Source organism: Emys orbicularis, chromosome 22 (assembly GCF_028017835.1).
Source record: "Emys orbicularis isolate rEmyOrb1 chromosome 22, rEmyOrb1.hap1, whole genome shotgun sequence".
NCBI classification, from domain to species: domain Eukaryota; kingdom Metazoa; phylum Chordata; order Testudines; family Emydidae; genus Emys; species Emys orbicularis.
In genome coordinates this window covers 2,405,028-2,473,779 of record NC_088704.1, presented here as the reverse complement: position 1 = coordinate 2,473,779, position 68,752 = coordinate 2,405,028, and the positions used below count along the sequence as shown (strand labels likewise).

The 68,752-nt window shown below is 47.8% G+C and overlaps 1 protein-coding gene across 3 annotated transcripts; it reads right to left on the bottom strand.

Annotated features, from left to right (window-relative positions):
- Window positions 1–11,810: 11,810 nt before the first annotated feature.
- TMEM269 (transmembrane protein 269) lies at window positions 11,811–45,569 on the bottom strand. 3 transcript variants are annotated; one of them, XM_065421431.1, is made up of 8 exons: window positions 45,450–45,464; window positions 42,006–42,076; window positions 29,765–29,874; window positions 28,137–28,284; window positions 23,908–24,005; window positions 16,410–16,553; window positions 14,452–14,652; window positions 11,811–12,828 (listed from the first exon to the last, which is right to left on the bottom strand). In XM_065421431.1, the coding sequence occupies exons 4-8, from the start codon at window positions 28,184–28,186 to the stop codon at window positions 12,719–12,721; spliced, it is 603 nt and encodes a 200-aa protein (XP_065277503.1). In that variant the 5' UTR covers window positions 28,187–28,284; window positions 29,765–29,874; window positions 42,006–42,076; window positions 45,450–45,464; the 3' UTR covers window positions 11,811–12,718. The 3 variants fall into 3 exon arrangements, with proteins under 3 accessions (XP_065277503.1, XP_065277504.1, XP_065277502.1); XM_065421432.1 differs by having other exon boundaries at window positions 29,810–29,874; XM_065421430.1 differs by lacking the exon at window positions 29,765–29,874 and having other exon boundaries at window positions 45,450–45,569.
- Between the last annotated feature and the right edge of the window lie 23,183 nt (window positions 45,570–68,752).

The following is a 68,752-nucleotide window of genomic DNA, read 5'->3' as shown; positions in this document are numbered from 1 at the left end:
CCACTTCTTGTAAGCTTCTTGAAGGAGTCTGTTGCCGTGGTGGAGCTGGGATTGTGGTCTATGTTTTTTAAGGCCACAGCAGTGAACAGACCAGCACGAAGCTTTAGAGGACAGACTGCATTCTCATTCTTGAAGTGTTGGCATGCATGTTTGCCATGCTGGTAGAGATAGCCAGTGCTCTGTCATAGGAGATGGACAATCCAAGTTTAAAGAAGTTTCTACTAGCTCACTTTTTTCAGTCTGTGCATAAAGTGTCAAACCAACGTAGACTGGAAAAGGCATTTCTGGAGCTTTGTTGTGGTACAAACTGCTTAATTTGTGCCATGGCTTGCTAGGGCTTAGTCCCAGCACCTCTGGGCCTGGCAGTTCATAGCCCTGGCATCCCTGGGCATGCTGTGTCAGTTAAGAACATAAGAACGGCCATACTGGGTCAGACCAAAGGTCCATCTAGCCCAGTATCCTGTCTTCCAACAGTGGCCAATGCCAGGTGCCCCAGAAGGAATGAACAGAACAGGGAATCGTCAAGTGATCCATCCCGTCGCCCATTCCCAGCTTCTGGCAAACAGAGGCTAGGGACACCATCCCTGCCCATCCTGGCTAATAGCCATTGATATACCTATCCTCCATGAATTTATCTAGTTCTCTTTTGAACCCTATTATAGTCTTGGCCTTCACAAGATCCTCTGGCAAGGAGTTCCACAGATTGACTACGTTGTATGAAAAATACTTCCTTTTGCTTGTTTTAAACATGCTGCCTATTAATTTCATTTGGTGACCCCTAGTTCTTGTGTTATGAGAAGGAGTAAATACCACTTCCTTATTTCCTTTCTCCACACCAGTCATGATTTTATAGACCTCTCTCATATCCCGCCTTAGTCGTCTTTTTTCCAAGCTGAAAAGTCCCAGTCTTACTAATCTCTCCTCATATGGCAGACGCTCCATTCCCCTAATAATTTTTGTTGCCCTTTTCTGAACCTTTTCCAATTCCAATATATCTTTTTTGAGATGGGGCGACTACATCTGCATGCAGTATTCAAGATGTAGGCGTACCATGGATGTATATAGAGGCAATATATTTTCTGTCTTATTATCTTTCTTAATGATTCCCAATGATTCTGTTCACTTTTTTGACTGCCGCCGCACATTGAGCAGATGTTTTCAGAGAACTATCCACAATGACTCCAAGATCTCTTTCTTGAGTTGTAAAGGACAGTTACCTGTTCCGTAACTGGCGTTCTTCGAGATGTGTTGCTCAGGTGTATTCCACAGTAGGTGTGTGTGCTCGCCACGTGCACCGGTGCCGGAAGTTTTTCCCTTAGCAGTACCCGTAGTGGGGGAGCACCGCTGCGACCCCTGGAGTGGCGCCTCTATATCGCGCCATTAAGGGGGCTGCACGCTCCCCCCACCCTCAGTTCCTTCTTGCCAGACAACTCCGACAGAGGGGAAAGGAGGGCGGGATGTGGAATACACCTGAGCAACACATCTCGAAGAACGCCAGTTACGGAACAGGTAACTGTCCTTTCTTCTTCGAGCGATTGCTCACGTGTATTCCACAGTAGGTGACTCCAAGCTATACCTGATGGAGGTGGGTAGGAGTTTAAGGGTTACCCGGGTGGAGTACCGCCCTACCAAACCCGGCGTCATCCCGCGTTTGGGAGACGATCACATAGTGCGATGAGAAGGTGTGGACAGAGGACCATGTAGCAGCCCTGCAGATGTCCTGAATAGGGACATGAGCCACATCGGCAGCCGACGAGGCCTGAGCTCTCGTCGAATGAGCCTTTACTATAGGAGGCAGGGGAACCCCTGCCAGGTCGTAACACGTGCGTATGCACGAGGTGATCCAGCGGGAAATCCGCTGGGTGGAAACCGGTCGCCCCCCATGCACTCGGCCGATGCAATAAACAGCTGAGGGGATTTCCGGAATGGCCTGGTTCTGTACAGGTAAAAAGCCAGCGCTCTACGCACATCTAACATGTGCAGGCGCCGTTCCTCATTGGAGGAATGGGGCTTAGGACAGAGGACCGGGAGGAAAATGTCCTGCTCTATGTGAAAAGCCGAGACTACCTTTGGCAGAAAAGCCGGGTGCGGGCGGAGTTGGACCTTATCCCTATGGAAGACCGTGTACGGGGGCTCGGAGGTCAGGGCCCTAAGCTCCGAGACCTGGTGGGCTGAGGTGATAGCCACCAGGAACGCCACCTTCCACGACAAGTGGGACCAAGAACACGTGGCCAAGGGCTCGAAAGGGGGCCCTGTGAGGCGGGAGAGCACTAGGTTCAGGTCCCAGAGTGGGACTGGGGGTCTAGCGTAAAGGAAAGCCCGATCGAGCCCTTTTAGGAACCGGGACATCATGTGGTGTGAAAACACCGAGTGGCCCTGCACTGGGGGGTGGAAAGCCGAAATGGCTGCCAGGTGCACTCTGACCGAGGAGGGCGCCAGCCCTTGGGTCCTAAGGGACAGAAGGTGGATGGGGCTTAGCTCCGCACCGAGGACGCGGTGCCCAGGGGCCAGGTCGGGTCGCCGGTGCCAGGGCCAATGCCGACTCCATAAGCAGGGCCCGAAGTCGGATCTCACGTTCGCGCTTAGTCTGGGGCTTGAAGGACTTACAGATTTTACAGCGCTCACTTATGTGAGCCTCGCCCAGACACCGAAGACACTCGGAGTGTGGATCGCTTCTGGGCATGGAATTGCGACAGGAGTCGCATGACTTGAAGCCTGGGGCTCGGGGCATGCCCCGGGCCAGGCCACTAACTGTAGAAACTGGTAACGGTCGAAGATCGTACTACTAAGGAAGACGCTGCAGCAAAGCTGGAGCACAAGTTCCGACTACCTTCACTGGTGGCAAGAAGGAACTGAGGGTGGGGGGAGCGCGCAGCCCCCTTTATTGTGCGATATAGAGACGCCACTCCAGGGGTCGCAGCGGGGCTCCCCCACTACGGGTACTGCTAAGGGAAAAACTTCTGGCACCGGTGCACGTGGCGAGCATGCACACTTACTGTGGAATACACCTGAGCAATCACTCGAAGAAGAACAGCTAATTTGGACCCCATCATCTTATATGTATTGTTGAGATTATGTTTTCCAATGTGCATTACCTTGCATTTATCAACATTGAATTTCATCTGCCATTTTGTTGCCCAGTCACCCAGTTTTGTGAGATCCTCTTCGCAGTCTGCCTGGGACTTAACTATCTTGACTAGTTTTGTGTCATCTGCAAATTTTGCCACCTCACTGTTTACCCCTTTTTCCAGATCATTTATGAATATGTTGAACAGGACTGGGCCCAGTACAGACTCTGGGGGACACCACTATTTACCTCTCTCCATTCTGAAAACTGACCATTTATTCCTACCCTTTGTTTCCTATCTTTTAACCAGTTACCGATCCATGAGAGGACCTTCCCTCTTATCCCATGACAGCTTACTTTGCTTAAGAGCCTTTGGTGAGGGACCTTGTCAAAGGCTTTCTGAAAATCTAAGTACACTATATCCACTGGATCCCCCTTGTCCACATGCTTGTTGACCCCCTCAAAGATTTCTAGTAGAGCACTCCTGCAGACAAAGCACTGTTCACACCAGCACTTAATGTCAAAAAAACTTTTGTTTTTCGGGGTGTGTGTGTTTTTTTAAGATCTTCGAATGAGAAAAGTTTTGTCTTTTACTTGCCAGTGTAGACAAAGCCTTACTTTTGCAAGCACTGATCTCTCAGCTGAACTGCATGCCTGTGGACTTGAGGATCTATGTCCAGGGTAGAAGCTTCATGCAAATCTTCTGACGGTATGTTCATTTCACAAATAAAGCACACTTCTTTTTCTGGAGATACTTTGTGTTGGTCACTTAAACGAGTGAATTTCCCTGCAGTTCACTAGTGTGAACCACAGCTTTCTCAGCCTTTTCCCCCTCAGCAGTTATAAGTTTGTTCCTTTTAAACTTGACAAAGAGGATTTGTACCAACATCCATTGTTACCATTCAAAGACTTTTCAATGCCATCAGCATCTGTGATACATGAAGGGGGGGGGGGGGAGTAGTGGGTGCGGCTGCTGATTGGGCGGCTGGGCCGATTGACCCACTCCCATTGGCCTCCAGCAGCCAGAGCCCTCCCCTGCTCCCCCCTCCCTCTGTCTGCAGCCCTCTGTAACACACAAACCCCGACCCACCGGGCAGCGTGTTTTGCCTACACGTGGAGCCAGAATGGTAAGGGGAGTCCGGGGGGGGGGGGGGCAGTCAGGGAGCGGGGGAGTGTTGGATGGGTCCCCGGCCTCCACCTGCCACCCCCCCCACTGTAGGACTCATGAATGAAATTGTTTTTAATTGTTTACTTTATTAATGTAACTTCATAAGTAAAGTTTTATGAATGAAACAATATTCATTCATAAAACCGGTTACCCCAATAACTGTCTAATTAACAGTTAAGATGCTTGTTAAGAGCCATAGCTGTTCAGTCAGCTGCCTTTGTAAGTTTCACTATCAATCCAATTCCTGCTTAAATCACTGAGACTTGCACTGTTTCAGTATTGTAATTTCTGTTCACCATTTATTACACTTGCCTACAGTGTAACTTCTGTTCACTGTTTGCCATCCATTATACTTGTCTATATTGTAACTTCTGTTCACTGTTTGCCATATTGTAATTCAAATCCCATTTTAAAACGCTTACTCCATTTTGTAAGGGCTTGCTGCAACCTTCATTTTTGCAAACCCTGCTGTAATCTTATTAGTTTAGTTTAGATGTGTGAATGAGGTATGTATGGATGATGGAATCAACCTCCAGCCCCAGCCTGTCCTGATTAAATAGAGTTCAAACACCAACGGCTGAAGATGCAGACAAGAGCCCTAACAAAGTAAGAAGAATCCACCCTAAAAAGAAAAGGTACAATAGAAGGAAGATCAAAGCCCGGTCCGAGGCTGAAAGTCATGTCTGCAATTGACGGGTGATCAATCACCAAACCCAGAGGCAGCGCGACACAGCAAGACCTATAGACTCTGGATTCAAACTAAAGCCTACAAAAAGGATGGGTGAGATGGAAAACTTTGGAGGAGGGTAACATTCTGCTGCCAACATGGAAGGGCATCGGTGCATGCCCAACAGAGACCCAGCTCGTCCTTGTGCCCAGCTTTCCTGGCCAGTTACCGCCACAAGCTACGAACCCAAGCTGCAAACTCAAGCCACAGACTCAAGCAGGACTGGTAACTATGCAGCAGCTGCAGAACATCTGATGGATGTGTGTGTGTGTGTGTGAATGTGTGTGTGTGTAGGTATTAGGTATAATGTGTGTGTATAAGGATTAAGATATTAGTTATTGGTCATAAATCAAATTGTTATCATAATAAATGTGGCATCTTTATCTTGTCCCCTTTAATAAGATCCTGCTAGTTTTTATTGGTATAACACCACGCGTCCCTCCCCGTGGGCCCCCCCCCCCCCCCCCCCGCCTGCTTGTACTGCCAGAGCCAGCAGCAACTGCTGTCTGCTGCCCCCGGGTCCTAGCATCCCCCATCCACTAATGGGAAGACAGGCTGCCCTTACCCTGCCCTTCCACCCTAGCCCTGAGCCTCTCCAACGCCCCAAACCCCTCAGCCCCAGCCCTCATCCCCCCGCACCCTAATCCTCTGCCCCAGCCCTGAGCCTCCTCCTGCATCATGAACCCCTCATCCTCAGACCCGCAGCCCTCACCCCTGCATCCCCTCCTATCCCCAAACTCCCTCTCAAACCCCCTCCCCCCTTCCCACACACCCCCTCCTGCCCTCAAACTCCCTCCCAAAGACTGCACCCCCTCCCTTTGCACCGCCTCCCACCCCCAAACTACATCCCAGAGCCTGCACCCCTCACCCCCTCCTGCACACCCACCTCCTGCCCCAGCCCGGAGCCTGCACCCAGCACCCAAACTCTATCCCAGAACCTGCACCCTGCACCCCTCCTGCACCCTAATCCCCAGCCCAGGACCTGCACCCCAGACCTCCACCCCCCTCCCAGAGCCTTAGGCAGGTGGGGGGGGGGCGGTTCTGGGCACCACCAAAATTTCTACAACCCTGCCACCCATGCGAGTGGATAAGGGTCAGGGCAGTCAGGGGACAGGTAGGGTCCTAGGGGTGGGGGGTTCTCAGCAGAGGGCAATCAGGGGACAAGAAGCAGGGGGGGTTGGAGTTCTGAGGGGGGCAGTCAGGGGGTGGGAAGTGGGAGGGAGTGGATGGGGTGGGGCAGCGGCGGGGCTTCCACACACACACACACACACACACACACACACACAGTGTCCTCTTTTTTGATTGTGGAAATATGGTAACCCTAGCTTGAACCAGGTATGAAAATTCATCTTCCATACCTAGAAGAAATGATTTGGATAGGGAATGTTTAGACACAATCAGGTTTATTTTTTATTTTGGCTTGTGAATCTCCTCTGTGCTAACCCCAGATGCTTTTGTTTGCTTGTAAACTTTAAGCTGAACCCCCAGGAACGCTATTTTGGGTGCTTGATTTTTAGAATTGCTCTTTTAAAATCTAGCAAAAGCCTAAGTTCCAGATGTATTTTCTTTCTTTTTGTTTTTAATAACATTTACCTTTTTTAAGAACAGGATTGGATTTTTGCTGTCCTAAGAGGTTTGTGCATATGCTGTTTGATTAGCTGGTGGCAACAGCAAATTTCCTTTGTTTTCTCTCTCAGCTCTTCCCCGGAGGGGGTGGGTGAAAGGGCTTGAGGGTACCCCACAGGGAGGAATTCCCAAGTGCTCCTTCCTAGGTCCAAGGGATTTTTTTACATTTGGGTGGTGGCAGCGTTTACCAAGCCAAGGTCAGAGAAAAGCTGTAATCTTGGGAGTGTAATACAAGCCTGAAGTGTCAAGGCTGAATCCCCACTCTGTCACTCCGAGTGCAGGAAGTGGGGGCCCACAAGGATTTTTAAAATTAATACTGGCCACTCCAGGCTTATATTACAGGATGTCCATCAAAGGGAGCTACTTCCCCCACCCCTTCATGTATCACACCATCATCTAATACACATATGTCTGTGGATATGGGATGTGCCTTCAGCTTATGGGAACATCTGATATTTTCTAGTAGAGTTTGATCATCACATCAGACATGCTCTCTTTTTGAGTCTGCTGGATTAATCAACTCTGCACCTGTGTCTTCCTGACAAAAGTACACACTTGCCCCAGTCAGTAGAGGAATGGGTCTCTCTTGATGGACCTGCTCTTGAACAAGCTTGTCTAAAAGATACATTTGAAGCACCAGTAATAGCCGATAATAATCTAATATCTTTCTCTACTGTGTGCTGTCAATACCACTCAATCACCAAGATGCTTTCACACAACCAAAGTAGCATCTGAAAGAAAAAGAGAAACGTGATTAAATTCTGCCAAGACCACACTGACAATCAACATTAGTACAAAATGTGTCCTTACGCCAATGTTAAGGTCACGTTGAAGCAAAACCAAGAATACAGCCCTTGTATGTCCAACTGTAAAGCAATGTTCTTTGCCAATTATGGGAATGTTGTTAAAATGGCTGGCACAGCCAACACAGCATGAGTTGGCAATGGCCCCATCTCTGAAAATCATTGTCATGCCCTATGACTGTGACAAGTTTCACGCTTTTATCATAAAGCCCGTAAGTCCTTTTGGGGATGGGGGAAACAAATCTGTATGGCTATATGAATTACCTCCAGCTAGGGAGACGGTGATGTTTATCATTAACCAAAAGGGGCTCATTTATCGCTGGCAATGCTTCTCAGCCGTTAGTATTAGGGATGAATTTAGCCGTTGCAGGGAATTTTATCCAGCTGATAGCACAACGCCTGCAGGGCAAAGCAGATTTCCTCCTTGGCCAAGTCATTTACTTCTCCCAGAGGTGAGGCCAAGTCAAATAGTGCCATACATGACTTAATGCTTTCTGGGAGCGTGAGATGCAAGCTCTCCTTGTGACAGGGTTACCCTCACTGTTAAATAAATTGCACCTTATTCCAGTCTAATTTGTCTAGCTTCAGCTTCCCCTTTGGATCTGGTGATACTTTCGTCTGCTAGATTGAAGACTCCTCTGTTCTACATCACTAGCAATTTTTAATTCAAGATTGCATGTTTTTCTGAGCTCTGCTCTAGTTCGAACACAGAGACGTCCTATGATCTGTGTTCTACAGGGCAGGCTGGGTGACCACAGTGGCCCCTTCTGGCTTTATGACCTATGACCAGTGTGTTTGTCATGTTGCTGCTCCTTGGTAGCAGCAACGGTTTTATTCTGGCTGCGGTCAGCTTTTCAAGCCGGCTTCTTTCTGCTGTAAGGGCAGCGATAAAGAACACCAGGCTCCTGCCATTAGGCGGAAGTTGTGTGCTATTAAAATACTGACCGGGTCAAAACTGCACGACACACGATAAACACTGGCCTTTCAAAGCACATTTACCAGAAGGAGGGATTTGGGTTTGGTTTTTTTTAAACCCACAGGGAAAGTAGGGGGTAGGTGTGTTAATACCGTTTCCAAACTTGGATCCATAAAGAAATATGGATTTAGGGGCAATTCTGTTGGCCTAAGAGACTTCACCAAGATCACCGTGCAAGTCAGCAGCAGAGCTAGGAAGCAGTTCTACTATGCTATCCTTTGCTCCATCTCCTGACTGGTACCTTCAGGAAAGTGTTCTCTTGTCCTCGCCAGTCTGGTTTTAGCAGTGGGGTCATGTGACAGCGCTGGAATTCCAGTCTCCCATGGGAATGTTTGCTGTACCTCTTTGCATGCTAATAAGCAAGCCGTTCTGCCAACACCCAGCCAAGCAGGGAACTCACTTTTGTCAAGCTACAGTGAGCAGAGTTGTATTCCACAGATTCCTGTGTTTGAAGGCAAGAATAGTGGAAGATTTTCCTCACATGCTTTTAGTCTCCAGTGTCTTTGCTTTCCAGGAGCAAACAGATTTACAGACAAAGCACAGCCTTGGATGTTTTTCCCAAAAATTTTATTTCCAGAGATTGAACTTCAATTTCAAGTACAATTTTCCATTCCTGTGCCCTTTCCCCAGATAAAGCAAATGCAGGGGGGAAATAAAATACATTTCACTACAGTGATCAGTAAAAAATAAATATTATAAAACTCCTGGACATCAAGACTTCAGGTCATATTTTAAAAGAGCTGGTACAGATGATTTTCTTCCCCACCAAAGATTTGATCAATAGAGGAGAAATGAGAGTTCTGTCCCCACAGTATTCAGGTGGGGATGGAGCTAATTCTCTTTAAAATATATTCAGGACTTCAACAACAATAAAAACCCACACCACAATTACTGCCTTATAATAAATTACTATGTACATTTGTGATACATCTGCCAATTGAGTGTTCTCTTGTTCACATTTCAATTGCAGAACAGAACAGCTTCGCGAGTCTCCGGTCTCGCACACCACAGCTACAGATGAGCTACAGTCCATTTTGCCATGCGGCTTCTTGCTTGGTGCTTTTGCTCTCTCAAACCCATGAGTTGTGCCAACAAATGTGCAAACAAAAGATGGTGACATGGAAGTAATGCCAGGTGTAGTCACAGCATCAGATAAGGTGCCATGTGTGAAGGCTATGCCTAGTGGCAAAGCTTCTGGGTTTTTTCCCAGTTTTGCATGTGTTGTGATAAGGTACCATATGGGTTGATTCCTAGCTACTCTCTCTCCTTGCTCCACTCCGGGGGCGGGGGGGGGGGTACTGATGGCCTCATAATGGAGGCTGCAGAGGTTGCAGCAATACACTGCCACTCCAATCAGCCACAGCGGCTAGGCCTGAGCTTAGGCACTCCCTCCTCCAGGGGCTGTGAGCAGCCACAATGCGAGCGAGACTAGAGCTCCAACAAGGCACTTCTGAGCAGGGCTGGGAAGCCACTGTTTAGCCTTTACCCCCTCTAGTCACAGGACCGAGTTCAGATACTTCTAAGGATGCTGATGCAATCAGAATTAGGGACCCAATGGCTCGAAAACAGTCACGTGCACCTCTGCTTTGACCCACGCAATAGCTCCCACATGCTGCTGTGCCCGAATAGCACTGGTGAATGCAAGGACTGCTCTACTGGCCCTCCTGGGGCACGCAAGTGACTCGTTTGTCATTCCGAGACTCGAACACAAAGTAGCCGAAATGTCAAGGTCTGGCACTGTGAAATGCTGAACACCTTTCAGTTCCCAGTGAAGTCAGTTGCATCTCTCAGGAGGCATTCAGTGCCTCGCAGGATCAGGCCTCTAGAGAGGGAGCTTCAAGGTGCAGGACTTGCTTCAGCAGTTCTCCTTAGTCTGCTTCTCCGGGGGCACACTTTGAAGGTGAGGCTTATTTTCACAACCCTAGAGAAGGTAGGAGGCAGAATCTAGGTGCTTACATGACCTGCTTTCCCCGTTCCCAGACAGCTCAAGTGAGAAAACCTCAACCTTTATAAGAACATGCATTTGTAAAAAAATTAAGGCAGAAAGATCTTACCCCAGTAGTTTGGCTATTTTCTTTTCAAATGCACTCTCAGACTGAATCGTTAATTAGGACACCAATGTTAAAAACTAGTTAATCTAATGGTTATTTTAATTAAACTTCTTTATCGGAATGAGACTCGGATCATAACTTGTCAACTGATGCCATAACTTTAACTGCAAGGGCCTGATTTTGGTCTCACACCAGCTTTCCCCAGATGCTAGTCTGACTTCAGTGGCTTTACTCCAGATTGACACCACAGCAAAGAGATCAGAATCAGGTCTCAAGTGGTTCCAAACATTTGTTTTACTGTTTTGCAATAGTTTTTGATCTAGCTACGCCCGGACTGACGTAGGTGCATATGTATTAGGTCAATTTCCCTGGTCTGTCATCTGGAGTGAAGTTCTGAGCCTCAGACTTAGTCCAAGTTATGTCCAGGGAGAGGTTTTCACATTGCCAAGACAATTCACAGTTGGGTAAAGTCCCTTCACCAGCGAAGTTTAGATAGTGGGCCGAATTCCTACCTCAGTAGGTACAACTCCAGTAAAAGCAATAAAGCTGCACCTGGGCCAAGTTCAGACCTGGTGCAACTCCACAGCCTTCAATGTAGTTACACCAGGATCCCAAACATTTAAGAGGTTATTCTTTATCCCCTGGACTGCAAGACATTTTTCCCTTCTCAGAGGCAGGTGCTTTGTAGTGGGATAGTCATAACTTTCCTTCCTTCAGCACAGGATTCTCTGAAATGGTAAGGTCCCACTGGAGTGGGGTTTTGGTCTGGTATACTGTATGTATGGTTATACGTTTCAAGTACAAGCTAGTCTGATTACTTCTATGTGAGTGTTAGAGTAGTCGGTGGTTACAATTTATAATATACAGATCTCAAATTTCAATGGGGAGCTGTTCATAATTATCTAAAATAGTCAAACAACCGATCAACACTACTCTACATTTTAGGTATTCCTGTTTTCTCAGCCTAACTCTGATGAGAAGCCAAGGCCCTTGGAGCAGGATAAAAACCCAGCTACAGTATCTGCAGAAAATATAGGACTAGGTGGTTCAATGTAAGCCATGTGCTTATGTTCACTTAGTCACTGGCTCTTCTAAAGTGACATGTCCTGGCTGTGCCCCTGCACTGCGCCACCTCTAGAAAGGGGCGGGACGTTTTCATCTTTTGTGCAAATGCAAATGCTGTTGTTGAGAAGGTCTGAGAGCAATTTCAAATTGCCCTCCGTGATCCATTAAGAAAAAAGCCATCTGTTCTGCTCTCCTGTGTATTACAAATATACAAATAAACTTACTCTAACTATTTTCATGCCGTTTCATTGGGTTAGGACAGGGGAGCCCAACCTACAGACCACCAGAGCATTTCATAAGGCCCACACCTTGCTTCAACACAATATATGGAATGGCCAATTCATTAGCGGTTTGTCGTTTACATCATTTCAGTTTACACGAGTGTGTAAATAGACAATACTGTACATAGAAACAACCTAGCTAAATACATATGAAACAAGCTGAACTTCAAATAGAAATCAATACAGGTGCCTTGAAATCTGATTAAAATCTGTCGAATCGGTTTGGCCCACCCAAGGTCGTGCTTAAGTTCCTGTGGCCCTCCCGTGTAATAAGGTTGGGCACCACTGGGTCAAGATGTTAAGCAGCAGTTTTCAAATCAACATCTCAGTGCTTAAGATACCAATCTCAGTGCTTCTGATACTGATCTCAGCCTTCCTGGGCCTCTTCCAGAGCCACAGCCGAGGTTGGGCCCATGGGGTCGTTAGAGGAACCCCCATAGTGGGTGGCTACTGCCCTACAACTCTAGAAGAAGCAAATAACTTCGTAAATTCATGATTTTAAGCATAATAAAAATCTGAAAATGAATTTCTCAACTTAAATCCATACAGTATCTTTTTGTAAGGAATATGTACACTCACATCTACAGCAAACCCTCAAATATCTGGGAGAGTTTAAATGAAGTTTCCCCATTAACAAGCGTTAAACTTCACGTTAGTTATTACATGTGGTGTCAGAGAGCAGGCACTACATGAACACTTTGAAACACGCAGGGAAACTGCAGGAGCTGCGTTAACACTACTCCAGTTTGAAAGTGTTATTTGAAGTGACAAGACATCCCGTCGCTGTTACTTTCAAGTATAGATGATCGCAATGATGAAACCTTTAGTAAGGATTAGGCAACTCATGGATGTTAACACAGGATAAGTCTTCATTTAGGTCACAGGTGTTGCCTTTGGCAGGTTATCATGGTGACACATGAAGCTGTCATCATCTACACAATACCAAGCGTGCAGTTAAACTTTGCAGCTCCACAAGGCGACTGGGAAGAAGATGTAAGTAGTAGACCAAACGAGATAGTAGAGAGAGACTATTGAATAGGAAGAGAACAAAACCATCAGGATACCTGCAACAGGAAAGTAGCACAGAAAAGTAGGTCAGATACAATTGACAAGGTTAACAAATGTAAATATGCATTTCACACACTTCCCCAAATCCCTGCCTTTCTGTCACAAAGATTTTCTAGCAGGTTTGAGCCTGAAGGATTCTTCTGTTCACTGCTGGAAATAAGTCCTTTTAAAAAACACCAGACACGGGTTGTTTAGTATGATCTGGTCTTCTCCTGCACCTTTCACAGCATGCAACTCTGTGGCAAAAGGAGCCATTGCCACCATGTATAATGTACTTCATGATCTTAAAAGAGAAATATAGAATCCATGAAAGTACAAGCTGCCAGAGATACTCTTCTCTACACAAGCAAAAGCCGATTGCCTTCAAGGAGGTTGTGTTAAAGATTGTGACAGCAAACATGGAGAATGATACTGCTAGAAGCAGATGTAATGCCCTTCCCATCTGTGCAGCAGACAGCTACTCGGCAAAGATTTACCACTTAAACTGTCTCTTGTCACACTGCCTTCCTGCAGCCCGGTGTTCAGTGCAGCTGCCAGCCTGGTGAACTAGTTTCATGACCCCACCTTTGTATACACACAAATTCTGTGCTTCTACAATTTCCATGCCATGTCTAGAAGTCAGACAAAATAATTTTCTGGCTGCTTTCATGGCTCCATTTCAGGGTTCTATAAAACAAAACAAGCCATGGACTGTTATCTGTGGCTGGTAAAACCCCAGAATTAATGTTTCAGGTGGAGTTTTATAGAGGTATTGACTGGATATGTTGGAGTACATTTGATCTGAGCAATCAACTAGCAGGAATACAGCACAGTTCTGAAGACTGAATCCTCTTTTATTCCCTTCTTACTAGACTTTCTTGAGGAAAAGTACTTCAAAAATAGAGCTAACAAAATTACACTGCATAAAGTGTCTGTGAATGAAAAATGCAATTGTCCATTATGAGCTGTTGGGTATTTTACACCTTCCTCTGAAACATCTGGTACTGGCCATTCCCAGAGAAAGGAAACAGAGCTAGATGGACCATTGATAGGATCTGGCGTGACACTTTCTATGCTTCTGAATCATCTAGGTTTATTTCAGGTAGGAGGGAGCACGACCTAAGAGTTTGATCATAGCCACTGAGAGTTGAGAAACTGGTTCTATTCTGAGTCAAAACATGGCCACTATGTGATCTTACACAAGTGACTTCTGTGCCTCTGCCTGTTTGCCGATCCCTAAAAACTGAGAAAATGCTCTTCCCCTTTTGTAGCGTGCATTCACAACGTCTCTGGTGACGGGCACTATGGACGTTCCACGTATTCTTATTTCTACTTCTCTTAAAGAGGCACACCCTGTATTCAGTTGAGTAAGAACCCCCTCATGTTTCAAACACATGTTGAAGAACTTATACATTTCTTTTTTGTACTGTAAACATAAAATATATATCTAGTGTATATTTTCATACAGCTCCCAAGAACTCTGGTTCACATTAGTTTACCTTTTCCATCAGCTGGGCTGAAGAATGAAGTCAAAGAAGGGACTAGATAATGAAGGGCAAGCACTATGCCTTCACCCCTTGTGTGTATTTACAGAAACAAATGAGAGCCAAGGTTTTGTGCTGATTTGTTTTAAAACTTACCCCCTGCATAGACCATCTTTTTCCAGAGCTGGGACTCCAGTACTTTGTCATGGGGATAGAAGCCCTGGTCAACCATGAACAGGATCATTATCATGGCTACAATCCGTAGAACCACAAGGTTGCCCCCAGTCAAGAGGTATGTGCCAGTCAGGAGGGAAGAAGCATAGGGACAGGGCAGTCCTCGGTACATGAAAGGGATTCCTACAAGGAAGAGGAAGGAATGGGTGACTTTTCCTTTTAAAACTGCCACAAAGCTATAAGCCAGAGGATTCTGGGAAATAAAAGAGAATGCTTGGTTCAGCCCTAAAAAGGGACATGGACAGGTTAACCAAAAATTCAAATAGTTCTTCGCCCATTTTATTTGCAACACCTGAGATAAGAAAAATGAACACTTAAAAATCACGTTTCACCATTTACTGTGTGTATTTTTCATTTCCCTCAGCTGGAAAACATCAACGACTAGAAAGTGGAACAAACTATCTAGGAGTTCATACTGTGCCCATCACCACAGTATCTCAATGCTGAGAAAAGGGATCACAACCAAAAAAAGGTTGTTAGCTAATTTTCCTCCCTCCTTCCCCTCGAGCAATCAGGGCTACGTTTGTTTTCTTCTTTCCTCTCTTCTCCTCCCCAACAGGTTTTTCTCCCTCTTGCTTTCCTCTCTCCCACCTACTCTTTTGTTGCTCTCTCACTCCAGCTATTGGAAGGGAAAATGCAGATGTTCAATGAGTCTTGGAGCACTGGGGAAATCCCAGCTGACTGGAGGGAAGCCAATGTTGGGCCAGTTTTAAAAAGGGTAAACAGGCTGAGCCAGGTAAGATCTCTGCCCGACATCGACCCAGGTAAGATCTTGGGGTGGCTGATATGGGACCCTATTAATAAAGAATTAAAAGAAGGTAATGTAATTAATGCAAATAAACATGGGCTTATGGAAAATAGATCCTGTCTCACTAACTTGATAGCATTTTGATGAGACTACTTTTATTAACCAAATTTATTACAGAAGTGTAAGTAAATTACATTAGCACTGTAAAGCATGTGATTTGTTACTACACAACATTTTAATTCAACAACTAGAGCAAGATCAAATGAACATGGCACATATTCAATGGACTAAAAACTGGCTAACGTATAGTTTCAAACTAGAACTGTAAATGGGGAACCGTCATCAAGCAGGGGTGTTTCCAGTGGGGTCCAACAAGGATTGGTTCTTGGCCCTGCCCCCACATGTTTAGCAATAACCTGGGAGAAAACATCAAATCACCACTGCTAAAGTTTGCAGATGACACAGAAATTAGACGAGTGGTAAATAATGAAGGGGACAGGCCACTGACATGGGTCTGGAAGTTTAATGTGTTGTTAACAACACAGAGAGACTTTCAACGTTAGTGTCTCTAACACATACACAGCATCTCCCCCACTCTCTCCCACAGAGGGCAAAACTATATCTTCTGAAAGAAAAACCTGCTGGCGTGGGACAGAGAAACCAGGCAACTCCACAAGGAGAACATGGTGGCCCCGAGGAGTCTGAACCCTTCCTACTGCTCCCCAGCCCCCAGGTGCTGACCTGCTCTCCCTCCTCCCCAGCCGCAGAGATCCATCAGTGGGGCCTCCCACGCCTCCAAGCACTGTCACACACACACAGGTGCCATCACTTGCAGCAGTGGATATGAAATAGAACCAATGAGTCTGTGCTGTTTAAAAACTCACAGGGCATGGCTGCTTCTCAGCTACAGGAGTTCAAAAAGCAGGACCAGCACTTTTGTCTGATTCCATTTCCTCCCAGCAGGAGGTGCTGCCCAGCCCATGGTAGCAGAGACTAGAACAGAACCTTGAACAAACTCCTACAACTAGAAGGTGATGGACTTTCAGCCATATTACACCCTACTTACACTCCCTTATTACTGGCTGTAGCCATGCTCCAGACCCACGCAGAGAAAGGGAGACCACGCACTTACCACTCGAGAAGAAGCACAAGCGGGAAAAGACTGCGAGCACATAGACGATAGCCAGCAAGCCATCCAGGATCCCGTGAGCCTGCAGCAGCAGAGCTGTGGCCAGACCGAATGAAGTGAAGTCAGCAAAGTCATCCAACTTGGCACCTGCAGTGAGTGAGAAGCAGCTGCTCAGCAACCACGCAACCTGATCCCAGCACCACCAATGGCAGGAAGGGGCAGATGGATTTCCCAAGCCCAGCAGTGCTCTTGGGGGGAGTCTAGCATCACCCACTAGGGAACTCCATGGGCTGGACACGACTAGCACCGTCGCCACCAGCACAGCATGCCCCTTCCAGAGACTAAAAGAACGACATCCATGCCTTGCTCATGACCCATAAGTGTCTAGACAGGGAGATTTCTGACAGCAGGGGGCTCTTCAGCCCAGCCAAGGCAGAATAAGAGCTAAGAGCTGGAAGCAGAAGCTAGTCATGCTCAAGTGGAAATAAGGCCCAATTGTGTAACCGTGAAGATAACGAATACGGTGACCAGATGTCCCAATTTTATAGGGGCAGTCCCGATATTTGGGGCTTTGTCTATTACCCCCCACCCCGTCCCAATTTTTCACACTTGCTGTCTGGTCACCCTAATAACGAAGCACTGGAAGAACTAAGTAAGGGACGTGGGGGCGTTACTCTCTGGCTTGGGCTCCAGTGAGGCAGGCGATGGCGGGGAAGATGTTCCAGCTTTGGCAGATGGGAAGAGTCTAGTTTTGACCTTTGATTTTACAAACCACTTGGAACAGTCAGCGAGGCACATTTTAAATGGCCCCCACTTTCTGGTGCAACTCCTTTCACCTCCAGAGAGACCTCCCTACTGCCTCCTTAGGGCCTCCATCTGCCAAAGAGGAGACTACTGAGCCTGGAGGATAGGGAGAGGAGATGGAGCCTCTTGGCAAAGGGTTCAACTGTATTTCTGACCCATCCATGATCAAGTTCTACCTGATGAAGAAGGAACTGAGTTAGGCATTCAGGGCCTGGTACCTCCCAGGGCATGAGAAGTTCAGTTTGCAAAGTGGATGAGTTTCTCAACTTCGAGAGCTCTCCTGTCCCCTCAAATGAGCCATACTGCTCCTCCTCGCCTTTCCCCAGCCTTAGCTGAGCACTGAACTTGGCTTGTTTCACATTCAGTGCACAGCGAGACACAAGATTTTCTCTCCCTCAAGGCAACTACCAGCGTGAAACGGCACCAAGGATCACCACCGCTCCCTCCCCTCCCCACACACAACAGCCTTCGAAGAGCTGGCTGACCGGTACTGTTAATTTTCAATCAGTGCTGGAATGCTGGAGAAGTTCCAGAAGAAAGCTGGTGTTGTGCCGATATTTAGAAAGGGTAAATGGGTTGATCCAGGTAATTACAGGCCTGTCAGTCTGATCACAGAGCGGCTGATACAGGACTCAATTAATACAGAATTAAAAGTGGTGCTGGAAATTATTTTCTTAGTACGTTTATTGCGGTTTGCCAGGACTCAGCTGCCACACAAGCATTCTTTTATCAGTCCTAAAGGCCACTTGGTGTTGGTTACATCCAAAATACAAATGTAAACAGATACACCCCCATTCCATATCCAGCAACGATACAGTGATAAGCACTGGCCAAAACACAACCAGATCAGGCCGAGGAGACACCTTCCCATGAAGGCGTGACTCCAGAGAGGTAAGGAAAAGCTCGGACAAGGAACCCTTAGAAAACCTTGCTTTTTATACACTAATACACAAGTGAGGTCATTGCTAATTACTGGACCTTAGCTAAAGTCAACTGAAGCAGTTTATATCACTTTGTCATGTTTTTCCCTAGCTACTGGTCTAAGCATTTCTAACCAATTATTTACTATGCCTGGGATCCAATTAACACATTCACTTTATTTCTGTTGCGTATCCCAAATCTTAAATAAGAAAACTCTGGTACTTCCAGGCTCAATGCAAGTCTAACACAAACAATCCTTCGTTCTCGTGATTTCTTTTTTTTTTTTTTGGTCTCATGCTTCGGGCCTATCACTCATATTAAAATCCACACTCAGTTTAAAACCATAGTTTACTGGGGTCTAATGTGGGCCTATATTCCTATAGGAGGGTAATATAATCAATGCCAATCAACACGGGTAAATGGAAAGTAGATCCTGTCAAACTAACAATCTCTTTTTTTGATGAGATTACAAGTTTGGTTGCCAAAGGTAACAGAGACTTAATATACATAGACTTCTGCAAGGCATTGAACATGGTGCTGCATGTTACATGCATTAAAAGCTGCCTAACTGATAGATCTCAACATGTACTTGTACGCAGGGGATGTGTTTGGAATGGGCTCCGACTCTTGGCCCTACGCTGGTTCACATTTTTATCAGTGACCTGGAGGCAAACAGAAAATAATCACTAATCATGTTTGCAGAGGACACAAAATTGGGGGAGTGGGAAATAATGAAGACAGGTCATTGATACAGAATGATCTGGATCGCTTGGTAAACTGGGCGCAAGCAAACAATATGCATTTTAATATGGCTAAATGTATCCATCTAGGAACAATGAATGTGGGCCATACTTACAGGATGGGGGACTCTATCCTGGGAAGCAGTGGGGGTCATGGGGGATAATCAGCTGACCATGAGCTCCCAGTGTGACACTCTGCCCAAAAGAGCTAATGTGATCCTTGGATGCATAAACTTTATTGCTCCTGAGGGCATTCTGCACCACAAAATTAAAAATTCTGTGCACGGTATTTTAACATTTTGCAAATTTGATTTGTCAAATAAATATGGAGGCTCCGGCATGGCAGTGGGGAGCACAGGCCACTGGCTGCACGGGGTGGGAGATCACTGTGCAGCTCCCCTCAGGACACGGACTCAGCAGTGAGGCTGCACCCAGCCCTGACACAGCGCAAGGACGGGGCCCTGCCCCTCCGTGCCAGGTGCACCAGGTGTGGGCAGGCAGGATCCAAGTGTGGAGGGGCCTAGTGTGGGGGGATCCAGGTGTGGGTGGAGAGGGTTCTGTGTGGGGCAATCTGGGCACGAGAGGGATCTGGATGCACAGTGGCTTGTTGGGTTTTTTTGGGTGCAACAGTAATGGGACTCTGCAGGGGGATCCAGGTGAAGGTGGCTGAGGCTTGGCAGGGGGGTCTGGGTGTGGGGAGCTCAGTGGGAGGGTCCAGATGCTGGGGGAGTGGGGCTCAGTGTGGTGGGGATCCAGGTGCAGCTGGTTGGGGCTCAGTAGGGTGGGGATCCAGATGCGGGTGGCTCGTTGGGGTGGTTTAGGTGCAGGAGGAGTGGGACTCATCGGGGGCGGGGGGTTCTGGGTGAGTGTGTGGGGGGGTGAGGCTCAGCAGGAGGGTCTGGTATGAGGGGGGTCTGGATACACGGGAGGCTAGGGGGGATGGGGGAGCAGCTCCCTGTACAGTGATCTCTTCCCCTGCAGCTAAGGAGTGATGGGTGCAGGAAGCGGGGGGGGGGGGGGGCGGTGAGAGGGAGGCCAGTTTGCAGAGCTTCCTACAGCCGGGGGAGAAATCTGGGGGTGGGTCTGACACGGCCCGGGATGTCGTGCAGGGGAAGAGGAAGTCCCGTCCTCCCCAGCCCAGCCGGAACTAGCAGCTGAGCCTAGCACAAAGTGGGAACTACCAGCCAGGTCTTCCGCAGGCCTGTCCCCCGCCCCACAGTGATTTACCTCTCTGCCAGCTGCCCGAAACATACTGCTGGGGAGGGTCGTAGACCGCTCTTGTGGTTTCCCTTTGCTTCCTCATCAGAAAGTCATTTTTCTGTGGGGAAGCAAAGAAATCTGCAGGGGACATAAATTATGCACACGCGCAGTGGCGCAGAATTTCCCCAGGAGTAATGAACAGGGGATTCTGGAGTAGGACTAGAGAGGTTATTTTACCTCTGCATTTGGCACTCATGTGACCGTTGCTGGCATCCTGGGTGCAGATCTGGTTCCCACAATTCAAAGAGGATGTTGATAAATTGGAGAGGGTTCAAAGAAGAGCCACGAGAATGATTAAAGGATTAGAAAACCTGCCCGTTAGTGACAGACTCAAGAAGCTCAATCTATTTAGTTTAACAAAGAGAAGGTTAAGGGGTGACTTGATCAAGTCTGTAAGTACCTACACAGGGAACAAATGCTTAATAATGGGTTCTTCAATCTAGCAGAGAGAGGGCTAACACGATTCAGTGGCTGGAAGTTGAAGCTAGACAATTCAGACTGGATATTAGGTGTAAAATTTTAACAGTGAGGGTAATTAATCACTGCAACAATTTACCAAGGATTGTGGTGGATTCTCCATCGCTGACAATTTTAAAATCAAGATTGGGCGTTTTTCTAAAATATCTGCTGTAGGAATTATTTTAGGTAACTTTTCTAACCTGTGTAATACCGGAGGTCAGACCAGATGATCACAATGGTCCTGTCTGGTCTTGGAGTCTATTAATCTATGAAGAGTAGGTGCCCTTTGGCTTAAGAACTTTCCTGCATACTCCAGCTGAGGGCTGTCAAGGGCATAACCTGTTTCCCTGCCCTGGCACAAACCCACCCTACCTGAAGACAAGCTAGAGCACCACACTCCAGAGATTACCAGGTACTGGAGGCAGTCACCATTTATAATTAATCCTGCCAATTCAGACAGTTGGACAGAGCCAGCACTAACCAAGTACTGGCTAAGAGAAAGGCAGTGCTCTGCTTCCCCCATTTCCTGTACTTGCCAAGATTCCAGTGGAGGCTCTCCATTGACTTGTGCAAGTGTCACGGTGCACAGTACAGTCAGAAGTACACCACACCCCAGAGCATGAGACACCAGAATTGGTGCCACCACAAGATGGGTTTGAGTCAATGGGGAAGGACAGAGCATAAATAGCACCAGCAGGGTCTAGAGTTATGGGAGACAGGAGGTGGTGCAGGAAAGGAGGAAGAGGAATTGGTCTGGAGAAGGTAATGAAGAGCAAGAACAGAAGCTCTCTTTCATAACACCAGAACAAGGGACCATTCAATGACATTGAAATGTGACAAATTCAAAACTGATAAAAAATCCTATACACAGTGGGCCTCATTTCCACAGAGAGCCTGTGGACCTCATTGCCAGGATGTTGTTGAGGCCAAGAAGTTGGTAAGATTCAACGAAGGATCGAGAACAAGAATATTCAGCATTACAATGACTAATGCTAACAAAAGAAATTTTGGAAGGGGGGGGATATAAAACTTGATGCTGCAGGGCTTAACCTGATCTCCAATTATATAGGGTTAGAACAAGACATTCGCACGGGGGTTCAATTAGCCCACATCTGCCAGCCAAGGGGGTTCGTGCACCTTCCTGTGGCATCTGGTTCTGGGGCTGGGCATGTCAGAGGCAGAATACAGGACTAGATGGACCAGGGGTCTGAGCTGGTATGGTGTCTTCCTATGTTCCTGCTTTCCTCCCCCGAAAGAGTATTAAGACAGAGGTCTAGGTTTTTTTATTGTAAGTTTAAACCTCTGGACCCTCTACTCCCATTGAGCAGGTACTTTTACTTCACTTGTCTCGTCTTGGGGGCCCAAACTATTATTAGTAGCAATTATTTGTTTTGTAAGACACAAAATACTTTTACTGCACTAGACAATTAAACCCAGCCCCAAAGAGTTACTGTCTACAAGAGAAGAGTTCAAGCTCTGTTTTTAGGACTCTGTCTTCCTTTTCCCTGAAGACCCTTTCTTTTAAAATTGGCACCTTCTTCTATGCTCCCTGGGTGTATCAGAGCCTCATCTGCCAACTTCACTGACTAAAATCAATGTTGTTGTTTTTATTCCAAGCTACAGCACAGGGAGCAAGAGTCGGTTCTGGCCTGTGTACCGTCAGAACCCTTAACTCCCCGAGCCTTATGGTACAACCTACCTTGACTCCTGCTCCCAAGGGCACCTTGCAGGGCTGCCAGTTAGAAAAATGCTGCTTATAAACCAAGTGCACCTGATCTAGAGTCACTGATTAGACACAAAAGACCTGGAGAGCACCACAATGCCTTTTTCCTATGAAGACAGTGAGCCAGCAGGGCCAGAGGCCAAGCTGCTCAGATGGAGGCAGCGTCCCAGCTCAACTCTAAGCAAACTGCTCCAGTCCCAAACATAGACTTACCCTGGCTACATGCACAGGAACAATCCTACATGGGGCACAGAGAGTCGATCACAGAGAAACAACCCGGGAATGTCCAGGGGCCTGGATGTATAGTCCTTGCACTCCCAAGGCCCATTCGGTGTTGCTCTGGGCCTGGGGCAATCGTTCACACCTGTCCAACACAGGTGTGAAATGCCACCATTCGGATTTGGGGGAGGGAGTTTATACTCACTTTGCACTTGTGTAAATGACTCCCCCAAGTGCAGGGCAATGGTGAATCTGACCCCAGTGACTGTAGTGGAGGCTTTGGGTGGGCTAAAAATGTAGCACTGGGCCCCAGATCCCTGCCCATCTCATGAACTTCTCTTTTGAATATTGTATTTAGCCCTCTGCCCTTGCAAGGCTGATTCTGTATTCACATATTCCTGTGGTACAGCAGGTCTGGAAAACCTAGAACCACACCATATATGCGCTCTTTGCTCTGGTCTGAAGGATGATAACAGATGAAGCCAGACTGCACTGGAAATTTGGATCCAATATACAATTTCTCTCTGCCTCCAAGCAGACTATCCCACTAGCGTGCTGCATGAGCTGATGTACAGCAATCAATATTATGGCCCAAATAGTTGGGTGGGGGAAAAAAAAAAAAACAGGTGGCAATAGAAAACTAAGGGAGGTTTCTCTCAGTTTCCCCACCAGATCATGTACAGGTTATCCAGGGAAGTTGCCTCCCTGCAGAATTAGAAGGGTTTTAAACTCACCCATCGGCAAAACTCACCACTCCCAGAGTTTCACATAGATCTTGGGCCAAGAGCAAGGGCTCTTTGCAGTCAGTCTGATGGTGGAAGATGAATGGAGAGCACCCATCCACATATGTGGATCCCCACTGGAAGTGGCGTCAAGGGGAACACTGCAGCAGAGGCCTCCATTCCACAGCCTCTGGACAGGGATGCAGTATGTTTCCTCTCTCTGTCCAGAGGCAAGGGTCGAGGCCTATGTTATTTCCCCCCCACACACCGAATTTGCTTCCCACCTGTGTTTTTCATATCTACAGGTCAAACTGATATGGTTGTTTTAGTGCTTCCTAGCGGCCTGTCTGCAATGCCATCATTCACGAGAACTACTGGAGAAAACTGCTGCTGCTGACTGGCTACCAGGAGAGGCACGACGTTTAATGGCTATTGAGTTTGGGTGTTTCAATTTGCAACAAGTGCAGTGGTGGGGTAGCAATACAGCCCGTGGGCTAATTTTATCCCGAGGGTGCAATTTATCCTGCCCATCAGGGATGAGTGGACCTATTATGTCTCGTTTGTTCATTAAGTGGATTGACACTGCCTGTCTCACAGCCTGAGCAACAGGCCTAGTATTCTGAGCTTCTAGAGGACGACAAGATGGAACTCACCCAGGGCTGAGCAAGCATTCAATTGCCTAGCAACCGCTCCATCCGCTAGGTCAAGCAGGAATCCAATCAGGAGCAGCCAGCAAGCACAATGGTATTGCCTAGAGGAAAAGAGCAAGGGAAGGACATTAGTGTCTCCATAGCTACGTCAGGTTCTGAGGTTTTTAACAGGCAACAAGAGCATTAATCTTCAGGGTTGCTGGGAGACACCCTGTGAAGCTGGAATGTGCATGGCTCTGCATCAGTGCAGGAGCCTGAAATCAGAGCTCACTCCCAGATGTTCTGTTACGCCTCTGCCTTTCCCACCTCCCAGGCCATAGCTCCCCCAGGGGCCGGGCCTGCCCCTCCTGGTGCCTTGTTCACCCAGGCTCTCCGGAAGGGGACGCAGCACTTACAGCGGAGGAGCAAATTCCACTCGGTGATGTGGGGGACACAAAAGTCCTGTCCCATACACATGCCACTTGCTTAACCTTGGAGGAAGGTGACGATTGACCTTGACCACAGGCAGGGGCTGACGGGCTGACAGGGAGTCAGGTACAGTCCTCCCTCGTTAGAGGATAATCACACAGGAGAGGAGGAGGAGGGAAGTCAGGAGTGTGTCTGGGATGCCATGGCCTTGACCAAACCACATTAAAGTGCGTAAGAGCTTCCCAGGGAGATCAAGCAGCCAAAACACATTTGGTAGGTGAGTGTTACACGGTGCCTCAGCAGAGTGCAATCATTTTTGCAGTGCAAAATAAGTCCCTCCCCAGCTCTCCCCCTCAATGGACCTACGGATCTCCTGCACTGTCGTTCCAAGGGCCCCGGCGCTTTTAGTCAAGTTGCCTCTGTCCCTTCCGGGTGTAAGAGGAGGACAGAAATGGGTCCTGCTGCGTAACCGGATGCTGACCAGCAGTACAGTGTTGCGACTTCCTGTGCTCTGCGAGTGAGGGTCAGATCCGGCCAAGCCAGGACTCATGAGCGGCAGGTCTAATAGGCGCAGCCTCCCCTAGTGCAGCCGCTGCCGCCGGACCCTGGTTGCGGGTTTGGTGGGGAAATTTTTGCTTTTTATTATGCCCCATGCAGGTTCTGGGGTGGCTGAGGAGACAGGCTATGCTACTCAGCTTCCTGGGTTTATCAGTAACTCGCTGGACTCCAGGGAGATGACTGACGAACCCAGGAAGCGGAGTAGCACATCCTGCCTCTCAGCCGCCCCTGAAGCTGCATGGGGCATTGCAAAAGCTCAGGTTCGTCTTCTGGAAGAGAGAAGAAGAGAAGAGCTTTTGACTTTGCAGCTTGGGGTCTGCGGCGGCGGCTCTAGCCAGCCTGGGGCTCCTCTAAGCAGGTGGGCGGGGGCCCTCAGGGCTCTTGCTGGCATGGGCCTCCTCTGGCTGGGGGGGGGGGGGGTTCAGGGGGGTCTCAGAGCTCTGGCTGTGGAGGGGGGCAAGGGGAAGGGTGGAGTGGGGGCTAGCCTCCCCGAAGTGGGGCTCCACCCCCCACCCATGGCATCACTGCTTTCATAAGCACCGCATTTATTAATTCCTGTGCGCCAGGCACATCCCTTAGGATGTTGTAGTACGATCTCCATTTGGTTGCTGTGAACGGGTACAAGGTGGTATCCAAACGGCAACAGAATCCCTGTCCTTCAAGGAGTATGTTCATCCATCATCCCCATCTACCTAATTTGTTGTGTTCACTTCACCTTGAGGGAGAAAGGGGGAGCGTCTCTCGTCCAAACAGAGTCAATACATTTCCCTGCAGGTATTCGATGATCGCAGAGGTTCCTAGATATGATTCATAAAAAGGGCCTTACCAAATTCATGGCTGTGAAAAACGTGTCATGCACCATGAAATCTGGTCTCCTGTGTGAAATCTATTGGGGGGTGGGGGGGAGGGTGACAGTATTGCCACCCTTCCTTCTGTGCTGCCTTCAGAGGTGGGCAGATGGAGAGTGGTGGCTGCTGTCTGGGCACCCCGCTCTCAAGGCAGTGCTGCCGCCGGTAGCACTGCAGAAGGGTGCCGTCCTTACCTCTGCGCTTCTGTTGGCAGCAGCGCTACCTTCAGAGCGGGGTGCCTGGCCAGCGACTGCCGCTCTAATGCCCACCCTACAATAGTCTTGAGACCCCCTTTTGGGTCAGGACCTCCAGTTTGAGAAATGCTGATGTCTAAACACATCCGCGAAATTTGCTATTTATGCCATGACCAACCCGTGAAAAATGTGTAAATTTCTCCACCATTTAAGTAGACCCCTATTCATAAATGGGATTTTTGGGTGCAGACCCCAAATTATGTGGTTTCATACTACTTAGAAACTACAGTAATGGGTGCTACAGAATTATCCCCAAATTAGGTACTGGGGTGTCCTATTCTGTTCTCTGTTGCACAATTTTTGTTTGCACCATGGATCAAAATGTTTGTATTGTAATTTCCTCGTTTTCACTACACTGCACACCACGAACTCCTGGCACTTTGCAGTACCAGCCAGGCTGGAACTCGGCTCCTCCAGGTACGAAAGCAGAGTCTGCTACCACTTGAGCTAAGTGCCGAATAACAAGTGTTTCTGTTGATTTTATAGGCTACATTTTTTGTTTAAAAAATGCCCAAGCCTAAATTTTGGGGCTATATTGCTTGACATCTCCCTTCCCCCCTCACTTTAACATTTTTAGATAACATAAACAGTGCAATAGGGAGCCATCTGTGTTACCACAGCAGAGTCCTGTGCACCACAATCAGAGCTGTAGTGTGCACAGGAGCCAGCCATGCTGTAACCAGGTCACATAACAAAGCTAAAGCCTGGCACGTGACCAAGGCTCAATCACAGAGCCTTACTCTGGTCAGTGGCGCTACCCCAATTTACACTGATGAGAAACCAGCCCTTTTACTGAGCTGTAACCAAGCATCCAACTCTGGTTGTGTAGTGGCAGCTACACACTAGACTGCCAGGTTGGCTTTGCTCCTGGAAAATGTCTCCCTGTGATTCCTCCTCCTGAACGAAACACAGCACACAAGCCATACCATGTGGAAATAACTCCTGGGCCATGCAGTGCTATTTGTTGTTCTATTAAAGACTATTTCAAATGTTTGCCTGGAGGACAAAAGTCTGGGACGACCAGCTCTTTTCTTTTTATTCTATTTTATGAGCAGAAATGATTCCGTTTGACAAGCCCCGATGAGATTTCAGACCCCAATTTAGCAGTCTGAACGGAGGCAGATCCCTACAGTGATATCAACAGGAGCGGTATCGGAGTAGGGCTGCAGGACTGGGCATTCAATTCCAGATGCACCATATAAATTAACAAGTGATAAAGTCCAGGGAATATTTTTAGCTGGGTATCCTTACAGGACAATGTATAAAGAAAGGCCCTTTTGGCATCCTGCAGAAATTTATGGAAACTCCTACTCATATGGGCAGAAGACAACCTTGAATGTATTCCCCTGTGCCTGTTTAACTCTCTTCAATCCCTTCGCTGCTTTGTTACCTCATCAGGCCGCTTTTCTTTCCTACCTACAGTGTTGCTTACTTAGCCTGGAGGAGGAACCTTGGCAGCTCACTGATAATGCAGTGCAGAGAAATTTTATGCTACATGGGCCAATTCTTATCCTGAGTTACAGTCCAGGCATTCCACTGAAGTCCACAAGGGAGCAGAGGGTGTAAATCATGGCAGGACATAGCTCAGAAATTCCTTGAGGCAACAGCCATCCCTCACCAGCTCTGATAGCCGTCACCTTGGAGATGTCAGGGGAGGAATGCAACCCGGTCACCTTAGGCCACGCCCACACGAGGGCAAAGTGTCACGTTTTGAAATGCACGTGTTAGTTAGCTAATGGTTTGTCTACACAGCACTGCACTGCAGCTAAGGGGGTACAAACTGCAGAGCGCACCAGAGCTGCGCTTTAGCTGTCCCCTGTGCACATTGTGGGTGTGAACTAAAAGGTTCCTAGTTCACATTAACACAGTCCTGTTGGAAAGATGACTGGATTCACGTGCACTAGGTCCCTTTTGGTTTGCAGCAGGAGCATCCACATAGGGCAGTTAGTGTGCAGCTCTTTGGTGCGCTCCGCCATTCACACCCCTGTAGTCTTTTCAAATGTAAACATGGCCTTAGTGGCCCTGACTCTTCCCCCAGTGGAGCAAATGGAAGTTTTGCCATTGATTATAATGAGGATTCCCTGTCCCTCCCTCCACCCCTGCCAATTATGCAGTCCCTCCCATGAAACCACACCACTCTGTGAAGCCCCAGACCCAGACATACCCATTTAGGCTGCAGAGGATGGAAGACAGACCCATGATCAGGTTAGCCATAGAGAGGGCATTGGCGACATTCTTGCGGACAAACTCCAGAGCCTGGGCTCGGCCTGCTTGCTCACTCAGGAACAGCTTCTTAAAGTGGTGAAATATACCTGGAACCCAGCAGGGGGAGACAGAGTCAGGACGAGAAGACCTTTGCCGCTGCCTTTCCAAGAGGAAATTATTTAAGCATAGATCCTTGAAGAACAGGAGAAGGCCCAATGGATCAGCGTTGAGTCTATAGTTAAATTCCCCAAGTATCTGTGAATCCGTTCTAGGGTCAAGCTGAGGGAGTCTTAGAGAGGGCGAATTTTATTGTGTGAACATGGAGCTAGGTTTTTAATGGAGATCCTATTGCAATGTGTCCTGGGACACAGAACTGCTGTTAAAAGGGGACAGGAGCTTCTTGGCCTTATAGGTTTTTTTCCTTAAATAAAAGTAAAGCCAATAAAACGCTAAATACCAATCGCAGCCCAGTTTGGATTTTAAAGAGTTGATGCAAAAGTGGTGGAACGGGGGACAAGGACTAGTGCCCCCCAACTCCAATACTCTATATTTAGATCCTTCCTTCAAAAGTTTGCTTTTGGGACAGCCTTACAAAGAGGGGAGTTTTCCTGCTATTGGTGTGTAAATTAGTACCTAACTGTTGTTCTTCGTGGGGAGACCTGAGACAGCCAGCAGTTCCTCTGCCATTAAAGGGGCCAGCACTCATCTTGGTGCTTCCTTTGACAGCTGTCAATGCTAACACGCCAGCCTGGCTGTAGCCCTTCTGCCCCACATCATGAGACGATTAACATGAGATTAGCTCCCAGAGGTGGTGTTTTTTAAAAACCATACATGCTGCCCAGAGTATTTTCATGCACTTTCAAGCCTTAGTTTCACACCTGCCTAATTACTAGGCACTGCATGTCCTCACTCACTCAGCTCTTGCGATGATCTGGCCATTTGCAGCCTTTGCATTCTTATATATACACACACGTGTATGTATTCATAGGGATGGATGTCTTTTGCCTTCCTCGGTCTCTTTAGCCCACCTCCCCTGAATAGCAGGTGACGGAGGGGAGGAAAGACTGCAACAATAAGATGTTATCTTAGGTAGTAGCCCAGAAGAATTGCTACCTCTATAGACTTCATAGGAGGTGACATTCCTGTGCAGGGGGCTAGCACAAAGCCTACGCACCACTGAAGTCATCAAAACTGGGTTTAAATGGAGCATAGGGCTTGTGCTGGCCGAAAGTGATGGGAGTTTATGCACGTTAGTTTTGCAAGAGATTGGGGGGCAACACATCAATGGAGTTCTAGGCCACCGCAGCCAAAGATAACATCACAAATGAAAGCAATTCACTCTTCAGATGTTCAGCCCAGTTGCCCCATTAGCTTTCATTCACCCCATTCTATAACCACGTGCCACAATTATACAATTGAATATGCATTTTATAAAAAGCTTATCAGAAAATTCTTAAAGTTGTTTCTGCTTTACTCCCCCACACCCAACCACTAAAACAAACATTATTTTTACTTAGGAAAAAAAACCAAAAACCAAACTTACAATAAAACCAACCCCACGTTTTAAGCTCTATTTATCTTATATACCTATAGGGCTACTCTTTAGAGAAAAGGTTAAGGGTCATGTCCTACTAGTGTGTTTTGCACCCTGCCCTTGACGTGTTTCCAAAGCCAGGCAAGTTCATGAGATTCTTCATCTGAAAGAAAACAGCATGTCAGAGCAAAAGCCATCAATGTGAAACGAGTCAGATTGGTGTATACGGCTTTACCGCCCTCCCTTCAAGCCCTCCCAAGGCTCATACTGGGACAAGACAGTAAAAGCCAGGATCTTGTAAGACACATCGTTATCAACGGTTCACTACCACTTGCTCTTGTGAAAACAGATTTCCCACGAGGCAGCCATTGGGCCCCCATTTGGAGGTGCCATCTGCAGTCAGGCTTATTCTTTTTAAACTTCAGTGACCTGCTCACTTGTTCGCTCTTTGTACAAAAGCACAAGTTAGTTTTTAAAATAACTGTTAAACATCCCATCAAAACTGTAAAGCTGTGTCCATTCTAGGCAAAGTCAGAGGAACAGAGGGAACTAGTCCACTTAAACGTAATACTTGAGCAGATAAAACATGCACCTGGAGGACTACAAAGTCTATTTACCCCACATTACAAACAACCCCATTTAGATTAACATAAAACACAGCAAAAGGTTGTTAGAAGAGGGACCATTTACATCAGTGGGCGCATTTGAAATGTTTTATTGACTAAAACCAAACTATTGTCAAATTAGTGCTCATGAATCACTGAAATGAGATACCTGCTTAAAAAACAGCCGGACCACTCCTACTAACAAATCTCCCAAGGTAAAAATGCAGGAATGTTTCCTGTGCTCAGGGCTTGTGGGGAGCAGTCAATTACATCCAACTTTTCAAATGAACTGGCTGAAAAATATTCTGTAAGAAATAAAAATCTAAAGAACAGACAGATTCTTTTGTAACCATCGAACGCTGAACAGCTGGACTATTGGTTCTTTTAGCATCTGTTCCATTTTTGTAGGTCGTGTTCTTTTACCACAAGCTAAGAGTAATGTCAAAGGTTACAGACACCATGGAAAGAGAGGGAAGTAAGTTTGTAGATTTGGGACCAAATTTGCCACCTCACTTTGGATGCTCTAAAGCAGCAATAAACCCATCTTCAACAACCATTTAAACCAAGTTTGCAGCCACTTAGCGCCTTTAGGCTGCTGTGGTGATGCAAAGTGTACTGGTGATACTGGCTCATGATATCTGCAGGGATAAGGCTGTTTACAGGATTACACCCATGCACTCCCACACAATTCAGTAGATGCAACCAAGGGAAGAGTCTTGTCTCTCTATCTCGAGTGTTTTTTTAATTGCACTGCTGGTTGGAGATTGGGAACAGCAATGAAGAAATAACATTTTAAAATATATTATAATTGCACTTTAACGTTTCATCTCAGTCATTTAAAGACTCCAATATTACGGTTTATCAAAGGAATAGAAGGCCACCTATACGTACAACACCCCCCCCCCCCCACACACACACACACAAAACCGGGAGGGAAGGGCAGGAACAAAAGAAAAAACACCCCTGCCCTCAATTGTCCACCTTTGTGCAACTATGGGAACTGAAAACAGCCAATGGTAAGAAGCCATTTCAATCATTTTGTTCAATCGCTCATTTTATTCTCTGGGGCAAAATCCATCCCTATGTAACACCATTGACTTTAATGGGTTTGTACTAGGCACGAATGTAGTTTTGTATGTTACAAGTGACCTGGTGTCAGATCCTGTATGTATTGGGCATTCCATTGAAAACAATGGAGGTTCTGGGTTTTCAGCAACTGAAACCCAGCCCCGGGCAGAAGGCCCACTTGCAAGGGCCTACGTACCATTTAAATCCCATTTAACCCTTGAAAATAGGGTTTATGGAGGACTTAAGAACACCACAGTGCCTTGCAAGCAGCCCTCCGTACTGGGTGAGTATCACCCAGAGTGCCAGACTGAGCCTTCTATTCGGAGACCCATTCATTCCAGCCTGCAGAGTGTTTTCCCGGGTTACACACATTCCACTTTGTACCCATTTGCTTTGTTTTATGTTAATTCACCTGCATTCTATATTTTCCAGCAGGAACCTTTAGCACTGGGACTTGGTTTCCTCTATCAGTTAGAAGGGAACTTGTTCTCCCTCTCTATTGCAAGGACAGTGCAGCCATGTTGCAGGGAGAGTTGCAAAACATCTCGAGCTTGCCCTAGCTGGATTTGGTGTCTACCCAAGGTGAGATTTTTGTCTTCCCTATGTAATTTTGCAGAAGAACCTCAGGTGATCCTTGGAGGAGTCCTATTCAGGTACTGACCCAGCCAGATCCTATTTAGCAACATACTCTGGAGGCGCAACTGCAAGATGGGCATAATATAGTGCATGTTTTATGTGCTAAAATAGTATTTTAAGTGAACAGCTCTCTTCATTCATATCCCAAAACACCAGTTAACAGCTCCTTAGTTTGGTGCAATAAGTGGACATCACAATTCATACTATACCTCTCAAATGGAACACATCTGTGATGTTTAAAGACAAAAAAGACTTCTTTGCCTATAAATTATTTCATCATCAGGTACTATTCCCTCTGCTTTTGAATTCCTAATGTATTGAACACTGAACATTCACACACAACCCTTCCCCTCCTCAATAATCACCACCCGCCTCATTTTATTTGTTGCTTTTGTTGGAATTCAGCAGCCAAATGCAACATTTAACAAGAGACCCTCACAGAGTCTTAAATTTAAAAATCTAACCCCTGATATCCAGTTTTACTCCTTTAGCTTTTCCAGCTGAATTGAACAAAACACTTAAGAAATATATTTAAGGAACAACCCCTGATGGGACAACTGTTCTCCCCCCATACCGAATGGACCTTTCCCCATCTCTATGATTTTCTGTCACAGTTGAGAGGTAGGTCAAAAATTATTGCAAATGTCATGAAAGTGTTTTGTGTTCATACACACAGGTGGATCTAGCTCATGCTAGAAAATTCCCAGAATGAGCCTTGCAAGTGTCTTTTGCTTAGATGCCAATACCGTTACAAGTCCAAAATTTAAAAACATCCAAGATCTCTGCTGGGATTTTTTTTCATTATCATGGTTTGATGTACAACAGCTGTTCTCTCGCATTATGAGCTTCTTCAGAAGAAACAGAACCTCTGAACTGAATCTGCCAGGCAGCTCCTTGCTGGGTTTTTTTATTCTATCACTGATACTGGCTCAAGTTTTATTGATTATGAAACAGTTATTTTTATAAGGAGCATACAACAGGGTCTTGACTGAGTGTTAATGGAAACCTATCAAAGACAGACGGGCCTGATTTCCCCCTCACTCACACTGGTGTAACTCCAGAGTAACTCCACTAATGTCAGTGGAATTACACCAGCATAGATGAGATGAGAATCATGCCCTGTGCAGTCCTTCACACCCGGGCAAAGTGGGTATAAATGAAATCCACCATGTCAGATGTCTCCATTCACTTACACTCACTTGCATTCCCTACTCAGGCAAGGCTGAAATTGACTTTAATGAAGCTTTGTAGAAGAAAGCCCTGAAGAATCCAGCCTTTGCACACTAAACCTGATTAACTCTTGGGATGAATGTCACCCCAATCCCAAGGGGGCCTGTATAAGCTTTAGAACACCACTAGCCCCATAACTAGGGGCCTTGTTTAGGCCCTCTGCACTGAGATGACTTTCACTCTTTATAACCTCATTCTTACAAGATAAGTTTGAGAAAACAGAATATCCTAAACCAAAATTAGGGCATTCAGGAGATGAGTCTTTAAAAGGAGGGCTGAGCAGCGTTGTTACATAGATTAATTCTTTGCATCACTCCATAGTTGTAGGGGGACTAATTAAGTCAGGGCATTAAATAAAGAACTCTGAACCTATTATAAGCCCGTACGGTGACATCGATGAAAATCCAGGCTTATTAAAGTAGCCTCAGAACTGTCACCACTGACCCTCCTTCAGCCCACAACATCTGGAAAGAAATGTCAGGAAAAAATAGCAGGATATATTCCTCAGCGCCACAATAGCAGCCAGCTTGATGGTCTTCAGCCAGATCACAAGTGAGTAGCCTTGAGGGCTGCCTGGTGAATTTCAAGATGCTTAGATAGATATTCTTGGTAGTTGTTATCCAACAAAGCAGCCATCAAAACTGATAATTCACTAGACGTAGGAGACAGACCTTGCGCACATGCATTATGCCAATGAAGTTCTCGACAGCGTGACAGAGAATGGACTCCACAGTGTAAGTTTTAAAATTATTTGTCCTCTTCCTCCCCTCCCATTTCCCTGCTCCCATGGAGGTCAATACAAGTTTTGCCACTGACTTTAATGGAACCGGACTGGGCCCTTAAGTTATAGGACCTGATTCTCATCTCACACCAGATGCATACAAGTCTAACGTCCACTGACTGCAGTAGTGTCCCTCGTTAGTCATTCTGGTGTAAGTAAGAGCAAAAACCAAAAGTAACTCCACTGAAGTCAAGTTACAGTGCTGTAAAACGGATGAAAGTGAGAGGAGAATCAGGCCCATAGACTTATGTTAACTTCTTGCAGCCATGTCACAAAATAGGGACAGACGTTTAGTTTAAATAAGCTAAATCCTTACTCCAAACTCCCCTTTGATTGGATTCTCTCTCAGTTTTGCTGGTGTAGATCCAGAGTAACTCTGACAGGATTACTTGACATTTTGGATTTACATCAGGCGAAATGAGATCCGAATCCAGTCCATTAACTTCAATTGTCGGAATAAGGGCTGACGGATATGGCCCACAGAAGTGTATTTTTGAAAATAATGTTTTATTCCTTCTCCCATGATTTTCTTTCAAGTTAAATATCAGCCCATCCCCTGAGAGTTAAAACTTAGTTCTTCTGAAGAGCCCTGTCGAGTTAATGAATACTCCTGGCCCCATATGAACTGTGGGGTTACTAACCACCTCAGAGTTGCTGCAGACAGGAATCCTCCCCAGCAGAAATCTTGGATTTTAACAATCAGTGAAAACAGAGAAAAGCAGCAACAAAAAGATTAGAATCTTGATACCCAACGATGCTTTTGGCATCACAATGGCCGGCTGCTAGCATCAGCAGTAACAGAACATGGAGAGAGGGTGCTCAAAGGGTTTAAAAAAAAAAAATAATCAAGTATGAAATTGGCATTTCTTTACCTTTCTGTTGTAAAAAAGGGTTTATCCACTGGCCTCCAGTAAGGCAAGTTTGTTCCACTTTTGAGCAGTGTCTTTCACAATAACCTGTGTACACTTGCATCAACTGTGATTACTTGGGGGAAGGAGGTTAAAACATTCAACCAATGAGTGTTAACTATCAACATCCCACTCCCATGTCCACAGGGCCGGATTCTCCTATCACATCAATGAGACTCCATTGGCTTCAGCAATGTTTCCCCAGTGTGACAGGAGGATCAGGCTCAGTGTGTCTGGCGTGGTGTGAGGCAGTCTAGCCTCCCCGCATTTAAGGCACAATCCAGCTCCCATTGAAGTCAATGAGTCTTTCCAATGGGGGCCGGATCAGGTCCTCATGCCATATGGGCCACATTCTGCCTTTGGATGCACATGGGCCTCTCCTGTGGAGGTCAATAGGAGTTCTCAGCGTAGGCTAAAGCAGGCTGGGCTCCTGCAACTTCCCTTTAATTTTTTATATCCATGTGCGGAATGAATTTTGTTATGTGCACCAATATGGAGGTGATGTGTGGTGGGGTTGGGGCCGAGGGGTTTGGAGTGTGGGAGGGGTCTCGGGGCTGGGGCAAGGCATTGGGGTGCAGGGGGGCAAGGGCTCTGGCTGGGGGGTGCAGACTCTGGGGAAGGGCCAGAGATGGGGGATTTGGGGTGCAGAAGGGGGCTCAGGGCTGGGGCAGAGGGTTGGGGTGTGGGGGTGAGGGCTCCAGCTGGGGGTGTGGGCTCTGGGTGGGGCCAGGGATGAGGAGTTTGGGGTGCAGGCTGCCCCGGGGCTCTGGGGGAGAGGTCACGGTGCCTCTCCCTGCTGACAGCAGCTCCGGGGCCAGGGGAGAGGCCCATGGCAGCCCTGCACGCCCCAACTTGCTCCCCTCCCCCCACCTCGCTCCTCTCCAGGCCTCTGTGGCTGTGCACCTGTGCGGCCCTTTATAGCTTGCTGTGCGGCCACGCAGCTTAGAGGGAACTTTGGGCTCCTGTATTTCTGAATACAGAACACCATTGCTAGAGATATGATAATGCCTCTGTTTCTTGGAGCATTTCCAACGTGAGCTGTCCAAGCCAATGAGCTCATTATAGATGAATTGTCCCAAGAAAGATCAAGGCAAATCCTCACTAAGTCATCCGGGTTGCAAACAACACATTGCCTAACCTCTACCCTTCTACAGAGAAAATCTTCTTGTGGAAATTCCCACTTCAAGTATTCCTTTCTCTGAGTTTCCAATCTTGAATTAAAAAAACCAAAATGCTAGATCAGCAAAATGATATTGAAAATGCTCAGGGAAACCCTAGTGAATCTGAAGAAAAATTCTGTCTTTCTCCATCCAGCTAACACTCATTGGTGCCAAGAAAGTGTCTGAAAAAGGGAGCGGGGGTTCTTTGTGCACAGTACACACAGTACTATGCAAGTGGGCTTCTTGTATGGCTGGCTTATTTTAATTGTGACATGTTTTAACGTGGCTTTAAAAATTGTTGCTTTTTGTGGCTTCCTGCAGGGACAGCTAGACAGAGAGCAAATATGCCTCTTCGTATAAACTGAAAACAAGATGGCCAAGTTCAGATGATCCACAGTGGAAGAGTCAGAAAGATGTTTAAAACAATAAAATAGTTCTAGGATAGGTTTAGATCGTATTCAAATTCAATGTAAATCTAGCAGGAGGCACTCTTCTGGCTGAAATGAATATAGTTATTGCTCATAATTTACACATTGGCATATTGAAAAGGAAGTGACAAGAGAGAATGCAGGGTTTCCCCCAAGATTTTAGGTAAAGGTGTGGACAAGTTCCCAGATGTCTGAATATGCAACCCCAAATGTCCAACAGAGCGTAAGTGGCTCCCTGTGGAGTTAGTTTAGAGCTGGTTAAGAGGGGAGCAAAGGCTTTACGGAACAGAGATGAATGGAAGGAGTTGGTGCAGAAAATGATGTCACCAACCCCTCCTTAGAACTTAGGGGAAACCCTGCAAAGGAAGAGGAGAGCAGGGAAGGCTCTAGAAGGTTTTCCAGTGTCCCTGCTGGGCATGCTCAAAGTGGTGCCATTGAGCAGGGGAGACAAATTCAAAGTCAATTCTAAGAGCATGCAGTTTCAACTGCCAGGAAGCCATTGTGGCCCAGATTCTCAGGTGATGTATACAGGTGTAGCTCCAATGACTTTGTGCCAATTTGCACCAGCTGAGATCCTGGCCCCGCAGGTGGTAGTTTTATAGTCTATGAATGACTGGTGACCTACCTCTCTTACAGGTTCAGACACAAAGTATGCCTGTTAAGGTGACACACACATCCCTTATTTGTCCGCTTCACTCAAATTTTATACGGGCAGTGACAATTCTCCACTAGGTAAGAGGGAATCTGAGTGACTTGCAAAGGAATAGGGGAAATGTGTCTCATAGGTAAGTGGAAGGAGATTTTGCTTCTTGGAATAATGTTGCTGCAGTAGACTCCTATGAAGATTAAGTGGTGAAATGATATTTTTGTCTCCAATGAAGCAACTGTTTGTGCTACCAACCCAGAAGGGCCATCCTGCACGTTAGGGACCTACCATATTCTTAATCACCACCTTATACTTGAAAAGAGTCATCTAGATTTCAAAACATGAGCTTTTTTTATGGTAGCATAAGAGCTTTATGACAGCTGGCATGGGTTGATGCAAAGGCTGAATCTAAGAACTCCTAAAAACTGTTGTCAGACTAAATTAAAGTAACTCCTCCCACCAATTTGGAGAGCTAAACTCAGACAAGCCAGCATGCTTAGATGCTATGATCAATACATCTCCCTTCAGTTAATCCCATTAAAAGGGACAGCCTCAAGGTTGTAGATCCAAAGAGCTAACCTATATTTGCAAAAACCTACATAATTCATTAACAGCTCCATACTTATATGCTATTTTCTCAGATAAGAAAAAACCCATGCAAGTCACCCAGCAGCCATGCATGCAAGTTTCAGAGAACATAATTCTGATATGGGAATTTCAGTATCAAGCTCCCAAAGGGTGATTAAGCAGCAAGAAGAAAAATGGGACTTAAAAAACCTCAGTGTCCTTTTAAAGGACAGATTTGCAGTAAAATTCCCCTTAGTCTCACTATAACTAGTTTGGTATGACTTCAATTAGCTCAGTCTACCAAGCAAAAGCCTTTCAGCAAAGTTACCTTTAAAATATGAACGTGCTTCCCCCTCTCTCACCTGTTCACAAAAGCATGGAAGGTGCTGCTTACAATGCAAGTTATCAATTTCCAGCCACAATTAAACGAGACATGTCGCACCTCTGTTCTCCAATAATACAGTGGCAAGGAGACAACAGCCTAATTTTCATTCTCTGCCTGCATGATCATCCCCAAGGACCTGCCTCTTCACAGTCTTACATCTTGCGCAGTCATTTACACCTATGCAAATGGGTGTAAAACACTAAACTTCTCACGCACATAAACTAGTGTTACTCAACAGTAACACCAATGAAGTTAATGGCATTACACTCGCTTTTCACCACTTTAAGTGCAATCAGAATCAGTCCCACAGGATTTAAACACTATCTCTGCTAACGCCGTTGTTCATGCTGATGTGAATGGGACACAATTAAGAGACTGTATATTCCTCTACATTCTATAGCAAGGTCCTCTGATTTCTCTGGGACACCAGTGCCGAAAAGTAGAAATTCTGAAGCAGCTTCAGGAAAATGTTGTGGTTTCTTTTAAAGGCTTTTTTTTATTTACATATGAAAATGCTTCACACAATCACGATGATAGCTCCTGCATTATTTATATCTACATTAAAATGAATTTGTTTTACACTCCCACAATATTTGCAATGCACTGTGTATTGGCAACTCAACAGCAGTGCAGAAGATGTCAGGGAGAAGCTGAGGTTTTGGCAACTAGGCAGGCATGGGCTGAACATATTAGCTGAATTCACTTGCTAGAGTGAAAGAGTTAACAGCAAGAGCATTTGAATTTTCATCATCAGCCATTTATAGCCAACACGCCACTGACATGAATGGGGCTAGTCACCATCTCTCAGATGTTGTTCCTGGCTGGCTGCATAATCAGCAAGACAATTCTGCATTGATGTAGGCTCAGTTCACACTTAGAAGATTATCTGGCAAACACAGGGGCTAGGACTTTTCAAAAAACGAAATGCACTTCTGTGGCACAGGACAGATTCTGTGACACTGTCAAATAGATGGGTATAATTAGACCTATTGAGACTGGGGAGACACCCAAGGCCTGATTCTGATCTCACTTATCCTGGTTTTACACCACCATAATGCCATCGACTTCAAGTGGAGTTTGCCCTGATTGACATCACTACCAGAGAGAACCCAGTCTGGGCTCAAGGTCACAAGAATGGTTCAGGACACATTTCAAAATTACATCCCAGGCACACAGGCCAGTACAGCACGGATGTATTGCTCTCATGTAATCCTGCCGCAGTGTGGGGGGGAATTTCACCCAGGATTAATTTCAGAAGGCAGGTATAACCTGATGCTGGTATCTTAACCCAATGGAGAAACTGCTGCACTGAGAGGCTGTGAATGCTAATCTCATGCTCCAAATCCAGTTTCAGTCATTCTGCAATCAAGCAAAACTGGAATTACATTTTTTAAAGAAATTTAAACCCCTCTCTATTCAAACCTTAAAGACAGTGTTTTTGCATGACTCAGCTACATCAAATGTATTCCTTGGCTGTGAGAGGGAAGTATTTAAAATAGGATCCAATTCCCGTTTCCCAATGCAATCACCTCTGTAGTTCAAAGCAGACTGAACTCAACCCTTACCAACTGCACAGGAGTACACAATTGCTAGTTCAAGCTGACTGCAGTCTGCTTTAGGCTAGCAGAGGAAAAAAGGATAGTAGGAGAGAAGCAGTTATCACATGAGCCAGCTAGATTCTCTCATAAGAAGCACACGGCAGCCTCTCTATTTGTATACCTCCAGTGGAGTGAATGTGAAAAAAAGAAAATAGTCAGAGACATTTAAAAACTAGCAACATCACACAATCCTGATACTGTAGGGCCCATTCAGGAGAGGATTTCTAAGTAAAAATGCTCCCTTGGCCACAGACTGTGTTTTAGGGGAGCTGGAGATATGCTAATTCAGAACCTGTGTTTTCCGACTGTTTCCTCATTATGTGGAGGGCAGCATATTACGGCATAGGGAACTGCGATCTTGGAAGGTAACTGTAGTGGGGGAGTTGTTTGGTAACTAGTAGTTACGCGATCATTAAAAATCAGTTCATTAAAATCAGACTGTTAAAGTTCAGAAGTAAAGATGGATCATGCCCAGGAATGGCTGTGTGAAAAACCTTCTAGAACACAGACATGGGAGGAGGAAAGAGAACACTCAAACCTATGTTAAAAGAACAACAAACAAACAAACCTCCAGCAATATCAAGGAAGGAATTTTATGGACATCACAGAATCACACACATTAATGTTAAAAATTACAGACCAAATTCTGCCTTTGGATGCGTGTGCACAGCTCCCAATGACTTCAATGAGATTCGCATGCACCCATCCATCGCAGGATGTAATTATTTGGCTCCTTGGTCAGCCTATCACAAACTGAGACAGAAAAGGCCCTGATCCAAGAGCCGTTAAATTCCATGGAAAGACTCTGGATTCCAACAGGAAATGGATTGGGCCCCAAGTTCAAGAACAGTGTCAGGCTTAACTTTCAATCTCCAGGCTTTGTTCCTTGTCAAACCAACACTTACATTGCACTTGTGTGTGTGTGTGGGGGGGGGGGGGGGGGGTATTTTAACACACACACACACACACACACACACACACACGTTAAAATGACACTGCGACCCCAGCAGGCCAGGCTGGCCCGAGTGTTAAATGATTATGTTTAATATTTTAAGCTCTTTGAGGCAGAGACCATGTCTTCCTATAGGTTTGTACATTCAGTGCAATGAAGTCTCTGGCTCTTGGGATGACAGGAGCCTTTGGATGCTACCACCATTAATAAGAGATCACGTTTTATTTTTTCCATGAAGTACTGAAAAGAAGGGGAATGACTTTTGGCTGAATTCATCTTTTTACACCTTGTCTCAGTTGTACCAGAGTAAAAAACCTCAAAAGCCAGTGGACTGTTAATCACAAGTAATTATTAAATCTTACATCTACATGTTGTGTAGTTCTTTATGTGGCTAAGCCTGGTAGGCCACATTTCAGCCCAAGGGCTGGCTGTACCCTTATACTTCGGCCGGGGGGAAAGGGGGAACTAAAGTCACCAGGAACAGGCAGGAAGAAAGGGTGTGGAACTGCACCCTGCTTGACTCTGCTCTGTGCTCCTTTCCTCTATAAACAGTCCCTTCACAAGCATTCACAGGGCTGGGGCTCTGCGGAGTGCAATGGGATGTGCTGGGACCAGATGCTCCACGTTAAGCTGGTGGATTCTGAGAAGAACTCCAGCTTCCCCTTCACCTCCAATTCCTCGTCTAGGACAGTATGGGCTGAACATGTGTGGGAGGTGCAGAGCCAGTGACAGAATGGCTTCTGAAGGATCGGGCGTTGGCAGAGGGGGAATGGGGAGCCCAGGGACCACTGTCTGCCTAGGCCACAATCCCAGGATCTGTGGAGTTGTAGCCTGAAATCCTGCAGAGTTACCAGACTGCAACTCCTTCCCTCAGCTCAAACTGTAATCAAAGCCAGAAAAAGGGTCCCATTAAGAAGGGCAACACAATTTGCCAAGAATGACCAGAAGTGGATGAAAAGTTTTGAAATTCTAACCCCAAAACAAGTGATGAGCAGAGGGCGTACAAAAACGTTCACAAATTCCCCCCATTTTCCAACCAGCTGCAAGAACTACTGGACAAGCTTGGTGGTTGTTGTCTCTTTGTGGTTTCTGGTCTAAAATGAAATCTTCTTTTCTACCCCCGCCCTAATCTATACACTAACACACCTCTGGCATCTAAACATCCTTTCATGATAAATGGAACATTTGCTCCATGCTTCCTCTCTGGTTCCCAAGTTGTATGGATGCTGGTTTGTTTGTTTGTTTGTGTTTTCAGTGAAAATAGAGCTGGGTCAGTAGATCAGTGTGCAGAAAGAAGTAAGACATGCTCAAAGTTTTAAGAAGTACTCACCAGAAGGGGGCGACACCATCCACATCTTTGCTGAATTATTATGGGATACTGCACTCTTCTACTACTGAAGACTAATAAAAACATTTATAGAGAGGTTAGATCATGCGCACAGCATCTAGTTATCATTGCCCAAATTGTTCATCTCAATTACCAAATGGATATTATAAAAGGCCAATTAACTGGGGAAGGCTCTGCCAGCATCTAAATACACCCACTTTGTGTGTGACTTTTACCAAAGCAAAACAAAAAACACCTTCAAGAAGTGCCGTTGTACCAAATACCCAAACTTCCCTCGTGGCCGGAAGTACAAAAGCTACACGCCAGAGATGGGCATATCCTTTGGAACTATACAGCTAAGCATTTCTGCTTACTTGCACAACACTCATTACCACTAGGACAAAGCTTGCTTCATACTGTTAAATAAACAATGCTAGACTCCAGATCAGCTGACAAAAGCAGGCTCAACTAGCAAATAGATTGCTTGCTTTCCTCCTGTGAAAGCCCCCACCGCTGTGCTTTGGGGTAGGAGCATTTGGTTCTGGAACTACCTGAAATCAAAGCGCTGAGATTCTGTGCATGCGTTTGAGCTTTATTGGTCATTGCTGCAGGACGTGAGCATCCACATGGCAGTGACTAAACTCGCAGGCTGGGTCTTCCAAGGAGCCTAGATGAGTTGGGGGTTTAATTCCCACTGATATTCAGTGGGAGCAGAATTCCTAACCCAGCCTGCACTAGGCTCAGAATGAAACTTCCTAGGACTGATCCGGGGACAATGCCACAGGGTATTATGGTAATTACTGTACTCTGAAAGGAAGATTAGTGCTTGTGCAATTTCAAGACCAAACTTGCTTATACAAGAGAATCCCTGAGATTTGAAAGACAATTTACTAAGCTTAGAAACACACTGTTAAAAGGAGAGGGGGGGGAACACCCCTTCCCTCTTACAGAGAAAACCTTTAAGGAAACTGTTACTCTTACTGTCTCTATATGTTAATTAAGTGGCAGAGATGAACTAAAAGTGATTTTGCTATAAGGCCCTGTTCAAAAAACAAGGTTTAAGCCTGAAGAAAAGTTTACCCTCTGCTGGATCCAGTTACACTTCCCTGCAGTCAGAGACTTCCCTGGTATTTCCACCTCGCAGTGCATTGCATTTCTGAAATCCCAGGGTTCATCAGAGACTGCTCTGAGGTTTCGGAAGTGCAATGTTATCATTCTAGAGCATGAAGACAGGGAAGTGCAAGGATGAGTGAATTGAGGGACAATAGCAGATGGATCCTACCAGGCTTGGCCTTGACTGTCCAGGGCACTGGGGGTGGTAGTCAAGAGGCAAGGAGTAGTGCGGGGCTGTGAGGCCAGAGAAGGGAGACTGGGAAAATCCGGGGGAGGCAGCAGGGCCCAAGGGTGATGGGGAGCCCAGGGAGGCAGCAGGGACCAAGAAGGATGGGTGGGGAGCCCGGGGGAACAGCGGGGATCGGGAGGATGGATGAGGAGGCAGCAGAGGCTGGGGTGATCGGGGGATGGGGGCGGGACTGGGGGGGGGGTCAGTGGGAGCCAGGAGCGATGGGGGTGGGAGCAGGGGAGGCAATGGGGGCCAGGAGCAATGGGGGGGATGGGTGGGGGGCCAGTGAAGGCAGCAGGAGCCAGGGGCAATGGAGGGGATGAGGGGGGCTAGGGAGGCAGTGGGGGCCAGGAGCAAGGGAGGGATGGGTGGGGGGCCAGTGAAGGCAGCGGATGCAGGGGAGACAGCAGGGACAGGGGCAATGAGAAAGGGGGAACTTGCTGCAGGCGGCTAAAATCTCCATACACATGGATCTGGAAAAGTGGTGTGGAGAAGGGGTGCAATCTGTCCTCCCCTAACATTCACATGTGACAGCTTTTCAAAAGTTTAGAGGGAAAGGGAAGGTCTGAGCTGGAGTTTGGGGATGGAAGGGCGCTCAGAAGGTTGGTGTAGTTCAGAGAAAACTTTGGAGCCACCCTCTCGGCTATTCTTCTTGTTACACACACACACACACACACACACACACACACACACACACACACCCCCTCCGCACCAGACCTTGTCAGGTAAAAAACTCGCAAGTGCTCCTTCTAACCCTCAGAACATGAGCATGCCGGTTTTTATGGGGGGGGGGGGGTGTAGATTTTTAGCCACTAACTCCCTTTGAGCAGCTTAATCCATCACAGGAGCACCACTTCCTTTGCAAGAGACACCTAGCAAATCCAGTGCCCATGGCAACGGAACCAGGAGGAAAAAGGCCCGTGACTGTAAGGGACCAAAGTGATCAGTTTGCAAATCACTCAGACAGCGCTCGGTTTATTGCACTTTGGCCTCGACAGCATGAGCACTCTCCGGTCAGTCCCTACCCCTGGAAGGGAAGGGAGGAGCTTGGCTGTTCAACTGTGCCCATCTTCTCTAAACTCCTCACGGGCCCGGACATTCTTCCACTGCTCAATCTGCGGGCTGAGATCAGAAGAAAACCACAAGGTTTCCTCCGGGAAGGCTCCCCCCATGGAAAACAATGAGCAAGTGCCGCAGGCAGCTGTAGCTGGCCCCACCAGACGGTCTCATGATAAATTGGATAATCCGGGCTACGAATATCTGCTGCAGACAAAGCAGCCCAAAGCCGTTCCAAGGCTAAAGGAGATTAGAGGCGAGGAGCGAGCGTTGCCGGCAGCCCAGGCCCGGTGACCATGGGGGCCCCTGGGCCCGGTTCTCCTCCCATTGCCCCTCGTGTAAATCAAGGGAACGGCACCAAAGCTACCGGCGCGATACTGGTGTAAAATTAGGTGACGGGGAGGAGAATCTGGCCCTGGATTTGCCGGCCAGCTTCCAGGCAGAGAGCTTGGCACGGACGTAGGATCTGCCGGTCCTGATGCTGCTAACGCCGCGCGGAGTCACGCCTGACCCGGGGGCGGGGGTAGAACAGGCCCGGGGCGGCTCCGGCGGGGGAAGCGGTCGCTGTGTTATGCCCCATGCAGGTTCCGGGGTGGCCGAGGGGGCGGGATGTGCTATTCAGCTTCCCGGGTCATCTCCCTGGACTCCAGCGACTTACGGATGGACCCCGGAAGCTGAGTAAAACATACCGCCCCCTCGGCCGCCCCGGAACCTGCATAGGGCATAGCAAAGCTGCTTCGGACGCAGCGGGAGGCTTTTCCCCGCAGCCGCTTGGGCTCTGCGGAGGGGAGGGGAGGGGAGGCGCGGCTGGCCCGGGGCAGCTCCGGGCGGGGGGCTTCGGCTGGCCCGGGCCTCCGGGGAACGGCGGGGGGGACTCGGGGCTCGCCTCCCCAAGGGTGGCTCCACCCGCCGCCCATGTTTGCCCCTATTGCATTCAAGCACTGTCCACAAACACAGACGCATCCTCACAACACCCCCACCGTCCTCAGGCATCCAGGCATGTTACCGCTTTTAAGGATGGGAAACCGAGGCACAGAGAAGTGACTTACCCAAATCAATGGCAGAGCCAGGGTTCGAATTAAGTGTTTCTTTGCTCCCAGCCCTGTGCCGAAAACACTAGCTTGACGCACTTCTTTATTTTATAACCAATCCCCTTCTCATAAATGCCCTGAGTCATGGAACAGGGTGGGGCTAATTCACAGGACAGAATGTTTTGCAAAACACACTGGATTAGTGGGGTGGGAGGAGCGCTGGAGATAGCGGGAGAAGTGGTTGGACCGGGGTTTACTGCCTTCCACAACGGGGCCGGTCCAAGGGGCTGGAGCTGCAGAAGTGGGAAGACACTGGTGCACTGAGACCGCAGGTATGTTTACGCTACAAATGCACAGCCCCAGCCCCGCCGCTACACTGGTGGCGTGTAGACACTCCAGGTTTTCCCAGCGCTGCCATAAACCCACCCACTCCAGACGCGGTAGATCGATCAGTGGAAGAATTCTTCCATCCACCCAGCTGCACCTGCAGTGAGGGTGAGATCGACCACCTCCATTGACCAGGACTGAAGTTTGTCAGAGCGCTGAGCGATGTCGCTAGGACAGCCGAGGGTTTCCGTGTAGATTTCAGTTTGGGTCGGTTTAGGTGCAGTTTGGTGTTTGTGCCTGGGGCAGAGCAGGGAAAGTGGCCAAAGAAGCAAATTTTCCCCCTGCGAAATGGGCAAAACCTGTAATGCCTTCTTCAGTTCTGAAGATGCAGAGAACAGTTTTGCAGCGCTGACAATTTTGGTGGAGAGCTGGGAGGAGGCGTTCCCAAGGGAACGTAGTTGGGGGCCTAGATAAAACCCTTCAGAGACCGGGGTGAGGAATAACTTGGCACAAAGACATTGAGGGACGTGGGGGCAAAGGCCCCACGCAGTTATTGGGTTACTGCAGCTAAGATCACTTGGGGGGAACATGCCGTGCCTGAGGGTGTGAGGAAGGGGGTAAGGAGTGGGGACGGGAGAATAGGCTGTGGCTGAAGGAGCAATAGGCTGCTGCTAAGGGGGACCAAGCTGGCTGAGTGGGGCCAATGGGGGTCAGGGGACAACAGGCTGAGTCTGGTGGGGCCTAAGGAGATGACAGGCTGCAGCTGGAGATGGGGCCGAGCGGGGTGAGAGCGAGACAGGCTGCGGCTGGGTGGAGGGGGATCCAGGAGGGTGAGGGGGAGACAGGCTGCAGCCAGGGGGAGGCAGGGCTGGGGGTGGGGGGGATGATGTGGGGCAGGCCGGGGGTACCGGGTGCAGGGCTGGGGGGGGTTGGAGTGATGGGGACAGAATGGGGGTGCAGGACGGGGAGGCTGGGGGCAGGACTGGAGTGTTGGGTTGGGGGTGGTTGCGGGAGGACAGGGGTGCGGGGATGGGGCAAGCCAGGAGTGCAGGGCTAGCTGGGAGGGGGTCGAGGGTGCAGGACTGGAGGTTTGGGGGGTGATGCGGGCAAGCCGGGGGTGCAGGGCTCGTGGTTTGGGGGGATGGGGGAAGGACGGGGGGCAGGGCTCCCCCCCTCACGGGTGCTCGCAGACGCTGGGGAAGCTGGACAGCGCCCGCGGAGACCCGGACCCGCCCATCGCCCGGCCCGGCCCCCAGCAGCACTCACCAGGGGCGCGGGGCTCTGCACTCGGACGTGGCTCGGGCTCCAGCTGCTGCTCCCGGCGGCCCCGCGGTCGCTTTTATACCCGCTCCCCCCCTCCATCCCCGGGAAAATTCCACAGGAAGTGACGGCCGGGGCCTGCGGGAGAGGGAGGGGAAGCAGCCCCCTGCACCGGCCCCAGGCATCCCCTTCACCGCCTGCCAGCCGCCCCTAGAGCCCCTGTACACCTGCACTATGCCACCCTCAGCAGCCCCCTACATCTCCTATGCCTTCCCCCAGCAGCCCCTATACACCCCTACTATACTACCCGCAGCAGCCCCCCCCCACATATCCTCCCCTTTACCGTTCCCCAGGAACCTCTGTACACCCCCTGTGCTGCCCCCAAGCAACCCCTTTACTACCACCAGGAGCCCCCTTTATCAACACTGTCACTATATCACCCCCAACAGACCCCTATACATCCCTTTATCTTGCCCTCAAGCATTCCCATACTGCCCCGAGCAGCCCCTTATACTGCCCCATGTAGGGTGACCAGATAGCAAGTGTGAAAAATCGGGACGGGGGTGGGGGGTAATTGGCACCTATATAAGAAAAAGCCCCAAATAACAGGACTGTCCCTATAAAATCAGAACATCTGGTCACCCTAGCCCCATGCCACCCCCATAGCCTGCTATATTGCCCCCATACAACCCCTAACAACCAATTATACATCCCCTTTTAATCCCCCATCCTGCCCCAACATCTCCTTATATACCCTCCAATACAATCTCTATACTACCCGACAAGCAGCCCCGTGTACATCACTCTATAGGTAACCTTCCCATACTCACCCTGGAGCAGTCCGACTGAGGTAGCCCCCTTCATTTCTCCACAACAGCCCTCCTGAGGCAGCTCCCTTGCTTAAAAAAAATTGGAATTGCCCATGATATTTTTTTAATTTAGCACTGAAATGGTATTAACTTGCTGTTTAAGGACAGGTGGTTGTAGATAGAGAAGGTGAAAAGCAGCTACTTGAAAGTCTTCTGTTTGTTCGCAGGCCTTATTTCATTTCCAAGGGTGAGGAGAAAACCTCAGAGACCATCTACATTAGCACAGAATTCTGCTCACAAACAACCTCCTTTTTATTCACAAAGGGGACTTGGGGGTTGCCATGCTCAGCGTTGCAGTGCCTAACTTTTAGGTATCTTGCTACCTCGTGGAACCCACAGCCCCCAGTGAGGCTCCCTAGACAATGCATGGGGAGAGTTAGTGAGTGAGGCTCCCTAGACAATGCATGGGGAGAGTTAAGTGCATAGGAATGGGATCCACAGGAGCAGGGCCTGCTAGCCAGAGATGGGGCTTGCCTAAGCCCCACCCCTCAAAGAGTGGGTGTGGATCAGAGAGAGCACTCATCTCTACTTTGGGTTCTCGGCTGTGAGCCCTTTCCTGGAGTTAGGTGCCTAAGCCCTTTCCTGCAAAAAACGTGTGTGTGTGTGTGTGGCGAGGGGTTGTTACTGTCTCCCCTTAGAGCTTTTAGCCCAGGGGTCAGAGCACTCACCCAGGATATGGGACCTGGGTTCCAATCCCTGTGCCCCAAGGCATATTTAATTATGTATGCACCATGGAACTGTGTCAACAGAAGCAATTGAGCAGCCCTGGCCCAAGAATACCCCATAGGCCAGTGGTCAGGGCACTGTCTGGGGAGGTGGGAGACCCACGTTCAAATCCCTTTTCCACGGCAGGCAGAGGAAGGAAATGAACCCAGGCCCTGGGTGAGAGCACTAACCACTGAGCTAAACGTTATAAAGGGAGGTGTTGGTGGGGGTCCAGCTCCCTCCTCCTTCTCAGTTCCCAGACAGAGTTTGCCTCAAATAACAGTCCAGAGTCCAGTCTGCAGGCAATGCGAAGGGTTTACTGGGGCTAAACAAGCATATTCCAAAGCGCTTCACACCAGTCGGGCTTATCTCTATACGCCGATAGAGTTTTCCTCTTCCCCTCCCCCAACTACAGTTCTATACGCCGATAGAACCCCCTTCTTCTCCTGACCTCTAGCTCCGCACGCCAACGGAGCTCCCTCTTCTCCCCCCTATTCTTGGCAAACTGAATGACACTTGTAATGCCCCTGCCCTGGTACCACCCCTTTCAGTAGATGGTCATGGTCCGTTCTGGGGAGTCTTGAGTCTAGGGGCAATAAGACCATCTCTTTCGTACTTGACAGGAGGGGTAAGGAGCGGGGTTACTTTTGGCCATGGACACTCTCTCTAGGACTCAGTGTCTCTTCCTTACACCTTCCAACTGCTTGGTTACCATAGCAGCCCCTTGCTCGATTGGGTCCCCTTATCTTCTCTTATTACTGAAAGGCAAGGCTATCAGCTCGTTTGTTGGGGGTGGGGGGGCAGCCTTGTGCTTTCCCTTACATTCTCTTGCTTGCTTATTCAGCCTGTTTAAATTAAAAGCAAGGCCAGAAGCAAGATTATGATTGTTTAGACTTTATCCTATTTACTTCACATTCTTCTAACAGGGTGCTTCCTCCTCTGGTGGCTTTGTGTGGGTTTAGGTACACCCCCCTCCCCCTCCCCACCATTGGGCCCTGTGGATGAGATAGGCCTAGTTTGAGGATCATGCTGGGGTTTAGGAGTGAGGAGAGTGCCTAGACCAAGGCAGCTGTCCACCTGTTCACTGGCAGAAATGTAGGTATCTATGGGACTTTAATGGCTGAATGTCAGCACCTTGGAACCTTAGGTACCAGCTGAGTGGGGTTTTTGAGGATCTCAGTGGGGCTGACGTCCTTTTGTGGCTCTAGCCCAAATACATTGACTATTGAGGGATGAGAGGTGTAAAACTCAAATTACTATGTACCATTTAAGGCCCCATCTATGCTTAATTAATGTTTTCTGCAGTGGCTATTAAACAGAATTTAAAAAATACTTCAGGTCAAAAGGGTTTTAACTTCCTTTGGCCCCATCCATGTTGTGCAACTAAAATTTGTTAGCCTGAAGGGTTTTCAGGACTGCTTCAGGAACCCTGGTTAAAATGCAAGTCTGGGATTTTCAAGGAAGCCAGAGAGTTAGCTGCCCAAATTAATGAGAATTGGACACCTAACTCCCTTTGACTCCTTTGAAAATCTGAATCCAAGTGTCTGTTTGATTGATCTATGAGCAGGTAGCCAGAGAAACATCCACTCATATTTTGGAAATGTTCTATTTTTCATCAGAACCAGGTGGATCTCCCCTACTGATGTTCTGAACCAAGTTTGCCTACTGACCAGTGCGACTGAGATCACAATTCCACAGTCACTGCTTCTGAGCAGGGGTTGGACTAGATACCTCCTGAGGTCCCTTCCAACCCTGATAGTCTATGATATTCTATGAGGAGTGGATGTTCTCCTCCACTTCAGGTCTTGGTAATTTCTCTTAATTCTTCTGGCTGATAATGCATGGTGAAGATGAAGCAGTGAAAATATGTATATGGCTTCAGGTTTTAATTGCTTAAACTCGTCAGAGATTAAGAGCCCATTCCTGAAGTCCTTAATCAAAGGTCCTTGCTGAAGTCAAAGTCCGTGAGAATGTTGCCAGTAAGAACTTTAGTATCATTAAGTCTTTTAGAAGTTGTATTTTGCTAGGATTGATCAAAGCTGCACAGAATCTATGTTGGTGCCACACTGGTTCTTCCCAGATTTGCCACTTTCAGTACAATTCTTTGGGATTTCAATTGCCTGATGTGAAATAAACTGGTAATCAAAACAAACTACTTCATCTTCTTACCTGCTCCACGCTTTATGATGATGAAAGCAATCTGTTTTGTTATTCATTAGTTCCTGATGCAGTTCATCCCGGTTGTAGTTCAGTGTGTATCTATCTTCCATAGATATTTTCCTGTTTGCTGGCTATTGAGAGAGTGACATTTCTTCACAGGTTAAAATTTCATTCTCAAAATCATAGTTTTTGGTGACATTATATACAGCTTCCTCTTTTATCCCTTTGTTTCTTTTTCTTTGTTTCTTTTTCTTTGTACACCAGTTTGCCAGGTTCATCCAGCTCTTCTTCTCTGTGCTTTGTTTCATGGCTTCTCTTCATTGTTGACAGTTTTTCCTGAGAAAAGCACTATCAAGAGTCAGTTGTCTTCATAGAATCATAGACTATCAGGGTTGGAAGGGACCTCAGGAGGTCATCTAGTCCAACCCCCTGCTTAAAGCAGGACCAACACCAGCTAAATCATCCCAGCCAGGGCTTTGTTAAAAACCTCTAAGGAAGGAGATTCCAGCACCTCCCTAGGTAACCCATTCCAGTGCTTCACCACCCTCCTAGTGAAATTATTTTACCTAATATCCAACCTAAACCTTCCCAACTGCAACTTGAGACTGTTACTCCTTGTTCTGTCATCTGCTACCACTGAGAACAGTCTAGATCCATCCTCTTTGGAACCCCCTTTCAGGTAGTTGAAAGCAGCTATCAAATCCCCCCCTCATTCGTCTCTTCTGCAGACTAAACAATCCCAGTTCCCTCAGCCTCTCCTCATAAGTCATGTGCCCTAATAATTTTTGTTGCCCTCCACTGGACTCTTTCCAGTTTTTCCACATCCTTCTTGTAGTGTGGGGCCCAAAACTGGACACAGTACTCGAGATGAGGCCTCACCAATGTCGAATAGAGGGGAATGATCACGTCCCTTTATCTGCTGACAAAGCCCCTACTTATACAGCCCAAAATGCCGTTAGCCTTCTTAGCAACAAGGGCACACTGTTGACTCATATCCAGCTTCTTGTCCACTGTAACCCCTAGGTCCTTTTCTGCAGAACTGCTGCCTAGCCATTCGGTCCCTAGTCTGTAGCAGTGCATGGGATTCTTCCGTCCTAAGTGCAGGACTCTGCACTTGTCCTTGTTGAAACTCATCAGATTTATTTTGACCCAATCCTCTAATTTGTCTAGGTCCCTCTGTATCCTATCCCTTCCCTCCAATGTATCTACCACTCCTCCCAGTTTAGTGTTATCTGCAAACTTGCTGAGGGTGCAATCCAAGCCATCCTCCAGATCATTAATGAAGATATTGAACAAAATCAGCCCCAGGACCGACCCTTAGGGTACTCTGCTTGATACCGGCTGCCAACTAGACATATTAGACATGGAGCCGTTGATCACTACCCGTTGAGCCCGACGATCTAGCCAGCTTTCTATCCACCTTATAGTCCATTCATCCAGCCCATACTTCTTTAACTTGCTGGCAAGAATACTGTGGGAGACCGTATCAAAAGCTTTGCTAAAGTCAAGGAATAACACGTCCACTGGTTTACCCTCATCCACAGAGCCAGTTATCTCCTCATAGAAGGCAATTAGGTTAGTCAGGCATGACTTGCCCTTGGTGAATCCATGCTGACTGTTCCTGATCACTTTCCTCTCCTCTAAGTGCTTCAGAATTGATTCCTTGAGGACCTGCTCCATGATTTTTCCAGGGACTGAGGTGAGGCTGACTGGCCTGTAGTTCCCCGGATCCTCCTCCTTCCCTTTTTTAAAGATGGGCACTACCTTAGCCTTTTTCCAGTCATCTGGGACCTCCCCCGATCGCCATGAGTTTTCAAAGATAATGGCCAATGGCTCTGCAATCACATCCGCCAACTCCTTTAGCACCCTCAGATGCAGCGCATCCGGACCCATGGACTTGTGCTCATCCAGCTTTTCTAAATAGTCCTGAACCACTTCTTTCTCCACAGAGGGCTGGTCACCTCCTCCCCATACTGTGCTGCCCAGTGCAGTAGTCTGGGAGCTGACCTTGTTCGTGAAGACAGAGGCAAAAAAAGCATTGAGTACATTGGCCTTCCTGATTTCACTCCTGCATGCCTGAGCAATATTTTTATACTCCTCCCTGGTCATTTGTCCAATCTTCCACTTCTTGTAAGCTTCTTTTCTGTGTTTAAGATCAGCAAGGATTTCACTGTTAAGCCAAGCTGGTCGCCTGCCATATTTGCTATTCTTTCTACACATCGGGATGGTTTGTTCCTGCAACCTCAATAAGGATTCTTTAAAATACAGCCAGCTCTCCTGGATTCCTTTCCCCCTCATGTTATTTTCCCAGGGGATCCTGCTCATCAGTTCCTCGAGGGAGTCAAAGTCTGCTTTTCTGAAGTCCAGAGTCTGTATTCTGCTGCTCTCCTTTCTTCCTTGTGTCAGGATCCTGAACTCGACCATCTCATGGTCACTGCCTCCCAGGTTCCCATCCACTTTTGCTTCCCCTACTAATTCTTCCCTGTTTGTGAGCAGCAGGTCAAGAAGAGCTCTTCCCCTAGTTGGTTCCTCCAGCACTTGCACCAGGAAATTGTCCCCTACACTTTCCAAAAACTTCCTGGATTGTCTGTGCACCTCTGTATTGCTCTCCCAACAGATATCAGGGTGATTGAAGTCTCCCATGAGAACCAGGGCCTATGATCTAGTAACTTCTGTTAGTTGCCGGAAGAAAGCCTCGTCCACCTCATCCCCCTGGTCTGGTGGTCTATAGCAGACTCCCACCACGACATCACCCTTGTTGCTCACACTTCTAAACTTAATCCAGAGACTCTCAGGTTTTTCTGCAGTTTCATACCGGAGCTCTGAGCAGTCATACTGCTCTCTTACATACAATGCAACTCCCCGACCTTTTCTGCCCTGCCTGTCCTTCCTGAACAGTTTATATCCATCCATGACAGTGCTCCAGTCATGTGAGTTATCCCACCAAGTCTCTGTTTTTCCAATCACATCATAATTCCTTGACTGTGCCAGAACTTCCAGTTCTCCCTGCTTGTTTCCCAGGCTTCTTGCATTTGTGTATGTGTATAGGCACTTAAGATAACTTGCTGATCATCCTACTTTCACAGTATGATGCAGGAGTCCTCCCCTCTTGCACTCTCCTGCTCTTGCTTCCTCCTGGTATCTCACTTCCCCACTTACCTCAGGGCTTTGGTCTCCTTCCCCTGGTGAACCTAGTTTAAAGCCCTCCTCACTAGGTTAGCCAGATGCTCTTCCCTCTCTTCATTAGGTGGAGCCCATCTCTGCCTAGCACTCCTCCTTCTTGGAACACCATCCCATGGCCAAAGAATCCAAAGCCTTCCCTCTGACACCACCTGCATAGCCATTCATTGACTTCCACGATTCGACGGTCTCTACCCAGGCCTTTTGCTTCCACAGGGAGGATGGACAAGAACACCACTTGCACCTCAAACTCCTTTATCCTTCTTCCCAAAGCCAGTCTGCAGTGATCCACTCAAGGTCATTCTTGGCAGTATTAAAGGGTGCCCTCATGGAGAAGCAGGAAGGGGTAGCGATCTGAGGGCTTGATGAGTCTCATCAGTCTCTCTGTCACATCAGGAATCCTAGCTCCTGGCAAGCAGCAGACCTCTCGGTTTTCCCAGTCGGGACGGCAGATAGATGACTCAGTCCCCCTGAGGAGGGAGTTCCCGACCACCACCACCCACCTCCTTTTCTTGGGAGCAGTGGTCGTGGAACCCCCATCCCTAGGACAGTGCATCTCATGCCTTCCAATTGGTGGAGTCTCCTTCTGCTCCCTTCCCTCAGATGTATCATCTAGTCCACTCTCCACATTAGTACCTGTGGAGAGAACATGAAAACGGTTGCTCACCTGTATCTGCATTGCTGGTACATGGACACTCCTCTTTCTTCTTCTGGAGGTCACATGCTGCCAAATTTCTTCACCGTCCTTCTGTCCCCGCTGCGCAGCCTGCTCCGATTCTTCAGAATGTTGTGCCCATAGAAACATATCCTGACGTCTGTCCAGGAAATCTTCATTTTCTCTTATGCAGGGTTGATACTTGTTTCTCCAGACCTTGAACCTTCTCTTCCAATATGGAGACCAGCTTGTACTTTGTACAGACAAAGTCTTCTTCCCGAACATCCCACCAGCTAGCCTAGGATCTTCTTAGCTGATCACTTAGGGTATAGATGCCTTTTGAAAAGAAGGACCTAATTCTTGGCAGTGGATGTATAGGAGTCATCAGAGGAATCAAAATGAGCTTTCTCTTAGGCCACCGTGCCCTTGGCAGGAAATGAATGGTTAGGAGAGAAGAAGCATGGTTCAGTGGTTAGGGCAGTAGCTTGGAAGACTTGAACCCAGGTCTTTGCTCCATCACAGACTCACTGTGTGACTTTCGGCAAGTCTCTTGAAGGTGGGATCCATGACAGGACTTTGGTGTTGCAATGCTGAGCGTCACATTGCCCTGGTAATCCCAGGAACAACACTGTGATTCACAAAGCCACCTAAGGACCTAGGTGCCCTATACACAGTGATCGAAGAGAGATAGGGGCCTTAGACCAGGATGTGCAAAAGCCAGCATGCTAGGTGGGGAGTCACCTAAGCTAGGCAATGGGAAATGCTGACAAGGAGGGTGTTAAGCCCCACCCTTCTCATGGAGCTAGGCGCTTGTCCCTGCTAGTGATACAGGAACCAGCTGCCTGGAGTCCCAGGCCTTAGGTACCTACATTGTTTCCTGCAGGAATGAGTGAGGAACCCACCTGGCTCCACACAAAACAGCTGAAGGAAGAGGGGGGGTTCCCACCTTGTCACTTTGGCCCAGTGGCTGGCGCACTCACTGGGATGTGGGAGACCCCAGCAGTGGCGGATTATTCATGGGGCCCATGCCCAGGGGCCCTGGCCACTTGGGGAGTCCCTGAAAAATGGGCACCCCAGCAGAAATCTGCTGTGGGGTGGCAGAAGCCCAGAGCCCTGGCAAAAGCCATGGGGTGGGCAGGAGAAGCCCTAGCGCCCCAACCCCAGCAGATGTACCAGGCGGGCAGGCCAGGGGAAGCCCCAGCTCCCTGACCCCAGTCCCCAGCAGAAGCGCCGGCAGGGAAGCCCCAGCACCTTGACCTTGACCCTGGCATTGGAGGTGCTCTCGCTCCCTGCCGTGGCCCGGGGCCGTGATGGGGGGAAAGGGCTTCTCCAGTCTTGGGGCCTCAGTGGGGGGTGGCAGAAAGGAGCAAACGGGTGGGGCTGCAGTGGGGGGCCAGAATGACAGAATGGGATGGGGCTGTGGGTGGAATAGGGGTGGGGCTGCGGGGAAGGGGCAGAATGGGGTGGGGCCATGGGCAGGGCCGCAGGAGGAAGGGGCAGAACGATGGCAGGACCACAGGTGGAAGAGGTAGAGCAGGGCCATGGTTCCGGCACCACGGCCCCCCCACTTGCTCTGGCCCAGGGTCCCAGGAGACCTTAATCTGCCTCTGGACCAGGTTCAATTCCCCTCTCTGCCAGAGGGGGAGAAAGGGTTTGAATGGGTCCCACCTCTCAGGAGTGCTCTAACCACTGGGCTCTGGGATACTCTGCAGTGGGGCTCCCTCATTCTCTCCTGTTGAAGCTGTTCTGCTGTGGATAAATACATAAATAGTCTCTGGGTCAAAGAGTGAGAATGACTCTGAAGCCCAGTAGTTAGGTACCCAGCTAGGAGGTGGGAGACCCAGGGTCTAACCCCCTGCTTCAGTCCCTCTTACATTTCTTTATCCAGAGTGGAACAGCTTCAACTGGAGTGACTGAGGGCACCTCACATTAAAGTATCACAAAGCTCAGTGGTTAGAGCACCCTCTGAAGAGGTGCCAGATTCCACTCCAAATCCTTTTTCTCGCCTGTGGAAGAGGAGAATTGAACCTGGGTCTCCCATATCCCAGGCGAGTGCTTTAACCACAGAGTGAAAAGTTTATTAGATGGCTACTATCTTCCTGTGCAGCCATATTTTGAATGGGACTAGATCCAGTAGGCAGCCTCTGTGCATGCCTATGGGATCGGGCCCAGCACATGAGTTAGGCGGCTGAACACCTATCTTCCCCTGGTTTGTAAATCATCCTGGAGTTCAGGCTGGGAGATAGGCATCCGGACGCCTAGAGGAAGGCAGAAACATAGGCATTTAGGGAACTATTGAAAAGTTAGGTGTTGAATGAGTTTAGGCGCCTACAGGTTCTGCAGGAGTTTTGTGGATGGCAGTGGAGCCAAAACTGGAATTTGAACACCTAAACCTGAGATGTAGGCACCTAAGTCTGGGGTTTAGGCACCTAAGTAGCTTTGTGGATCTAGGCCTTTGTCTCCCAGTTCCCCATCTGTGCAATAGGGATAATAGCACAGCCCTGCCTCACGGGAAAAATATGTTCAAGATTGTGAGGTGCTCAGATCTCCTGGTGACTGGGGCCAGGTCAGTACCATAGCTCGACATTTCAAATATCAGTGTTCCATGTATGCCAGCCAGTCAAAACTCACATTAACACCCTCCGCACCAATGTTTCTGTCATTAATCTCCAGATCAACCCATTCATAAAACATCTTAGTCTTCTAAGCATTGCTTCCTTTCGCTATTCCTCTAATGATGATCATGATTAGAGCTCTTTGAATAATGTATTGTGTATATTCATTGCAAGTTGTGTCCTTTTTTCATCAAACAATTATTTGCCAACAACTTTTTTCACTATCCAACCAGTTGTAATAGTGTCTTCTTCACTGGTGTAGAGAAGCCAGTGGAATACCTCAAGTCTTTTCAACACAGACTATTTTAACTATCTCTGCTCCAACATTCTCATAAACTTTTTCCTCCATAACTTGCTTTGGCTGCATTCCATGCTCTGCAACCTGGTCATGGGCCAGCAAAAGTGCCTTTGTGTGAGGCAAAGCATTAAACTCCTGCTCATCTTTCTGCTGACTGGTTTTCAAAACACCTTGTACAAACAGGGAGACTCCAAATCTGTACAAATCTCTTCTGTTTTTCTTGTGCAATTTGCTCACATATGCTGTGATAAAGCTCTGGGCCTGATTCTCTGTGTATTTTACACAGGTTTGCAGCAGCATAACTCAGCTAGCTTGGTTCCCCATTGCCTGGCACCTTGTGTCATCATTTATACCTGTATAAAGGTGTTGTGTAAAATGCTACCACCTCAGAACTCTCCACCCACATCAGTGGTAGGATTTTACACTCATTTGGCACAGGTATAAGTAGCTACCTGGGTTGCAAGGCAGGGGAATTGGGCTCGTTGATTTAAATGGAATTACTCCTAATACAGAACAACGCACACAAGGGGAGAATCAGACCTTGTGTATCTTAAATGTAACCTGGGAATGGTCATTTTAGACAAACTGTAAAATGACAGTGAGATCCTTTTGTCTCCATGGGTCTTGAAAAGTGGGTGATGATGAGCTGAAATGAAGGTAACGAATCTTTGGTATCTAGTAGTTTCACAGCACAGTGAAGTCTCCAGCATAAGTCCTTCCTGTGGAACAGACTGAGAGCCCCTTACTTTAAGCAAAAACAACGAGGAGTCCTTGTGGCACCTTAGAGACTAACAAATTTATTTGGGCATAAGCTTCCGTGGGCTAGAACCCACTTCATCTAGCCCACGAAAGCTTATGCCCATATAAATTTGTTAGTCTCTAAAGTGCCACAAGGACTCCTTGTTGTTTTTGCTGATACAGACTAACACGGCTACCCCTCTGAAACTGTTACCTTAAGCAGTTTACTTCTCAAGTAATCCCATGAATATCACCTGGACTATTTGAGAAGTGTGCTACGACTCAGGATGAGTTAGAGCATCACAGTCTAGCTCCCTGGGTTCAGTATTGGGAGAAATCTGTGCCGACTACTTCAGCATCATGGGAGCATCATATTAAGGTCCTTGTTTCTTCACCACTTTCTCTCACCAACACCTCATGACCTTCTGCTGCAGTCAGATCTGCTCCCATGGAGTGCTACAGAGGTTTGGTGTTCTCATGGACCGCTCAACAGTAACCTCTGTTCTGAGGTTACTATGGAGATGTATATCCATTTTGGCTTCACTATCTGACTCTTGGTATATGTCCATTCATATTGGACCAACTCCTGAGCCCCTTCCTCATTTTCATTCAATACTTACTCAGGCCCATCAGTGGTGAAACGTTGGAGGGACACAAAGGGGAGCACCAGCTAAAGGGGGGGCACATGACCTGCACGTTAAGGACAGCTACATTATTCAGTTGCGTCTGTCCCATTGATGACTGGAGATAATTTTTAAGTCTTCTGAAGCTGGAGAATGAGTTCAGATGATACACGCACAGCGAGAAGGATTCATATTCCTTTTCAGTACTCTGGAAACGTAGTGCTTCCAGAGTACTGAAAATGAGTCCAAGATCTCTTTCTTGATGGGTAACAGCTCATTTAGACACCATCATTTTGTATGTATAGTTGGGATTATATTTTGCCATGTGCATTACTTTGCATTTAACATTGAATTTCATCTGCCATTTTGTTGCCAAGTCATCCAATTTTGTGAGATCCCTTTGTAACTCTTTGCAGTCTGTTTTTGACTTAACTATCTTGAGTAATTTTGTATCATCTGCAAACTTTACCACCTCACTGTTTACCCCTTTTTGCAGATCATTTATGAATATGTTGAACAGCACTGATCCCAAACCAGTATAGACCTCTGGGGACACCTCTATTTACTGGAAATTCTGAAATTGGGCCATTTATTCCTACCCTTTGTTTCCTGTCTTTTAACTGGAGTGCCTGGTGATGCTTTCAGGATCATCTAACTATCCTTAATTTAATTTAATGACAAGCCTTTTGTTATCTTAATCTGCATCTGTTTATAAACAAACTCCCCCAGCTCTGACTCCTGGGTGCTGCTGGACCTTTGCCTGTCCCTCCCCCCCCCAGGCGATTGGGGAGGGTCATGTGACCCTTCGGGGCCCCCTCCACGCATCTCCCCTCATTGATAGGATTAGGAGTTTGCTTGAGGAGCTCACGATTGGGCTCATACATTTTTCATGGCTGCCAAGGCCAGAAGGGACCAGTGTGATCATCCAGTCTGACTTTCTGTAGAGCACAGGCCAGAGACCTGCCCCAACAGATCTTTTGCCCAAGCCACTTATTTTGCGGCTTAAATTCTATTATAACTTCAAAGAAAGAGACTTCCCTACGTCTCTGCTGAAAGAGAATGGAAACCTCACAGTCAGTATTCTTGCCAGCAAGTTAAAGAAGTATGGGCTGGATGAATGGACTATAAGGTGGATAGAAAGCTGGCTAGATTGTCGGGCTCAACGGGTAGTGATCAATGGGTCCATGTCTAGTTGGCAGCCGGTATCAAAAGGAGTGCCCCAAGGGTCGGTCCTGGGGCTTGTTTTGTTCATCTTCAACATCTTCATTAATGATCTGGATGATGGGATGGATTGCACCCTCAGCAAGTTTGCAGATGACACTAAGCTGGGGGGAGAGGTAGATACGCTGGAGGGTAGGGATAGGGTCCAGAGTGACCTAGACAAATTGGAGGATTGGGCCAAAAGAAAGCTGATGAGGTTCAACTAGGACAAGTGCAGAGTCCTGCACTTAGGACAGAAGAATCCCATGCACCGCTACAGACTAGGGACCGACTGGCTAAGCAGCAGTTCTGCAGAAAAGGACCTGGGGATTACAGTGGATGAGAAGCTGGATATGAGTCAGCAGTGTGCCCTTGTTGCCAAGAAGGCTAATGGCATATTGGGCAGCATTAATAGGAGCATTGCCAGAAGATCGAGGGAAGTGATTATTTCCCTCTATTCGGCACTGGTGAGGCCACATCTGGAGTATTGCGTCCAGTTTTGGGCCCCCCACTACAGAAAGAATGTGGACAAATTGGAGAGAGTCCAGCACAGGGCAATGAAAATGATCAAGGGGCTGGGGCCCATGACTTATGAGGAGAGGCTGAGGGAACTGGGCTTGTTTAGTCTGCAGAAGAGAAGAGTGAGGGGGGATTTGATAGCAGCCTTCAACTACCTGAAAGGGGGTTCCAAAGAGGATGGCGCTAGGCTGTTCTCAGTGGTGGCAGATGACAGAACAAGGAGCAATGGTCTCAAGTTGCAGTGGGGGAGGTCTAGGTTGGATATTAGGAAAAACTATTTCACTAGGAGGGTGGTGAAGCACTGGAATAGGTTCCCTAGGGAGGTGGTGGAATCTCCATCCTTAGAGGTTTTTAAGGCCTGGCTTGACAAAGCCCTGGCTGGGATGATTTAGTTGGTGTTGGTCCTGCTTTGAGCAGGGGGTTGGACTAGATGACCTCCTGAGGTCTCTTCCAACCCTAATCTTCTATGATTCTATGAAATGTCTCTCTCCTTTGGCCTCTCCAACATTTTCTTGATGCTTCTCATTTTCAGTCAACCTTGGTGACTGAACATCTTCATTCCCCTCCCACCAAACCTTGTCTGGCTTTTGCCAAGATGCTCTGAAGGGATCGTTGACCCAGCATTACAATCAGCTTAATTATAAATCCATTTAAATGCCAAATTCCTGACTTCCCTGGATTCCATCACTTCCTGAGGAGACCTCACTCTCTAAATCCTGTGTAACTTCTGAGATCTGGATTGGTGATGTCTGAGCCACTTCAGAAATGGATGGTGAACTTCCCAAACCACCTCCATTATGCATTCCATCCACCAGGAACAGTCAATGTTTCCATTCTTCACAGGTTTTTTTTATCAGCTAACATAATGTGCCTTTACCAAGATGGGGAAATTTCTTTCTCTGAACCCCAAAATATCAGCCAGATTGTTTTTTAAATGCATCCTGAGAGTCCTTGCCAATACAGCTAGGAAAATGAAAATATTTTAGATTATTAAGCCATAGGGGACAACTTAGGGACCTAAGCTTCAGGTCTGAAAATACATAGACAGGCTTTTATCTGGCAGGGCTAACTAAGCCCTTTGTCTTTCTGAAGCAGAAAAACTGATCTCCATGCAGTATATAATGGGGAGGTCTTTTGGATGAGATCTTGAAAAACTGGCTGCTCTGTGTGGATATTAAAGCTCTCCTGGCCCTTTTTGTAAGGGCCTGTGTTTGCCACAGTGTCCTTAGGCAAAATTTCCCCTTCTCCCTCGGGGGTATGTTGTGCTGAACACAACCGTCTGCCTTGCTTAGTGCCAGCTGTCTGCTGGATGGGTGGTTCATCTTAGCAATCACTCAAGAGATCCCAGAATTTACTCTGCTTCCCAGACCCCTTTCTGTTGCAGTTTTAGCAGGACAAAATGGCCCTTCCCTTGTAGAGTTCCAGTGCCAAGGAGTGCTGCTGGGCCCAGATGGATCACATGCTCTTGAGAACTGAAACAGCTGGTACAATTATTTGACTCCAAAAGGTATGTCAGCTTCAAGGGCGATGAGTCTTACTGGGAATGTCCCCATTTTGCAGGACTGCAACACCCTGCTAAGCATTCACCAGAGCACTTTACCAAACCAACCCTGTAAATAAATGGAAGCCTATTGACTCCCAGCTGGGACCATCTGCCAGTGAGAGAATGTAAATTGACTCTGAATTGGGACCACCTGTGAGCGACTGCCTTTTGCTGAGGTGATCGCCCGAGGGCGTTCCTGCTGATGGCAGGCTGAGGCCATCTGGGGAGGTTTGGGGAGTGTGTAGATGTTAACCTGAGCTGGTGAGGCCTTAGCTCCCTGAACACAAACGGCCGAGGTTCTGCCACCTTGTCCTGTGTGTTTATCGAGAGCTTTACTAAACAAAGCCCAGGAGTGAGTGGATTCCTATTGATTGCTGCTTGGGATCCTTGGGTGAGTTTCTGTAACTGTAGCTATGTAAAACGGAGTTGGTGTGGCCATAATAATAATACCACCACCTAGCTCTTGTGTAGTGCTAATCACAGACCTGGAATCTCAGAGGAGCTGAAAAATACCCACCAGCAGTGAACCGTAGCTGAGCTGGTAAACGATGGGTGAACGGCAAGGAGCTTAAGGCAGTTTGGACAAAGTGCGGGACTTGCAATGTTATGCACAGGTGAGTTCATCTTGATACCTCATTGCCTCGGGGAGCTAGCAGTGCTGGTACCTGGCAACTCCTGCTACTAGGTAGCTGTTGATGTGGGGCCAGTCTGAGCAGAAGCACCCCCTTAAGTATGGACCTACTTTAAGTGTGGGCCTATTTTATCAAGCATTCTTAAAACTACAATACCCATCTGGGGAAGTGAGGAAACAGACTGACAGAGCGAGACGGGTACCCAGAAGTCACCTATTACAGAACAGGCCCAACAAGGAAAATAACAGAACACCACTGGCCATCATGTACAGCCCCCAGCTAAAACCTCTCCAGCACATCATCAGTGATCTATAACCCATTCTGAAAATGAGCCCTCACTCTCACAGATCTTGGGAGACAGGCCAGTCCTCGCTTACAGACAGCCCCCCAACCTGAAGCAAATACTCACCAGCAACCACACACCACACCACAGAAACACTAACCCAGGAAACAATCCTTGTAACAAACCCCGATGCCTACTCTGTTCCCATATCTACTCTAGCAACACCATCAGAGGACCCAACCACATGAGCCACACCATCAGGGGCTCATTCACCTGCACATCTACTAGTGTTATATATGCCATCATGTGCAAGCAATGCCCCTCTGCCATGTACATTGGCCAAACCGGACAGTCTCTACATAAAAGAATAAAAGAATACACAAATCAGATATCAGGAATGGTAACATACAAAAGCCAGTAGGAGAACACTTCAATCTTCCTAGACATTCTATAACAGATGTAAAAGAAGCCATACTTGAACAAAAAAACTTCAAAAACAGACTTCAAAGAGAAACTGCAGAACTAAAATTCATTTGCAAATTTAACACCATTAATTTGGGCTTGAATAGAGACTGGGAGTGGCTGGCTCACTACAAAAGCAATTTTCCCTCTCTTGGTATTGACACCTCCTCATTAATTATTGGGAGTGGACCACATCTACCCTGATTGAATTGGCCCTGTAAACACTGGTTCTCCACTTGTGAGGAAACTCCCTTCTCTTCACGTGTCATTATAATAATGCCTGCATCTGTAACTTTCACTCCATGCATCTGAAGAAGTGGGTTTTTTACCCACGAAAGCTTATGCCCAAATAAATCTGTTAGTCTTTAAGGTGCCACCGGACTCCTTGTTGTTTTTGTGGCTACAGACTAACACGGCTACCCCCTGATACTTTAAGATCTGCTATACAAGCTAGAGTCCTGTGCTATTTTGGCCCTTTTGGCAGAATATAAGTGTTGACAGTGCGGGGGGTGGGGTGGGGGCTTACAGTGCATAAGTAAAATCCAGACGTCCCGATGGTATTGCCTGTTCTTGCTCAGATGTTGTGATTTCCTTGGTGTCTCTAAGTCAGCACTGGTGTGATTAGTTAGTCCTGCAGCAAAGAAGTGTGTGAGAAATGACACATGGAGCTGGAAGAGGCTAACAGAGCTAGCCAGCTGCAGTTCATTCAGTGCAGAGGATGCCCAGCTTATGGCATCGGGTCAGAGCTAGTGGAGAACTTTTGTCAAAATGTTTTCTTCCAATGCAAAATGGTTTTTGAAAGAAACAAAATTTTCAAGGACAAATTTGATGTATTTCAAGATTTTTAGTTCTTCAACTAAAGGAAAAATTTCAGATTGTTTCCTATTGAAAAATTGTGTATCACTTTTAAAACCCAGAAACGAAACAGAATCTCAGGGTTGGAAGGGACCTCAGGAGATCATCTAGTCCAACCCCCTGCTCAAAGCAGGACCAATCCCCAACTAAATCATCCCAGGCAGGGCTTTGTCAAGCCAGACCTTAAAAACCAATAAGGAAGGAGATTCCACCACCTCCCTAGGTAACCCATTCCAGTGCTTCACCACCCTCCTAGTGAAACAGTGTTTCCTAATATCCAGCCTAAACCTCCCCCACTGCAACTTGAGACCATTACTCCTTGTTCTGTCAACGTGCATAGGAATGGGCATCATTTGGGTTTTTCAATCCCTTTTCCCTCCATCTCGGAAAAGGAGGGGAAGCCCCAGATAGTTACAGACAATTTTTCAAAGGAAATTTGGAAATAAAAGTTTGAAATTTCAAAATTTCCTGGGAAAACCCCCAGCCCTACTCGGGGCAATGTGTGTGAGCACCTGCCACGAGCCAGGCAGCATCTCGGAGTGGCTCACAGCTTTGAGGGCCCCCGATAATCGCGTCAGTCTCATGGCTAAGAGCATGCAGCACATATAGAAAGCTGCATGTGGGTGACTGTGAAGCTGTCCTAGGGACCATGCTGGGGATAATTAGATGCTGGGAATCACTCAAACAAGGCAGGCAGAATCCTGGCTCAAGGAGTCAGGAGCTGCTTCCATTAAATGGGACCCTCCTTGGAGCACTCTGGGGATGGAGGTTTATTCACCACATACTAAGGGTGTATTAAAAAGGGACAGTGTTTGATACAGGAAATATGGGGACTTGGACTTCCCTAGGGAGTCCTAGCAGTGCAAGATCACGTGGGCCCCTTTCACCTTCTTGGCTTTTTGATCTCCCACAGAAGGGGCAGAATCTGAGGCCTGGTCTACACTACGAGGTTAGGTCGACTTTAGCCGCGTTAAACCGAATTAAGCCTGGACACGTTTACACGACGAAGCCCTTTCTTTCGACTTAAAGGGCCCTTTAAACCGGTTTCTTTACACCACCTCCGACGAGGGGATTAGCGATAAAATCGGCCTTAGGGGGTCGGAATTGGGTTAGTGTGGATGGAATTCGACGTTATTGGCCTCCGGGAGCTATCCCACAGTGCTTCATTGTGACCGCTCTGGACAGCACTCTCAACTCAGATGCACTGGCCAGGTAGACAGGAAAAGCCCCGCGAAGGTTTGAATTTCATTTCCTGTTTGCCCAGCGTGGAGAGCACAGGTGACCATGCAGAGCTCATCAGCACAGGTAACCGTGATGGAGTCCCAGTCCCAGTCCCAGTCCCAGGATCGCAAAAGAGCTCCAGCCTGGACCGAACGGGAGGTACGGGATCTGATCGCCATCTGGGGAGATGAATCAGTGCTGGCCGAACTCCGAAGCAGTAAAAGAAATGGCAAAATAATAGAAAAGGTCTCCAAGGCCATGAAGGACAGAGGCCATAACAGGGACGCACAGCAGTGCCGCGTGAAAATTAAGGAGCTAAGGCAAGCCTACCACAAATCCAGAGAAACAAACGGAAGGTCCGGGGCTGAGCCGCAAACATGCCGCTTCTACGCGGAGCTGCATGCCATTCTAGGGGGTGCAGCCACCACTACCCCAACCGTGTGCTATGAGTCCCTCACTGGAGAAAGACACAGGGAAGCGGGTTCGGCGGACGAGGAAGATGAGGATGGAGAGAACATAGATAGCTCACAGCAGCAAGGAAGCGGAGAAACCGGTTTCCCCAACAGCCAGGATATGTTTATCACCCTGGACCTGGAACCAGTAACCCCCGAACTCACCCAAGACCCTGTGGGCACACAGGGGACCTCTGGTGAGTGTACCTTTGTAAATATTACACATGGTTTAAAAGCAAGCGTGTTTAATGATTAATGATTAATTTGCCCTGGCAATCGCGGCCAGTACAGCTACTGGAAAAGTCTGTTAACGTGTATGGGGATGGAGCGGAAATCCTCCAGGGACATCTCCAGAAAGCTCTCCTTCATGTACTCCCAAAGCCTTTGCAAAAGGTTTCTGGGGAGGGCTGCCTTATCCCGTCCACCATGGTAGGACACTTTACCACGCCAGGCCAGTAGCACGTAGTCTGGAATCATTGCATAACAAAGCATGGCAGCGTATGGTCCCGGTGTTTGCTGGCATGCAGACAACATCCATTCCTTATCGCTCTTTGTTATCCTCAGGAGAGTGATATCATTCACGGTCACCTGGTTGAAATGGGGCGATTTTATTAAGGGGACATTCAGAGGTGCCCCTTCCTGCTCTGCTGAACAGAAATATTCCCCGCTGTTAACCACTTGGTGGGGGGGGAGGGATGAAGTGACCATCCCAGAGAATTGGGTGTGTGGGGGAGGGGAGTTAGTTGGGTTTGTGCTGCATGTTAAACCTGAAACCGCAGCCCCTCCTTTTACATTGCAAACCCCTTTTTAAATGGCCAACCCAACGGGTGCTTGGTATGGTTAATGAGAGCAGTACTGTTTTAAACCATCACCACTTGTTAACAAGGTTAAAAAAGCCAAAAGACTGTGTCTTACCATGGCTGCCTGCAAGCTGAAATCTGTGGCCTGGCACTGCGTGAGTGATCTCTCACACAAAAGCGGCAGGCCCTCAATATAAGAGGAAAAATGCGACCTTGTAACAAAAGCACATGTGCTGTGTGATGTGAACAGCAAAATCTAACGTGAAAGACTGTACCCATTGTTCTCTAAAATGTATCTTTTTTAAACAACTCTCCCTTCTCCTCCACCAGCTGCAAATGTTTCACCTTCACAGAGGCTAGTGAATATTCGAAAACGGAAGCGAAGGACGCGTGACGAAATGTTCACTGAACTACAGACTGCCTCCCACGCTGACAGAGCACAGCAGAATGCGTGGAGGCAGTCAATGACTGATTTTAAAAAAGCCCAATATGAGCGAGAGGAGAGGTGGCGTGCTGAATCGCGGGCTGAAGAGGAGAAGTGGCGTCAACTTGTACTCAGAAAGCAAGAGTCGATGCTCCGGCTGCTGGAGTATCAAAGTGATATGCTCCTGCGTATGGTTGAGCTGCAGGAAAGGCAGCAGGAGCAGAGACCGCCGCTACAGCCCCTCTGTAACCAACAGCCCTCCTCCCCAAGTCCCATTGCCTCCTCACCCAGACGCCCAAGAACACGGTGGGGGGGCCTCCGGCCACCCAATCACTCCAGCCTAGATGATTTCCAGTGCAATAAGTTTTAAAGTTTTAAAGTGCAGTGTGTCCTTTTCCTTCCCTCCTCCCCCACCCATCCCGGGCTACCTTTGCAATTATCCCCCTAGTTGTGTGCTGAATTAATAAAGAATGCATGAATGTGAAGTAACAATGACTTTATTGCCTCTGCAAGTGGTGCTTGAAGAGGGGAGGGGAGGGGAGGGTGGGGTGCTTGGTTTACAGGGTAGTAGTTAACCGGGTGGGTGGGGGGGCGGCGATTTCATCAAGGAGAAACAAACAGAAGTTTCACACCGTAGCCTGGCCAGTCACAAAACTAGTTTTCAAAGCCTCTCTGATGCGCACCGCGCCCTGCTGTGCTGCTCTAACCGACCTGGTGTCTGGCTGCGCGTAATCAGCGGCCAGGCGATTTGCCTCTACCTCCCACCCCGCCATAAATGTCTCCCCCTTACTCTCACAGATATTGTGGAGCGCACAGCAAGCAGCAATAACAATGGGGATATTCTTTTCGCTAAGGTCTGAGTGAGTCAGTAAGCTGCGCCAGCGCGCTTTTAAACGCCCAAATGCACATTCCACCACCATTCGGCACTTGCTCAGCCTGTAGTTGAACAGGTCCTGACTCCTGTCCAGGCTGCCTGTGTACGGCTTCATGAGCCATGGCATTAAGGGGTAGGCTGGGTCCCCAAGGATAATGATAGGCATTTCAACATCCCCAATGGTTATTTTCTGGTCCGGGAAGAAAGTCCCTTCCTCCAGCTTTCGAAACAGAACAGAGTGCCTGAAGACGCGAGCATCATGTACCCTTCCCGGCCAGCCCACGTTGATGTCGGTGAAACGTCCCTTGTGATCCACCAGGGCTTGCAGCAGCATTGAAAAGTACCCCTTGCGGTTTATGTACTCGGTGGCTTGGTGCGCCAGTGCCAAGATAGGGATATGGGTTCCGTCTATCGCCCCACCACAGTTTGGGAATCCCAAACTGCAAAGCCATCCACTATGTCCTGCACGTTTCCCAGAGTCACTACCCTTGATATCACCAGGTCTCTCATTGCCCTGGCAACTTGGATCACAGCAGCCCCCACAGTAGATCTGCCCACTCCAAATTGATTCCCGACTGACCGGTAGCTGTCTGGCGTTGCAAGCTTCCACAGGGCTATCGCCACTC

What these genes read in the sequence shown, in the direction of transcription:
- TMEM269 (XM_065421430.1), bottom strand. Translation starts at nt 42,030, where the DNA reads ATGTGGATGGTGTCGCCCCCTTCTG. An exon ending in GATGGTGTCGCCCCCTTCTG is followed by an intron (nt 28,285 to 42,005) that starts GTGAGTACTTCT and finishes GCTGGGTTCCAG; the next exon opens with GTATATTTCACCACTTTAAG. An exon ending in ATCCTCTGCAGCCTAAATGG is followed by an intron (nt 24,006 to 28,136) that starts GTATGTCTGGGT and finishes CTTTTCCTCTAG; the next exon opens with GCAATACCATTGTGCTTGCT.